This window comes from Macrosteles quadrilineatus, unplaced genomic scaffold (genome assembly GCF_028750875.1).
Source record: "Macrosteles quadrilineatus isolate MER2022 unplaced genomic scaffold, UCM_ALF_1.0 Scaffold_9__3_contigs__length_116548681, whole genome shotgun sequence".
In the NCBI taxonomy this organism is placed as follows: domain Eukaryota; kingdom Metazoa; phylum Arthropoda; class Insecta; order Hemiptera; family Cicadellidae; genus Macrosteles; species Macrosteles quadrilineatus.
In genome coordinates, this window is record NW_026542602.1 from 56,062,381 (window position 1) to 56,133,934 (window position 71,554).

The window sequence follows — 71,554 nt, forward strand, 5'->3', positions numbered from 1 at the left end:
AAATTATAAGACATCCCTCTTAATAACAAGACATCCCTCCAAATAACAAGACATCCCTCTAAATAACAAGACATCCCTCCAAATATGAAGACATCCCTCTAAATAACAAGACATCCCTCTAAATAACAAGACATCCCTCTAAATAACAAGACATCTCTCCAAATAACAAGACATCCCTCTAAATAACAAGACATCGCTCTAAAAAACAAGACATCCCTCTAAATATTAAGACATCCCTCTAAATAACAAGACATCCCTCCAAATAACAAGACAACCCTCTAAAAAACAAAAACCCCTCTAAATAACAAGACATCCCTCCAAATAGCAAGACAACCCTCTAAAAAACAAAAAATCCCTCTAAATAACAATACATCTCTCTAAAAAACAAGACATCCCTTTAAATATCAAGACATCCCTCTAAATAACAAGACATCCCTCCAAATACCAAGACATCCCTCTAAATAACAAGACATCCCTCCAAGTAACAAAATAACCCTCTAAAAAACAAGACATCCCTCTAAATAACAAGACATCCATCTAAATAACAAGATATTCTTCTAAATATTAAGACATCCCTCCAAATAACAAGACAACCCTTTAAAAACAAGACATCCCTCTAAATAACAAGACATCCCTCTAAATAACAAGACATCCCTCTAAATATTAAGACATCCCTCCAAATAACAAGACATCCCTCTAAATAACAAAACATCCCTCTAAATAACAAGACATCCCTCTAAATATTAAGACATCCCTTTAAATAACAAGACATCCCTCTAAATAACAAGACATCCCTCTAAATAACTAGACCTCCCTCCAAATACCAAGACATCCCTCTAAATAACAAGACATCCCTCTAAATAACAAGACATCCCTCTAAATAACAAGACATCCCTCTAAATATTAACACATCCTTCCATTTTATTAGAAAAAGATAAAAACTAGTGTATTAAATTTATTCTCCATTTCAATCACAACTCAAATTATTATTGTTATTTACAAAATTAACAGTCAGAACAAAACAAAAGTCTTTAACATCTGGAATTCAACCAACATTATAAAATCAAATGCTGCTTCTTGTACAATTAATATAAACATATATTACACTCGCCAACACTTAAAATTTGCTTGGCTCATAATACTTTAAAACTTTAAAATTTCTTCTGACTCTTTGGCTTCCCAACTTTATAGATCCAATTTCTCCGGCTTGTGCACAGTCCTATGTGATCTCCTCAAAACTGTAGATGGACTGTATTGCACACCCCGTGGTTTCCCAACATCAGACTTCAATCTAGGCAAATAAGGTGAAGCATCATGTCTTGATATTGATGGTGATGTAGACTCCTGAAAAATAGGCAAATCTCTATTGAATTCTTGTTGATGTGCCTCGATAGTCCTTCTTCCAACTTCCTCTTTCCGCACGACGATTTCGTCCTCCTCTACCTCAGTTGGCCTAAGATGGTCTGCATGGCAAACTCTTGTTTTGTCAAGAACACTAACCAAATAAGTAACTGGACTTTTACACTTGAATATACGACCTGGAACCCAACTAACTTTCTCCTGTCTGACTGTTTTAACCAACACCTTCTGATTTTCATTAAAAAATCTACACGCACCTCTATGCCTATCTGAGGCTCGTTTCTGCATTTGCTGCTTCTTCCTTGACTCGTCTAGTAGATTAGGTTTTAACATAGTCAATTTTGTTCGAGGTTTCCAACGTAAGAACAGTTCAGCCGGGCTCACACCGGTTACTGACGATAGAGTATTACGATATGCGAAAAGAAAGTTATCCAATTTATACTGCAGTGATGTCTGCTGAGATGATTTTTCACCCAAAACTTGCCTTAACAAACTTTTCTTAACTTCTTGAACAGAACGCTCGGCTGCTCCATTGGAGGCAGGGTGATATGGTGGAGAAAATGTTTGTTTCACACCATTTTTTCTAAGAAACTCCCTGAATTCTAGGCTGGTAAAAGACGTGCCGTTGTCACACACCAACTCCTCAGGTAAACCATAAGCAGAAAATAGTGTACGAAGTTTCTCAATGGTCTTCCCCGTGGAAATAGAACCCATTAAAAATACTTCCATCCACTTTGAAAAACTATCCACTACAATCAACATTTGCTGTCTGGTGGTTGGATCTTCAGCAAAATCGATATGAATTCGGCGCCATCTCTCGGAAATTAACGGCCATTGCTGCAATGGAACTTGGGGCGTAAAGAGGGTAATATATGACTCACCAATAATCCAAGGGTGAAGAGTAACAAGAGACACTAGAGAGTAGAGGTGGCACATGGGCGGAAGCCGTGGGTGGATGGCGGATGACGACGTCTTGGGAAGAGGGTAGCCAACTTGTAGATTGAGTAGAGATGAGGGAAGTGTGCACACTTTTGGGGAACACTTGTGGGGAATCCAGTAATCCTAATCCACTAAAGTTGGCACTTGACACAGGCACTCGCGACGAAGACGCGGCGGACGTAACTGCTTAGCGGCGGCGACAATAACGTACTTAATAACTTATTAAAAAAAAAACACCTTTTACAGAGTTTGACGTCGAGAAAGTTTTATTAATTGTTCGTGACAAACGATAGAAGAGCGGTAGAGAGTCCGAGAAGCGGTTTTAGCGGTAAAAGTTTATAAATAGAGAAAGACTAACGAAATACGGCGCAATGCACGTATTCAGCCGAGGAGAGTTACATTTCAACTGAACATTATTTTTGGAGGGGGAAGGGACGCTACCTCAATGTTTCTTAGAGGGGTACCGCAAATTTATCCATGTCCATATCACGCCACATTTTTTAACCAATAGGATTCGTCCTGCATCGCACAACACAGCCGAGATAGTGTGTGTGTTTTATGTAGGCTTGTGTGAGTGAGAGTCTAACATTTGATACAACAATACTTAATGAAATTGAAATGAGACTTAAAAATACAGATTTAGTTTGGAAATAAGCTACCACTAATTGAACAATAATTATGATGATAAATATAGTAATGATTAATTAAATACAGAACATCCGGGCCCCCTTGAATCTACTTGGAGATTCAAAACAAAATACAGAGGAACACATTTCAGACACCTAAGACATATAATTATAACTAAAGCTATATACATGAGAGAGATGTCTTGTTATTTAGAGGGATGTCTTGTTATTTGGAGGGATGTCTTAATATTTAGAGGGATGTCTTGTTATTTGGAGGGATGTCTTAATATTTAGAGGGATGTCTTGTTATTTAGAGGGGTGTCTTGTTATTTTGAGGGATGTCTTGTTATTTTGTGGGATGTCTTGTTATTTAGAGTGATGTCTTGTTGTTTAGAGGGATGTCTTGTTATTTAGAGGGGTGTCTTGTTATTTTGAGGGATGTCTTGTTATTTGGAGGGATGTCTTAATATTTAGAGGTATGTCTTAATATTTAGAGGGATGTCTTGTTATTTGGAGGGATGTCTTAATATTTAGAGGGATGTCTTGTTATTTAGAGGGGTGTCTTGTTATTTTGAGGGATGTCTTGTTATTTTGAGGGATGTCTTGTTATTTAGAGTGATGTCTTGTTCTTTAGAGGGATGTCTTGTTATTTAGAGGGATGTCTTGTTATTTGGAGGGATGTCTTGTTCTTTAGAGGGATGTCTTATTATTTAGAGTGATGTCTTGTTGTTTAGAGGGATGTCTTGTTATTTTGAGGGATGTCTTGTTATTTAGAGGGATGTCTTGTTATTTGAAGGGATATCTTAATATTTAGAGGGATGTCTTGTTATTTAGAGGGATGTCTTGTTATTTAGAGGGATGTCTTGTTATTTGGAGGGATTTCCTAATATTTAGAGGGATGTCTTGTTATTTAGAGGGGTGACTTGTTATTTAGAGGGATGTCTTGTTATTTTGTGGGATGTCTTGTTATTTAGAGTGATGTCTTGTTATTTAGAGGGATGTCTTGTTATTTTGTGGGATGTCTTGTTATTTAGAGTGATGTCTTGTTGTTTAGAGGGATGTCTTGATATTTTGAGGGATGTCTTGTTAAGATTAAGACGTCCCTCCAAATAAAGGGACATCCCTCTAAATAACAAGACATCCCTCTAAATAACAAGACATCCCTTTAAATAATAAGACATCCCTCCAAATAACAAGACATCCCTATAAATAACAAGACATAACTCTAAAATTAAGACATCCCTCTAAATAACAAGACATCCCTTTAAATAACAAAACATCCCTCTAAATAACAAAACATCCCTCTAAATATTAAGACATCCCTCCAAATAACAAGACAACCCTCTAAATAACAAGACATCCCTCCAAATAACAAGACATCCCTCTAAATAACAAGACATCCCTCTAAATAACAAGACATCCCTCAAAATAACAAGACATACCTCTAAATAACAAGACATCCTTCCAAATAACAAGACATTTCTCTAAATACCAAGACATCCCTCTAAATACCAAGACATCCCTCTAAATAACAGGACATCCCTCTAAAAAACAAGACACCCCTTTAAATATTAAGACCTCCCTCCAATTAACAAGACATCCCTCTAAATAACAAGACATTCCTCTAAATAACAAGACATCCCTCTAAATATTAAGACATCCCTCTAAATATTAAGACATCCCTCCAAATAACAAGAAATCCCTCCAAATAACAAGACATCCCTCTAAATAACAAGACGTCCCTCTAAATAACAAGACATCACTCTAAATAACAAGACATCCCACAAAATAACAAGACATCCCTCTAAATAACAAGTCACCCCTCTAAATAACAAGACATGCCTCTAAATATTAGGAAATTCCTCCAAATAACAAGACATCCCTCTAAATAACAAGACATCCCTCTAAATAACAAGACATCCCTCTAAATAACAAGACATTTCTCAAAATAACAAGACATCCCTCAAAATAACAAGACACCCCTCTAAATAACAAGACATCCCTCTAAATATTAAGACATCCCTCCAAATAACAAGACATCCCTCTAAATATTAAGACATCCCTCCAAATAACAAGACATCCCTCCAAATAACAAGACATCCCTCTAAATAACAAAACATCCCTCTAAATAACAAGACATCTCTCTAAATAACAAGACATCCCTCCAAATAACAAGACATTTCTCCAAATAACAAGACATCCCTCTTAATAATAATTGAGGGTTAAATTCAATATTACATTGTAAACTATATGTCTTTTGATTTTATGAGATTTCGGTTTCAAATAATGCTATCAGAACATAAAAATGTATAGGAAAACCAGGAAAGTTACAACAAAAACTAAGTTTCATTTAATGTTTAATACAAATACCGGGATTTATTTTTCTTATATGTTTTCTTATTGTGTTTTTATTCAAAATTAGCCTAATTAATAAATTAGTGACAACATGACAGTTAAAATTCAACAACAGGTAATGGAATTAAAAGGCAGACAAAAAAGTCTTACAAAATATGAATTATTGGCCTAGCACTGAAAGGGTTAAGAAAACGACTTGTAACTGCTATCAGAAAAAGTCCAACTAAGGAGATGGACCAAGCAACTTTGTACAGTGAGGTTCTTCGTTCAAGCCCATACAAAACCACGAGCACTACTGTTTCGACACTTACTACCACGGCTCAATTTATAATCCCTGTTACAACTAAACAAGTGAAAACTCCTTTGACCGATCCACGAGTTAGCTGGATTTTCGATTTGAATAGAGACGTCTTGGTTAGTGAAATGAAAAAGTACGGACTGAGAATTTTTACAGAAATGGGAGTCATACCATTTTGTTCAGAATTTAAAGGTCTACATGATTCTAAATTGTTATCCGAATCGTTTGGTGCATTTAGGAGAAAATTTAGATATTTCGTTATTTTATTGAAATTTTTATGTTAAAATAACATAATTTACAATAACTTTTGAACCAGAATTTTCACAGGGATGGAAGTGATACCATTTTGTTCAGAACTTAAAGGACTACATGATTCTAAATGTTTATCCGAATCGTTTGGTGCATTTAGGAGAAAATTTAGTATTTTCGTTATTTTATGGAGATTTTTACTTTTGAACCAGAATTTTCACAGAGATGGAAGTCATACCATTTTGTTTAGAATTTAAAGGGCTTCATCATTCTAAATTTTAATCAGAATTGTTTGTTGAATTTAGGATAAAATCCTATTTCTAATTATTTTATGGAGGTTTTTATGGGAAAATAACATAATTTACAATAACTTTTGAATCAGAATTTTTACCAAAAATGGGAGTCATACCATTTTGTTAAGAATTTAAAGGGTTGTAACATGTTACAAAATAACGAAAAATCTAAATTTCTCCTATTGCACCAAACGATTCTGATAGAAATTTAGAATAATGTAACCCTTTAAATTCTGAACAAAATGGTATGACTCCTATTTCTGTAAAAATATTGATTCAAAAGTTATTGTAAATTATGTTATTTTCCCATAATAACCTCCATAAAATAATTAGAAATAGGATTTTCTCCTAAATTCAACAAACAATTCTGAATAAAATTTAGAAATCTCTTCTCTGCTATCTGTGCTTGAAGACTGGGGAGTCAAAAACATGTATTTAAGCTGTCGCCACCGATTGCGAACAGATGGCGCTGCAGATTGTTTTTCAATGCGTTACTAGGTAGCAGCACCAGTTAGTCACGGACTATTTAGATGCAATCTTTTAGTTTTCGTAGTAGTTAATGTGTTCCTGAGACTTTGCTGCAAAACATTAGTTTCCCTAAAATGGCTATATTACGATAACCTCGTCCAACTAAATCAGGGTTAAATTCAATATTACATTGTAAACTATATGTCTTTTGATTTTATGAGATTTCGGTTTCAAATAATGCTATCAGAACATAAAAATTTATAGGAAAACCAGGAAAATTACAACAAAAACTAAGTTTTATTTAATGTTTACTACAAATACCGGGATTTATCTTTCTTATATATTTTCTTATTGTGTTATTATTCAAAACTAGCCTAATTATTAATTAGTGACAACATGACAGTTAAAATTCAACTACAGGTAATGGAATTAAAAGGCAGACAAAAAAGTCTTACAAAATATGAATTATTGGCCTAGCACTGAAAGGGTTTATAAAACGACTTGTAACTGCTATCAGAAAAAGTCCAACTAAGGAGATGGACCAAGCAACTTTGTACAGTGAGGTTCTTCGTTCAAGCCCATACAAAACCACGAGCGCCGGGCGCTCTGCGCATGCCAAACTGGACCTGCGCACAAGCGTCGTCCCCGGCCGTTGCACCATAGGCAGCTCTTCGAGACGGTCGAGGCCAGGACACGATAGGTTTGACTTCACGTTTAGTGACAGTCGAGTCAGGGAGTCGATCATACCCACTACGAGGGCACGAGACAGACGACGGGTCTCCGAGGACCAAGTACGACGACTCTGTATAAGGTAGTCATCACCTTGCTTTGAAATATACATTTGTCGTACCATTCGTTCAAATCTAGTACAAGATAAAGTTTCATTGAACATCCCTCCAAATAACAAGGCATCCCCCTAAATAACAAGACATCCCTCTAAATAACAAGACATCACTCTAAATAACAAGACATCCCACAAAATAACAAGACATCCCTCTAAATAACAAGTCACCCCTCTAAATAACAAGACATCCCTCTAAATATTAGGAAATCCCTCCAAATAACAAGACATCCCTCTAAATAACAAGACATCCCTCTAAATAACAAGACATCCCTCTAAATAACAAGACATCCCTCAAAATAACAAGACATCCCTCAAAATAACAAGACACCCCTCTAAATAACAAGACATCCCTCTAAATATTAAGACATCCCTCCAAATAACAAGACATCCCTCTAAATATTAAGACATCCCTCCAAATAACAAGACATCCCTCCAAATAACAAGACATCCCTCTAAATAACAAGACATCCCTCTAAATAACAAGACATCCCTCTAAATAAAAAGACATCCCTCTAAATAACAAGACATCCTTCCAAATAACAAAACATCCCTCTAAATAACAAGACATCTCTCTAAATAACAAGACATCCTTCCAAATAACAAGACATTTCTCCAAATAACAAGACATCCCTCTTAATAATAATTGAGGGTTAAATTCAATATTACATTGTAAACTATATGTCTTTTGATTTTATGAGATTTTGGTTTCAAATAATGCTATCAGAAAATAAAAATGTATAGGAAAACCAGGAAAGTTACAACAAAAACTAAGTTTTATTTAATGTTTAATACAAATACCGGGATTTATCTTTCTTATATATTTTCTTATTGTGTTTTTATTCAAAATTAGTCTAATTAATAAATTAGTGACAACGTGACAGTTAAAATTCAACAACAGGTAATCGAATTAAAAGGCAGACAAAAAGTCTTACAAAATATGAATTATTGGCCTAGCACTGAAAGGGTTAAGAAAACGACTTGTAACTGCTATCAGAAAAAGTCCAACTAAGGAGATGGACCAAGCAACTTTGTACAGTGAGGTTCTTCGTTCAAGCCCATACAAAACCACGAGCACTACTGTTTCGACACTTACTACCACGGCTCAATTTATAATCCCTGTTACAACTAAACAAGTGAAAACTCCTTTGACCGATCCACGAGTTAGCCGGATTTTCGATTTAAATAGAGACGACTTGGTTAGTGAAATGAAAAAGTACGGACTGAGAATTTTTACAGAAATGGGAGTCATACCATTTTGTTCAGAATTTATAGGTCTACATGATTCTAAATTGTTATCCGAATCGTTTGGTGCATTTAGGAGAAAATTTAGATATTTCGTTATTTTATTGAAATTTTTATGTTAAAATAACATAATTTACAATAACTTTTGAACCAGAATTTTCACAGGGATGGAAGTCATACCATTTTGTTCAGAATTTAAAGGACTACATGATTCTAAATGTTTATCCGAATCGTTTGGTGCATTTAGGAGAAAATTTAGTATTTTCGTTATTTTATGGAGATTTTTACTTTTGAACCAGAATTTTCACAGATATGGAAGTCATACCATTTTGTTTAGAATTTAAAGGGCTTCATCATTCTAAATTTTAATCAGAATTGTTTGTTGAATTTAGGAGAAAATCCTATTTCTAATTATTTTATGTAGGTTTTTATGGGAAAATAACATAATTTACAATAACTTTTGAATCAGAATTTTTACAAAAATGGGAGTCATACCATTTTGTTAAGAATTTAAAGGGCTACATCATTCTAAATTTCTTTCAGAATCGTTTGGTGCATTTAGGAGAAATTTAGATTTTTCGTTATTTTATGGAGATTTTTACTTGTTTAGTTGTAACAGGGGTTATAAATTGAGCCGTGGTAGTAAGAGTCGAAACAGTAGTGCTCGTTGTTTTGTATGGGCTTGAACGAAGAACCTCACTGTACAAAGTTGCTTGGTCCATCTCCTTAGTTGGACTTTTTCTGATAGCAGTTACAAGTCGTTTTCTTAACCCTTTCAGTGCTAGGCCAATAATTCATATTTTGTAAGACTTTTTTGTCTGCCTTTTAATTCCATTACCTGTTGTTGAATTTTAACTGTCATGTTGTCACTAATCTATTAATTAGGCTTATTTTGAATAATAACACAATAAGAAAATATATAAGAAAGATAATCCCGGTATTTGTATTAAACATTAAATAAAACTTAGTTTTTGTTGTAACTTTCCTGGTTTTCCTATAAATTTTTATGTTCTGATAGCATTATTTGAAACCGAAATCTCATAAAATCAAAAGACATATAGTTTACAATGTAATATTGAATTTAACCCTCAATTATTGTTAAGAGGGTTGTCTTGTTATTTGGGGAGATGTCTTGTTATTTGGAGGGATGTCTTGTTATTTAGAGAGATGTCTTGTTATTTAGAGGGATGTTTTGTTATGTGGAAGGATGTCTTGTTATTAAGAGGGATGTCTTGTTATTTAGAGGGATGTCTTGTTATTTAGAGGGATGTCTTGTTATTTAGAGGGATGTCTTAATATTTAGAGGGATGTCTTGTTATTTGGAGGGATGTCTTAATATTTAGAGGGATGTCTTGTTATTTAGAGGGGTGTCTTGTTATTTTGAGGGATGTCTTGTTATTTTGAGGGACGTCTTGTTATTTAGAGGGATGTCTTGTTATTTCGAGGGATGTCTTTTTATTTGGAGGGATTTCCTAATATTTAGAGGGATGTCTTGTTATTTAGAGGGGTGACTTGTTATTTAGAGGGATGTCTTGTTATTTAGGTGGGATGTCTTGTTATTTAGAGTGATGTCTTGTTGTTTAGAGGGATGTCTTGTTATTTAGAGGGATGTCTTGTTATTTGGAGGGATGTCTTGTTATTTGGAGGGATGTCTTAATATTTAGTGGGATGTCTTGTTATTTAGAGGAATGTCTTGTTATTTAGAGGGATGTCTTGTTATTTAGAGGGATGTCTTGTTAATTGAAGGGATGTCTTAATATTTAAAGGGGTGTCTTGTTTTTTAGAGGGATGTCTTGTTATTTAGAGGGATGTCTTGTTATTTAGAGGGATGTCTTGTTATTTAGAGGGATGTCTCGTTATTTTGAGGGATGTCTTGTTATTTAGAGGGATGTCTTGTTATTTAAAGGGATGTCTTGTTATTTAGAGGGGTGTCTTGTTATTTAGAGGGATGTCTTGTTATTTAGAGGGATGACCCTTTATTTTTAGGGATGTCTTAATCTTAACAAGACATCCCTCAAAATAACAAGACATCCCTCTAAACAACAAGACATCACTCTAAATAACAAGACATCCCACAAAATAACAAGACATCCCTCTAAATAACAAGTCACCCCTCTAAATAACAAGACATCCCTCTAAATATTAGGAAATCCCTCCAAATAACAAGACATCTCTCTAAATAACAAGACATCCCTCTAAACAACAAGAGATCCCTCAAAATAACAAGACACCCCTCTAAATAACAAGACATCCCTCTAAATATTAAGAAATCCCTCCAAATAACAAGACATCCCTCTAAATATTAAGACATCCCTAGAAATAACAAGACATCCCTCTAAATAACAAGACATCCCTCTAAATAACAAGACATCCCTCTAAATAACAATACATCCCTCTTAATACCAAGACATCCTTCCAAATAAAAAAACATCCATCTAAATAACAAGACATCTCTCTAAATAACAAGACATTCCTCCAAATAACAAGACATCTCTCCAAATAACAAGACATCCCTCTTAATATTTAATTGAGGGTTAAATTCAATATTACATTGTAAACTATATGTCTTTTGATTTTATGAGATTTCGGTTTCTAATAATGCTATCAGAACATAAAAAATTATAGGAAAACCAGGAAAGTTACAACAAAAACTAAGTTTTATTTAATGTTTAATACAAATACCGGGATTTATCTTTCTTATATATTATCTTATTGTGTTATTATTCAAAATTAGCCTAATTAATAAATAAGTGACAACATGACAGTTAAAATTCAACAACAGGTAATGGAATTAAAAGGCAAACAAAAAAGTCTTACAAAATATGAATTATTGGCCTAGCACTGAAAGGGTTAAGAAAAAGACTTGTAACTGCTATCAGAAAAAGACCAACTAAGGAGATGGACCAAGCAACTTTGTACAGTGAGGTTCTTCGTTCAAGCCCATACAAAACCACGAGCACTACTGTTTCGACACTTACTACCACGGCTCAATTTATAACCCCTGTTACAACTAAACAAGTGAAAACTCCTTTGACCGATCCACGAGTTAGCTGGATTTTCGATTTAAATAGAGACGACTTGGTTAGTGAAATGAAAAAGTACGGACTGAGAATTTTTACAGAAATGGAAGTCATACCATTTTGTTCAGAATTTAAAGGGCTACATGATTCTAAATTTTTATCCGAAACGTTTGGTGTATTTAGGAGAAAATTTAGATACTTCGTTATTTTATTGAAATTTTTATGTTTAAATAACATAATATACAATAGCTTTTGAACCAGAATTTTCACAGAGATGGAAGTCATACCATTTTGTTCAGAATTTAAAGGACTACATGTTTCTAAATGTTTATCCGAATCGTTTGGTGCATTTAGGAGAAAATTTAGAATTTTCGTTATTTTATGGAGATTTTTACTTTTGAACCAGAATTTTCACAGAGATGGAAGTCATACCATTTTGTTTAGAATTTAAAGGGCTTCATCATTCAAAATTTTAATCAGAATTGTTTGTTGAATTTAGAAGAAATCCTAATTCTAATTATTTTATGGAGGTTTTTATGGGAAAATAACATAATTTACAATAACTTTTGAATCAGAATTTTTACAGAAATAGGAGTCATACCATTTTGTTCAGAATTTAAAGGGTTACATCATTCTAAATTTCTATCAGAATCGTTTGGTGCAATTAGGAGAAATTTAGATTTTTCGTTATTTTGTAACATGTTAAATTTTGCCATGCAATATTTTAGTGTAAGGGGCCGATTAGCTCCAATGGAAGGTCACAAATGTAAATTTGTATATCCCGCCAAACTTTGAGTCGACTACTTCCATTCGCACAGCGCCGAGCGCTCTGCGCATGCCAAACTGGACCTGCGCACAAGCGTCGTCCCCGGCCGTTGCACCTTAGGCAGCTCTTCGAGACGGTCGAGGCCAGACATCACCTCACCTCACCTCGCATCACCTGACTTGACCTGTCCTCACCTGACCCGACCCGACCCGACTTGACCTGATTCGAACATACCTGACCCGGCCTGAAAAGACCTGACCAAACCCGACCCGTCGGCCTGACCCGACATGAACCGACCCGACCAAACCCGACTTCACCCAATTCGACCCGACCTAACCCGACCTGACCTTAACTCACCTGACTCGACCCGATTCAACCCGACCTGACGTGACCCAACCTGACCTGATCTCACCCGACCCGACCCGGCCTTAACCTGACCTGACCCGGCCTGACCTGACAAGACCCGACCTGACCTAACCTCAACCGATCTGACCTGTCTTCACCCGACCTGACCTGAGCAGACCCGACCTTACCCGAATTCACCGGACCTGACCTGTCTTCACCCGACCCAACCTGATCTGAGCCGACCTGACCTGACCTGACCTGACACGACCTGACCTCGCCAGATATCACCTGACCTCGCCAGACATCACCTGACCTCTCCTCACCTCACCTTACCTGACCTGACCCTACCTGACCTGACCAGGCCTGGCCCGCTCTGACCCAACCTGACTTGACCTCATCCGACCTAACCCGACCTGACATGACCTGACCTGATCTGAGCCGACCTGACCTGTCCTCACCCGACCAAACCCGACCCGACCAAACCCAACTCGAAACGATTCGAACTGACCTGACCTGCCCTGACCCGACCTGAACTGACCCAACCTGAACCGACCTGACCAGAAAAGACCGGACCTTACATGACCTCAACCGACCTGACCTGATCTCAACCGACCTGACCTGACATCACCCGACCTGACCTGAACAGACCCGACCTTACCTGACCTCACCTGACCTGATCTGTCCTCACTCGACCCAACCTGACCTGAGCCGACCTGAACTGACCTGACCAGACCCGACCTAACCTCACCAGACATCATCTGACCTTTCCTCACCTCACCTGACCTGACCTGTCCTAACCCCACCCGACCAGACCTGACCTGACCTGACCTGACCCGACTTGACCTGACCAGGCCTGGCCCGACCTGGCCCGACCTGACCCGACCTGACTTGAACTCACCCGACCTTACCTGAACTGACGCGACCTGACCTCACCAGACATCACCTGAACTCTCCTCACCTCAATTGACCTGACCTGTCCTCACTACACCCGACCTGACCCGACCTGACGTGACCTGACTTCAACCGACTTGAACTGACCTCACCCGACCTAAACCGGTCTGACCCGACCTGACCTGAACTGACCCGACCTGACCTCACCAGACATCACCTGACCTCTCCTCGCCTCACCTGACCTGACCTGTCCTTACCCCACCCGACCTGACCCGACCTAACCTGACCTGACCTTAACCGACCTGACCTGACGTTACCGGACCTGACCCAGCCTGACCTGAACTGACCCGACCTGATCTCACCAGACATCACCTGACCTCTCCTCACCTCACCTGACCTGGCCTGTCCTCAACCCACCCGACCTGACACGACCTGACCTGACCTGTTTTCAACCAACCCAACCCGACCTGAGCCGAAATGATCTGACCTGACCTGACCCGACCTGACCTCACCAGACATCACCTGACCTCTCCTCACCTCACCTGACCTGACCTGTCCTCACCCCACCAGACCTGACCCGACCTGACCTAGCCTGATCCGAGCTGACCTGACCAGGCCTGGCCCGACCTGACCCGACCTGACTTGACCTCACCCGACCTCACCCGAACTGAGCCGACCTGACCTGACCGAACCCAACCCAACCCGACCCGACCCGATCAAACCCGATTCGACCATACCTGACCTGACTGACCCGACCTGACCTGAACCGACCTGACCTGACCCGACCAAGCCCGGCTCGACCCGATTCAACCTGACCTGACCTGCAGACTCAACCTTACCAGACCTGACCTGACCTGACCCCACCTGACCTCACCCGACCTGACCCGAACTGAGCCTACCTGACCTGACCTGACCTGACCTGACCTGACCCGACCTGACCAGACCTGACCTCACCTCTCCCGACCTGACCCTAACTGAGCCTACCTGACCTTACCTCACTTCACATCACCTCACATCACCTCACCTCGCCTCACCTGACTTGACCTGTCCTCACCTGACCCGACCCGACCCGACCCGACCTGACCTGACCTGTTCCGACCTGACCCGACCTGACCTGACCTCACCCGACATGACCCGACCTGAGCCAACCTGACCTGACCTGACCCGTCCTGACCTGACCTGACCCGACCTCACCTGACCTGACCCACCCTGATCTGACCTGACCTGACCTAACCTGACCTGAACTCACCTGGCCTAACCTAACCAACCATCGGCCGGCCGGCGTGGACTGTTCGTTACGTGTATGGGGGCTAGAGTCTCGGTTGGCGTGGATGGTGTAGAGATAACGACGGCTCGAGCTTAACTCTTATCAGAACAGGAGTTTGACACCTACAGTTGCCGTGCACTGGCTTGTCCTTCGCACCGGAACGTAGATGAAGCAGTGATCGGTACATTTAACAGAAATTATGGTATAATTAATAAGTCTTATACTGTTCTTGAGATTGAATAATATATTCGAACTGAGAAACCGTTCGGCTTTCCACGGGTACAAATTATTTAACAAATATCTAAGAAATAACCAAAAAAATAGCAAAAACACTAAGCCTAAAAGGAAACGTGTTCACTCCACAAGCTTCATCCCCTCTCTCCTGATGACCCCACTAGCTCTGCTCAATAATGCAAGTAGACAACTGCATGGTACACCTAGTTATAATTTTTTATTTAATATAAATTTTTTTTCAATTTATGATTATTCCAATAAATTTCAACACATAACCTACACAGTGTTGTTGTCGCTTGAGTGTTTGTGTGTACAATATTGTATACAGGGTGTCCCCGAACTCTCTACCAATATTTTAGGGCATTGTTCCTGGGTAAGAAACATATCTAAATATCATATTTAAATTGTCCGGAAGTTCTTAGTTACCCACAGCAGCCATTTTGTTTTTTTCACTTATTATTTTTTTCTGAAAAGTGGTTAAACATTCGAAATTGAAACTTTGCACAAACATTTATGGCAACTAGACAAAGCTACAAAAAAATTATGACAAATTTCCAATTTCAAAAAACAAAATGGCGGCCATTTACAATTTTGTTTTTTAAATGACTCAAAAATCGTTGATTTTACAATAATGTAACCACCATTTTGTTTTTTGAATTTGGAAAATTTGCAAAATTTTTTTGTAGCTTCGTATAGTTGCCGTAAATGTTTGTGCTAAGTTTCAATTTCGTATTTCAACCACTTTTTAGAAAAAAAAATTAATAAGTGAAAAAACAAAATGGCGGCTGTGTGGGTAACTAAGAACTTCCGGACAATTTAAATATGATATTTACATATGTTTCTTACCCAGGAACAATGCCCTAAAATATTGGTAGAGAGTTCGGGGACACCCTGTATATTTTCTAAATTTTGTATAGTGTGGTCAAAAATGGCATTAGTTTTAAATCGTTTTAAAAAGGGATCTCGGGTCAGCAAAACCTTATTTTCAGCCCAAGGTACGAAATATACTATTATTTTGTTTCAGCTGTTATAGAAAATAGCTATTTACTGTAGGGATTAATGATCTCCAAAATTTCAGGTTAAAAAAATTGTTTCATTGCACTAAATATATACATAAATTAAATATTTCTAACTAATATGTTACGTTTAGTACAATTTACAGTTTAGCATAAGAACACAATCAATCTTAGTGTAAAAAAATGTCCAGGCGTTTATAGCTCACGTTTGCAATCCACAGCAACAATAACACTACAAGGTTATATAGATTTTGAAGTGATCGAACGAAGTCGGTAGCATACAATCTGTGAGTCCGTGTGTAGTGTGTAGTTTGACGCAGGCGCCACAAGTACCCTGGCCCCTAAGACGCCCAGCAGTCTGGCCGTAGCGTCCGTGGCGACGTGACGTATCTGTGACGCTGCATTGCATTAACTTTTTCACGTAAAGTGTACCGGATTTATCACTTAAAATTCCCAACTATTGGAAAATGTATGGTTAACTTTGAACTATTTGTGTGACCAAACTATGGTTAAGACCGAGACAGTTCTACTTCATTGTAGTGAGTTTTGAATATGTGTAAAAACTAGTTTAATCAATTGATTTAATCAACAGTTGATGAACGATTTTAGCAGTAAAATATTTTTGTGGTTTAAGGGTCAGTAAATAATATGTGTGTTACAAACTGAAAAAACAATTTTATAAAACTCAAACTTTTTGTAAGAGAATTATGATTTTCGTTAAACAATAATAATTTTTGTTTAAATACAATTCCTAATTTCAAGAAAAAATCTGTTAGACATAATTTAATCAATGATTAATACATATTGGTAATCGTACAACCCATCACGATTTTTTTTTTTATCAAAAGAAACACTTTTATGTATGTGTAGCTGACTTTCAAAATTATCTTGTTGTGAAAATGTACCATGTCAGCCTAAGCATGTTGGGGAGACGAAAAGCCTTCCACGATGTTAAATAAATGCTGTGCCGATGGTAATCACGTGTCTGTAAACCGATTGCTACTACTTGTCACCCTCTCATTAAGTCTATCGCTGGGTAGCATCCGCCACGACCGTCGGCACCCCCACCACTACAAAGGGTTCCAAGTGCACTTCGAAATGTCAAATATAAGCTACAAGATTCCACACCATAAATTTGGGTTCCCCCACTCCGAATTCCGATCCCTGGTGGACCCCAGTGTGAGTGACGTGATAAAGAGTGACTTAACTTTGTGGCCGGTCAAGAAGGAGGCGGTGTTGGAAGGTGACGTAATTTTGGGAGGTCTCATGATGGTTCATGAAAGAGAAGATTCCGTGACTTGCGGACCCATCATGCCTCAAGGAGGAATACAGGCTTTGGAAACGATGTTGTTCACTCTGGATGTGATAAATTCACAAGGCTTGCTACCCTTCACACTTGGTGCTCATATTCTTGACGATTGCGATAAGGACACTTATGGGCTAGAGATGGCTGTGGATTTCATCAAAGGTAAGTTTAATATTTGAAAATGTTTTATTTGCTTTTAGGTAAACTAGTAGCTTTATTGTTGTACTCGCTGATAAACTTCTAATTAAATTGAAGTAAAATTAACCTTATTTTCATAAAACATTAAAAACAATAATAATTTTTTTTTTATTGGTGATATGTTTATGACTAAAGCTAAAAAAGGTAAAACAGGCGCAGCCCCCTAACCCTTTCACTCTGATGTTTGAAATGCCAACTATTAGCCTAGCAACACTTCCCTATGTTACCAGTTTTCCCCTTGTTGTAAAGGGAGGGTGTTGAATATGCAGACTTTTTTTTAATTCACGTTATGAATAAAAAACACTTTTGTTTCTCTTTCCTACAATTCTACGTATGTTTAATTTAATGAGTGATCAGCGGTTTTAGGTTATGAGAATTTGTATTTTTGTTTAAAAGGGTTACAATGCAATAATTTCAGGAGTGGGGATTGAAGTAGATTAAAAATAAATAAGGTCCATAATAACCCCCCCCTCTTAACTTGCTTTCTGCAATCGTTGGTTAGCGTTCGTTTGTCAAATAATAAAATTCCAGGCTAAAGCAGTGTAATTTTAGGCTTCGTACTTTTATATCCAAGTTAGGATGTCTAATCAATAATATTACTATACTGATAGTTACCTATGTCCGTGTGGTTGATACTTTTAAATACACTTCGGTTAATTAAATACTCCAATCCTATGTTTGTTTCCTTTCTCATTTCCTATGAAAAGTACTATTTTATATGCACAACCTTAAAATCATATAAACGCAATAACCATAGCATCATTTATTTCCTCATTAACTATCATATAATAAGAAATTAAAACAGAAAGCTGTAATAGATAATAGGATATCACAAGAGAGGTTCAACACACAAGGTATAATAATACACCTAGACCTTTATAGATGTCTCGTTTCTTGAGTATCAAATGTTAATGATTTGAGGTGGGGACGTCATCAAGGTGCGTATTTTAACTCAAATATGAGCGAAGGATGAGTGTAGAATGGTGTGAAATGATCTGTGTAGCTGACTATTATCTGCTGGTATTTTAGTCAGGATATACAAATGAAATAGACAAACTATATAATAATTAAATTAAATGCAGACTGTCTATTTCATTTGTAATCACCCTGTACATAAAGCCTAATGATCAGGAACAGTTGATGATGGGTCCAGTTTGATACTATCAAAAAGATACTATGAATATTTCAACCATGAAAGCAACTAATATTCAGGATCGAGCCTTTTATCCACGTTTAGTGACAAAAACTAGTGTTTGACTCGAAATATTTTCTTCCAACTCCTAGCGAGGCGTCCCCCTCAAAAGGTAGCGTATCACCGATGTGTTAAAACGATGGTTTTAATGCGTATTAGTTGTGCACCAAGATTTAAAGCTCTGCCTGTATTTTTTTTATATTGAACTGTACCGGATCTTTTTCCACTCTGTATATTAAACAATTTGAGCGAACATGTAGAGTTTTTGGCCTCTAGAGACATAAAAATAAACTATATCGGTCCCAGATCTTTGTGTTTCCATGCCACCTACGGTAATAGCTACTCATAGGGACATTTGATAAAACAATGAAACACTATATGGATGTAATTTAAATTCCATTATATTTTACCAATATTTGAGTATAATAATACTTGTTAGACTAAAATAAAACATATCTCGTCTTGCAGTTCAAACTTCAAATAGTGTGTTTTTTTTTAATCCACTACATATTTCGCCATGTTGGCATTTTAAAGTGGTATACAGAAACATTAAAACATTATGCTATCCGAATTGCATTTGTCAAGTTGTAGAAATTTACATTTACACATAAAACTGTACATACATTTAACACGCACGAACAAAACATTTTCGTGTAGGCCTACAACACTTATTGCAACCCGATCACGGCACTGACAGAGACAGAATACCAGATTCTGTATACCACTTGAAAATGCCAACATGGCGAAACATGTAGTGGATAAATAAAACACACTATTTGAAGTTTGAACTGCAAGACGAGGTATGTTTTATTTTAGTCTATACTAAGCAGTTCAGGGGCTAAAAAATGGAATTTAATACTTGTTATACCCAAACCAAAGGAACAGCAATGGAAAATCCACTATTATGTTTTATTGCAAATATATTCATGAGTCATTTTGAAACAAAAGCAATAGAAGTAATGGAATATTTCCCAAGAACCTAGTTGAGTCACGTTGACGATATATTATCAGTTTTTGATTGGAAAGAAAACGTTAATGGATATGTCAACAAATTGAACTCTTTTGAATTAAATTCATATATATAGGTAGAAAATTATAAAAAAAAGATCTCGTTTCTGGATGTACTAATCCTATGGAGTGATGAAAAAGAAAATATGTTGGTAAAAGCTTTTAAAAGAAATAACAAAAAGAAATGAACTAAACTAAAACCGATCAAAGAAAATAAAAATGGATAAACACTACCTATACCAAACAAATATAAAGAGATCAGAAAAAACGTTTAAAAATTATTTATTAACAATTCCATTTAAAGCTAAAAACAAAACTTAAAATATTCTTGGAAATCCTAAAAGTAAATTAGAAAATACGAAAAAATCTGTCATTTAATTTAGTGTGACAGTTGTGAGATGAAGTATGTTGGACAAACAAAAAGAAATGTAAAAACTGGATACAAAAAACACTCTTCTCAAATAACACACAACGGACCTGAAAAATCAGCAATAGCAAAACATTTTTAGAAACGGATCACACAATTTCAAGCAAAAATACTAAATTCCTAAAAAATATAACAAAATCCAATTAACAAAATAATGCATGGAAATCATTATTTATGAATAAAATGAACTATAATGATAATGGTCCATTTCAAAGTGTATCATTACTAAATTACAAATTTACAAACTTATACCTTAAATCTACTTCATATTTCATATTTATATCAACATATAATAATTTATTTTTGTAATTTTACCTCAATGTACTTAACAGAATAATTTTAATTTTTAACCAACAATTTGTTATATTTTTAAATTGTTTATGTAAACATGAACATATTATCCTTTGTGATGTGTCTGATAATGGCAGCATAGCTGACGAAAGGCCTCACGAAATTAAAAATTTGTTAAATATTGGTGATGTTTTTATTTTTAATTGTATTTTTTACCAATTACTACAACGATTTCCATAACCATTTAAAAACTGTTTTCAAGTAGCCTTGTCATACAATATTGTAAACAACATAATTGACTTTATATACTACAAAATAAAATTTATCCTGGTGAAAAGTTCTTTAGTCAATTTCTTTATGTGTTTTTCAGGTCCGTTTCTGTGTATCAGTGATGATTTTTCTGTGAGCACTGATGTTTATTAAATAATGTTTATTATCAGAAAGAATTTTACTGAGTGTGTTAAAATGTGGAAAACTAACGTTAAAAAATTTAATTTATTTTTTTTATAGAACTAAAGTTAAGAAATTAATAGTGTAAGTTTCAAACTACCTACTACTGCCCTACTACTGGATGTGAAAATCCAAAATAATAAGCTACGCCTTTTTGAAAAGACAAGAATGCTATTAGAGTGTATGAATACAGACACGCTGACGAAAGGAAAATATATTCAAGTTTTGTTTAATTTTTTAGTGTGACAGTTGTCAGATAAAGTGTTTTGGACAAACAAAATGAAAAAAACATCAATTATTGTTAAACAAATTTTTTTAAAGCAAAAACATCTGTTTGTTAAATTTTAGATATTAGTTAGGCACTATTTACCAAAAACATCTATGAGGACAAAAACAGCAAAATAATTATTCATTACCAAAGTTTATGCAAAATTAGCTAATAAAAAAGCAACTTCAAAATTGACCAAAAAGCTATATACTACAAGGAAAAAAGAAAAGATAACAATTCTTCTGGACGTGAAGCAGAGTCTAAACCTATGGAGCGCAATTGTCAATGAGTGCTATCCTAAACTTTCCCTTGACAAATTATTGGACCCGAATCACAAACAACAGGGCTTTGGTTTACTTCCTTGGATTAACTTGTGGTTAAAAATGTCTTCTACGTATGTAAATACATTTTGATATTTATTTCTAATTATGGTTTTTATGATGTTTAGCTGGTGTTTATGTATTATCGAGCGTTTGATTCTTTGAAAAATTAAATAAAATGAAAAAAAAAACTGAATGAAAAATGTCTTTATAAGAGGCGAAGTAAGGACTTGCAAGTCCTCTCAACTACTTAACCTCTAACACTCTTTCTGTGATGTGTGATAACAATAGCCATACAATGTAGAAAACCCAACTAAATTTCTTAGTGAAATTTGTCCAATCAGTATCCTACTAACTGTAACTGTTTCTTTTCCATTTCAGGGTCCATCAGCAACATAGATGACACCGAGTTCTACTGCAACAAAAGCTCAGTTCGTAAAGTGATTTCTGGAGTTGTTGGAGCAGCTTCCAGTGTCACCTCTATACAAGTAGCTAACTTGCTCAGGTTGTTTAAGATTCCACAGGTATGAAAAAAATTTTGTCGTAAGTGGATATAAGTTACCTGCATACAAATAATCTCTATTGCAATGTTACATTGAGAAAATGAACAGTATATTCATGCTGTATTATGGTAGATCAATAACTTCTGTTAATAAAAGTAGTTAAATACGTTTGCCAGGTCGTACGCCTATCGGGCAATAGGTTTTATAATTTTTTAATTGTACTAGTGTATTGGTGACATAATAGGGTGTCAAAAGTGTTTACTTTGAAAGAGCATATTTAGTATCAATCAAATTTTAAAGCTTAAGAAAATCGTTACGCATATATATATCTATACTATTATATTATATATATATATTTATTTTAATATCAAGAGAGTAATATTGCTTTTAAAGCTGCGAAAATCAATTTATAAAGTTACATATTAATTTATTGTATTTACGTGAATCACAATTATTTAATTTCTCAATGGTTGAATTAAAATTACTCGAATACAACGTTACTTAAATATTAGGTAATATAATACACATAGGTAATGTAATATACAGCAGCTTGCATCAGTAGTTGAGCTGAGTAGCTCAACTAGACTAGATATCATGGTTTGTTATAAGACAAGCTTCCACAAAGTCTGTATGGTCATTTAATTTGCAGTAGTATGGCTTTCCCAATTCCAGACCAATACAATCTTTCATTGTTAAATAAATCTTCTTTGCATGCACTGTTGAATAAGAAGGTGAACAAAATCTAAAGATCTTACTAGATTTTGAGCTTGACAGTCAAACAATGCTATCAGATCGTAAGAAAGCGTTTCTGCCAAATAAATTGGCAGGCACACTCATCGTTACATGATGGAGCAAAACTGATTTTTTTATATCATATTTCGGAATCAGTTTTTCCTGCTGATAGAGAAAGCTTTACATATTAACATAAAATTTTAAATGTTTAGTAAACGTCCCTTCATTTGGATCAGCTTCTAGTTTATACTCATATAAAACATAGTTAAATTGACCTCTCATTGAACGTGATGGATCCAAAGTTTTATTAATTTTTTTTAGTTTTAAATACTGCAATACGGTAGATTATAGTTACAGTAAATATTCTATAGTTCACATTATCCCTAATATTTCCTCCATTGTTTACTAGATCTGATTTTTATCTCTGGCAAATTCTGCTGTACATTATTCTCCTGTTGTGACGGCATACTCTGTCTATGGTTAGATTCAAGTAAAAAAATAAATTCAAATCATTGGTTTCCCTTCTTGTAAGAATGACTACAACTTAATCTGAAAGATTAAAGTTAAAATACGTTTCTGAAAAAATTGATAAGACCTATGTTAAAAACTCAATACTAAATATATAAATAATTCGTTTTTAACAGTGACAATAATATGTATTCTATTCACTTATTGATTTCGATTATCGGGGGTCATGAATAAAATTCTACAATCTCCACAAATTTGTCCCACCAATTTTCCAATGGCTTCAACCAAATTTAATGTATCCTTAATGATCATCAAAATCTTTAGCTTGTCTAGTCTTTTAAATTTCAATAAATAATTAGCGTTAAGTTCTTTTTCCTTAAATTCTCAACGCTAAAACTTAAATTATTAATGCTTACAGTTTTTAGCTTTGTACAGTAAGACACCAAATTAAAAAAATGAATTAATATCTTATCTTTTTATTAATATAGAAAAATGGTGATTATTAAATTCAGACGAAGGTTTAAATCTATTAGAGTATTGAATACCTAAAGCCTGACCTCAGAATCAAGCTAGCCAAATAGAACAGAATTATTGTCGGTTTTGGAACTAAATCAATATTGACACAGAAGACTGGGGCAGTCCATATATCACTTGGATGTCTAAGAACTGTCAGGGAAAGATGACTAAGCTAAGGTCAACTCTATTCATGCAAAGAGTATTTGGGTTCTGCTTATAATCCGAACATATTTGAGAGATATTTTCATTTTATGTTGTATTTGTAGTGATTTAAATTCATAATTACACCGCATCTTTTAGTATGTAGTATTCCTAAAAGTGTTTTAGTTTCAATCATAGTACTTAGGTATTTAAAATTGCATGACAATGTAGGAGGTTGGAATTATGCGTAATTCTGGTGTGTGAAAACTTGTATCGTGCAATCCATTATATTCTTATACCATTGACTAAATATTCTCATTTTCATAGATTTATATTTTTTATGTTTGGACTAGTTAAGAGCGATTTCATGGTATTTTTATGATCGGGGCATGTAGAATATATTTTAAGGTTTATCATATACGTTTGTTGTTTGACTAACTTTAATGTAGTCAAAACTATAACCTCACGCAACAATCAAAATGTCGCTGGTTTCATCCTGAGTAGCTTTTTGAAAGTTCGAAACTGGACCCAGCTGTTCCTCTGATCATTGGACGAAATATATGGTCCTGGCTTAAGAAATAGCTGATCTTAGTCAGTAACAAAGTAACACGGATCATCACATTTCATTCTACACTCGCCCTTCACTCATATTTCGTTTATAATACTCACCTAGATGTCGTCCCCTTCTCAATTGGTTTTAATAATAAAACCGCAAGACAGGATAAATAGTACACCATTGCTTGTTCTCTGCTGTTACTGTCAAATAGTAAAATCCATTCATTAAGAAACTTGAATCATTTTACGTTATCGTACATGCCGACTAAAGCTTATTACAGGATAATATCCTTTACCGGTACTTGATGTGCGCACTGCACAGTGCCGATGTAGGCATGTGATTAAAGGATAACTATTTTTCATTCATAACTCCGAAAGAAGATTCCCGTGTTCATTTTGTATGATATTGAGGATTATGAATGAGGCAACCATTTTTTTTATAAAAAACATGATGTTTCTAGATTTCATTCTTATCAAAGCCAATTTCTATTAGAACTTGCAATAGGTTTTTCAAAATATTGTTTACTAGTAAATGTGCCAGATCACGGTGTAAATCACTATATGACTACCTATATCAACTAACGACATTCTTTCTGTGACATCATCACTAACACGTATTAAACTTTTTAACTTCATTCTTCTCGCTTTTCAACTTAAGCTAGATTTAAGCACCTTCTAAGGGATCGAGTAGAAACTCCAATCATGGTCAGACCCAATAGATGATTATTTATTGATTGGCTGATGCTATAGTATGATGTATGATATTAAGGTCCTGTGAGGACAACATATATAATCAGAGAGCAAAATTGTAACTAGTGTTTTACTGCTTCCTCTATTTGCACTGATGATAATCAACCAATACAAACCCAATCAACTACATACTGTTTTTATCAAATCTAAACAACTTATATCTCTGGTGGTTCTAAGTTGCTAGTCTGTTGGATATCATTACTCAAGTTACAGCTTAACTGTTATATTACAAGTAACATGCGCTCAAATAAATATTTTATCTTTAAATGTTACAGGTGTCCTTTTTCTCCACATCTCCGGAGCTGAGTAACAAACAGAGGTTCGAGTATTTCACGAGAACCATCCCATCAGACCATCACCAGGTCAAAGCTATGGTAGAAATAGTCCGGAGGTTAGGCTGGAGTTACGTATCGATCATCTATGAGGAGTCCAACTACGGCATTAAGGTAAGAAGTTGTTGTCAAAAAAAAAACATTTCGTTGACGAACGGAAAACAATTTTTACCATATTGTGTTGCTGCTTGAGATTTTTTGAAAAATCATAAATCAAACGTATTAACTTATTTAACTTGTCAGAAAAAGCTGCTGATAAAGCCCCTAAAAGTTTATAAATATGCCTTATATTGATCCCATGTTTATCTATCCGAAAGCATATGCGCTTAACCACTAGGCAAGGTATCAACTGCCACCACACCAGTAACCGTGTCTCTCTATCCGAATGCCAGTAACTTAACCATTAGACAAGCTATCAATTGCCGCCACACCAGTAACCGTGTCTTGCTATTCAAGAGCCAGTAACTTAACCACTAGGCATGCTATCGACTGCTGCCACACTAGTAACCGTGTCTCTCTATCCAAGAGCCAGTAACTTAACCACTAGGCAAGCTATAAACTGCTGCCACACCAGTAACCGTGTCTCTCTATCCGAAAGCCAGTAACTTAACCACTAGGCAAGCTATCGATTGCCGCCACACCAGAAACCGTGTCTCTCTAACCACGAGCCAGTAACTTAATCACTAGGCAAGCTATCGACTGCCGCCACACCAGTAATCGTGTCTCTCTATCCGAGAGCCGATACGTTAACCACTAGGCAAATTATCAACTGCCACCACACCAGTAACCTGATCTCTCTATCCGAGAGCCAATACGTTAACCACTAGGCAAGCTATCATCTGACGCCACACAAGTAACCGTCATGTCTTTTCTGTTATGGAAGTTCATTCATTATACGTTGAAAAATAATTTTAATTTAACTGGTACTTCTTTTGTTGTCCACTCTTCTAATAGGATAAATAATACCCCCGCCGCAGCAAACCTGCCGTCTAAGCGAATTTCCATTTGGCCGAATTGATTTTCAATTATTGATCTATTTAAATAACATTATTAGGTTTAACGAGTACCTAGGTTTGCTGCTACAAGGAAACTATTAAAGTACGGTAGTGTGTTCTTAGTAAAATATTGATAGCTTACTATAAAATAAATAAATTTGCCAAGTTTGATCAAAATATATCCATAAAAAGCAAACTACAACACTTTACAATATTCTCCATAAGAATAACATGGGAATTTCAAATTTACAATTTTTTTAGTTTTCTCCGTAACCAATAACCGCACAAAAACACTTTGATATACTGAATTGTTTGTTTTTTTAAGCTCTTTAAGAAGGTTTAGAGAAAAATTGGAAAATTTTGTGTTTTGAGGGTAAAAAGTGAGAAAACCCAATTTGTACCCCATAAAACCCCCCATAAAACCCTGTTCCCATGGTCCGATCATGCTGGATCGCGAACTCATTCAAGTTTATCCCGCCTTACACCTTCAAACCAAATTTCATCAAAATCGGATAAAAATTACTCAAGTTATCGTGTTCACGGACACATATATATATATATAAATCTATATATATATATATATATACATATATAAAAATTTGAACGAATGGTGTTTTTGGCCTCTGGGGACATTAAAATGAAAAAGTAAATCGGTCCCGGGCCTAAGTCTTACCATGAGACCTACGGTAATAGCTACTTCCCTATAGGGAAATTCGCTAAAAATGTTCAAACAGTAACTAAAAAGTACAAATCGTAACACAATGAATATTTCACCATAAAGCGACGTATAAATCAACTAAAAACAATGACAAAGGAACAATTAGGGAATATTTTATGGTTACATAAATCGAAGATGTAATAATTACGGGCTGACTAAGGGGATTTCACTCATCTAAGATCAGATTTCATTCGTAATTACATGAATTACTCCGTCTCACGATCCCTCACGCAAACTGCCTGACTTAGCTTGTAGACCTTATGTTTTTATGGCATAAATAAAAGTAATGTTAATGAACACGATATTTTAACGATTCATACAAAGGAACTTTTGTACCAATGACATAATTATTCACATATGTAAAGTGGTTACGTAATCTGTTGTCTAAATAAATAAGTGATGTCTAAATTTAGTCAATAAGTGAAATATTGTAATCAAATAAACAGATTTTTCACATACTAACATTTTTTAAACATATTAACCAATATATTTTATAGAACTCTAGCTAATAAGAATACCCTACATAGGCAAATTTAAAAGAGCATAGCTCTTTTAATAATTTGTTGTCGGTTTTAAGCTCTTTTGGCTTTCGTAATAAATCATTGTGTAATTCACATTGTGTTTTTATATGTTATTTGTCCAAATCTCATGTAAAACTAGATTAAGGGGTACAGTTTCTTAATAATTGGGCCATGCTAATATCAATTGAAACTATCGATTCGATTAGTAAACCTTCATGCGAATTTTTCACCATCAGCAGCTTTGGTTGGTTAGGTTAGGTTATAATAGTTTAATTTTATAATAGATATATTTAAAAGTATCGATTATTGATCAATATTTTTAATTCGATAGTTTCAATCGATATTAGCATATCCCAGTTAACACTATTCGTGCTGTCGACATGTTTGAACATAAAAGTTGCATTTATTTCAATGTTAAGCAATTGCGGGAATTCCCGTCATCAGCACCCAACGTGTTAAGAAACTGTACCCAGATTAAGTATTCTTCAATGTTTAGGACCTTAAAACTTTATATACTATATTAAAGATACTCCTATACAATGTTAGACAAGAGATTTACTGTAGGAAAATAATATTGATAAAATAAAATGATTACCTTATCCAATCACAGTTTGTGGTTGGTATGACGAGTAGATTCGTTCCTTATAACTTCTTCAGGTCATTTTGTATGCAACCACACCATCAATGCATTATATATGTCAATAGATGCTTTGATAGACTGCCACAATCACAATAATTAAAATGAAATGAAAACTGATTAAGCTCATTAAAACTCTACAGGCTAGGCACCACTGTCTTATACAGCCACTGACTAAACATAGCTGACTAAATCATGATGTTTCATCTTCTTCTTTCCAGTGCCACCTGTATTTCAGTTAGTTTTGTTCTTCTTATTTAAAATGTCTTTGGTTTGTAACTTTTCAATATATGTATCAAAGTAATATTTGACTATAAAGAATTCTGATAATTTAAAATGCTACATGGACCTAGGTTTTTAAATGTTCAGCATAACTGGATTGCTGAAATTAATATGTATGCATGAAAATATGTAAAATGTTATAAAACACAACAACAATACAACGTCGCTGTGTAGTAATAGAAGCACACATGTGCTGGGGTATCCACGGTGTGGCCGACGCTTAACACCGTTGTCGATATTGAACTATAAGATAATATTTGATTTGGTTTATTATTCGTTAAAAGTTATCAGTTATACTTAATTCTTTTCGGGGTGGTATACTATCAAAACTGAGTAGTAAATCACTACTCATCTCACGTGTACTGTAAGACCGCATTTAAAAATAGTTTACGTATGGTTAAGCTTAAATAAAGACAGTATGACAGTAAAAAAATATGATAATACTACTTTTTAGCCAAGATGAGCTTGACTCCCTTCAGTTGAAGTATTTTGATCCAGAGATGGATAGATTTTACGGCCTCTATTTTACTCTTTCAAAGACATGGTTATCACTCATAGACCTATACTTAACAATCTGCGTGGAAGCCTATTATCAAGAATTACAAATTACTTTTATGATAACATTTATTACAAAGACCAATTTATAATATAATTCTAAAAATAAATATTTATTGCTTCAGTTTGTTGTTGTTGTGATAAAAGTCAAGCTTTTAATTGTATACAAAATATCCAAAGCAAGGTACCGTATTTAAAGTACAATTTGTAAATCATGAGGTGTCAATAAAAATCATAATATGGATAAAAAATTTAAAAACTATCAGTTGATGTCAAGAATTTTTTTTTACATATTTATAATGACTAGTTCCTCAAGCAATTTCGAAATGTTTTTATTGACAGCTTTTTTATTTTCAGGCATTCGAAGAGCTTGAAGTTCTACTAGCTAAGTATGACATCTGCATAGCTATAAAAGAAAAGCTAGTGAAGGATTCCGGTGTGGCTGAAGAGAGTGCTTATGACTACATAGTGCAAAAACTCCTTACAAAACCCCGAGCTAGAGGTATTAAATAATCTAATTTCAAATAGCTCACTTTCATTCTCTCAGTTTTAGTATAAATTAAAATAATAATACCCCCGCCACAGCAAACCTGCATACTAAGCGAATTTTCATTTGCCTGATTGGATTTACACTAAAATGTCTCCTTAAAAATATTAAATTTATTTCCTATTTAAATAGCATTAGTTTAACGAGTACTTAGGTTTGCTGCCACAGGGAGGGTGGGAAAAAAGGTTTTTTTGTAAAATTTTTATAGTTTAGTATGAAATGAATGAATTTTCCAAATACATAAGCATTTCGCTTCTTGCTTATAGTCTGTGTGTTACAGCATTTGCGACTTTCTAGGTTTGGCCATTAAAGAAAAAGAGATTTCAGGTTGGTTTTGAAAATGTTTAGATTTGTTTATCTCCTTATTTGACTAGTGGACCACATTGGTGTTAGCTAAACAAATGCCCCTCGTTGCCTTGTCTTTATTATGCTGCTTGTGACAACTTTGTTATTTTTTCCGGCCTTGCCACTGTATTATATTTGATGTTTATACCTCATTAAATGTTAGTTAAAATATTTGTTACCCACGGGCTTCATATGTTACCCCGTTTGACTTTATATTATTAATAAAACCATTGATTGGTTAACTAAGCTGAAATTAACAAAACAGAATACAGTAATACAAATGATCACACCTGATTTTAACAAGGTAATACATTGATAGAATAACACACAAATAAGTAGAGCTGAGGTATTTATAACATTAGGTGTATGGAAAGTTCCCTTTTGAAACAAATACGACCTTAAAGGGCAATTTATGAAATAATGGATAGTTTTGCGCAATTTTTTCGTCATGACGAAAATTTTAAGTACATGGTTTATAGGAGTGTGACTTGTAGTAAGTTTTATAAACAAAACCAGCTGGGATTATGGTATTTTCTTGAGTCTTGAATTTTAAAGTGAATACACTTCTAAATCTGTGTTTTAAACCTGTATTTTTATTAAGATTTCTAACAAAATCAGCCTCAATATCACCCAAGTAGCCTACTGGAACTGGTCTATATGCTGTTTGTTCACAATTAACTGCTGGTCTTTTCTTTAATCTAGTGTCACTTCTATAATTTTATAGAAGTTTTTGTTAAACCAACTTTTTGTTCCTGGACATGCGGTTTCACTAACTATTCTCTCAAGTCTTCTATTGTAGACATCATACACGAATCATCAGCAATATCTACGTCCTCCAGCCAGTCAACCCCCTTGTAAGCCGCTGGGTAACCTATTCACCTCCCTCATCACTTGATCTGTGACCATCAAGAATATTACTGGCGAGAACAAGCAGCCCTAATTGACTCCTGAACCAACTTGGAAAGGATCCGACAATTTTCATTTATGAATTATAACACCTGTACGTTGTATATTTTTCTATGATGTTAATTATTTTTGCATCTACGTACTAGAGTTTCTTGAATTAGCCATCTACTGAAAAAATAAAAAGCCTTCTCAAAATACACAAACACTAGATACATTGGCGACCGGTATTCTAAACTCTGTTCCATTATTATCCTAAGAGTGTAGAACATGTCTATGCATGAATAGTTTTTTTAAGGCCACCTGCTTCCTCTATTGTTTGGTGTCTACTATCTCTTTAGTTGTGTTTAGTTGTTTATTATTCGATTAAGAATTCCACTATCCACCGAGTGTAATGTAATCCCCTACAGTTGGAACATTTAGGCTTCTCCTCTTTTGTGATCCTATTCTTTAAGCCTTTTTACAGTCTTCAGGTATCAATGTATATACATTTATTCCTTTATCCGTATCTATTTCAGCAAAGGGTAGCATATTTCCGTTGTTAGGTTTAGATTTGCTGTAGGCATTTCAAGAACAATTTTATCAGCACTAGGTGATTTTTAATTTATTTCCTTAATTGCGGCTTTAATTTCGACCTACGCAGATACGGCAGTACTTATTCTAGTGTCTCCTTTATGCTGTATTTTTATGACATTCAGCTTCCCTATTATTTTTTCTCGGCTCTACCCGTCTGTAAAGCTGTTCTTTAAAGAATTATTTTTAACAGAAGTCCTTCATTCACTTTGACTCTACCATTCTTATCATTAATTGGATTTGTTCTGTCATAGAAGGTCATTAATTAATTATTACTGTGTATTAACGCCCGGCCGTTACAATCCACCTTTCAACAATGTATGTGAAAATCACGCCAGGAGGGTGTAATGAATCTCCTGGTTATTAAATTTGAGAACATATCTTCATTTCCTTTTTACCAGTGTTTATTATTATTATTATTATTTTATGGCCAGCATTGGACCACTTAAGTCAATATAATGGTTAGATTCTTTTTAAATTCTGTCTCTTCTTCTTGTCCGTCCAATACTTCTTCATTCTTTCCGACCGTTGTTTTCTTTCTTCTTCCGAAACTACTCTTCCTTGTCTCTGATTGTTTGTTCCTATTGGCAGGATGATATTTTTGTCTTTGAGTACTGCAAGCGCCTCTGACTTATTTTCCAAATCTTCTAATGATATGTTCAACCTTCTCATGTCCTCCTTAATCTCTGTAATCCACCTAAAGTCACTCTTGCTATTCCACAACTTGTCAATTATTTTCTTGCTTATTCTATTTTCCGGTGTCCTTAAAAGATGTCCAATGAATGAAATTCTTTTCTTTTTAATTATACTTGTTAATGGCTCTATTTCCTTATATACAGTTTTATTTGAGGCCAGTCTCCAAACTCCATCTTTTTGATATTTTTTGTTTATACATGTTCTGATGATTCTTCTTTCTATTTTTAGTATTTTATCCATTGCTACAGTGTTAGTTGTTTTAAACATAGTTTCACTTGCATATGTTATTTGTGGAAGTATAACTGCTTTGTAGTGTTTCAATTTTGTTGCTATTGATAGGCATTTTTTGTTGTATGTGTTCTTAGTAATATGTTGCATTCTGATCAATTTATTAATTCTATTTTGCCATGATGGATTTTCTTTAAGATTGTATGTTATAACTTCACCTAAGTATTTGAAATTTTCTACAATTTTGATGCAATGTTCTCCAATTTTGATTTTGTTAGCCAATGGTGGTTTTGTTAACATTATTTCAGTTTTCTCAAAAGAAATTTTTAGACCTATGCTCTGGGCTATTTCCTGAAGTGATTTTATTTGTTGCTTGGTTTCTTGGATGTTATTAGCTAGAAGAGCCAGATCGTCAGCAAATCCTAAACAGTTTAACTTTATGTCATCTTACCAGTGTTTATATTATACCATTATAATATTTTTAGTCATTAGAACAATATCAGCCATTAATTTAATTTCTATATGAATAAGACTTGAAATATCAACAATTATTCCATATTAACAAGTACAATAAATGTTACGATCCAGGCTTCCCAATTATTACAGTTTTGTAAATACATAAGTACATTTTCGAATCAATCAAATAGGAAGTAATGCAATGCTGTAAAACCAGAGCCAGGGATATCAAACATGCGATAGTTTGAACGAATGACTAGAACCTAGACATTGAACTACTGAAACTACATCCTCTCCACGAGAATGCTAACATTGTGAATCTGACAGGGTGGATTGGTAGGCACTAAAGATCTGGACGTGAATAACAACGGGCAAACGTGCTGCGCATACCGAGTGAAGGGAGATTTAGTGCTCAATACATTAGTTTCTAGCGAGAGAATTCCGGACGTACATGTTCTCGCTCTTTTCATTTAGTGGTGAAACAAAACTCGTGCTTTATATAATGTATCTTGTTACTTATTGAATTACATAAATACATTTCTCTGAAGCTTAATATAACAATCTTTGATTGTACCGTAATCTATGGTTGAAGTAATGACACCTAGAATAAATTATTATTGACAACGCAAAAGTTCTGAATATTAAGATTTTATTTTTTATGTATTATATCATTAGCAAGTAATGTTTATGAATGTTTACAATTGATGACAATCCTAATACAATCACCTTTTTTAATGGATCTTTGATCTTGGTATTATCTTTGTTTTAACAGACTGGTGTATTTAATTTTGAATATCATTGGCAGTTTTGAGTAATTAAAATTTATAAGTTATTACTCTAAAGAAAATGGAGTAAGGAAATATTATTGTATCATAAACCATTTATAAAATATTAATTTGATTACATCCTCAGCAAAGAACGCTAGAGGAACCCCTTTAGTTATTAAAACCCCAGTTTTAACCTTGATTGTACATTGAAATGCACCTATAAATTGAAAGAAATCCTTGACTCTTAACCTTTGGTTGTCTGTGACTCATTGGTTGCTAATCAATTTCCCAAGTGGGATGTTCTATTTTATTGCCTCTTCCTTGGTGTATAAAACTAAGGCAACATAGGAAGCGGTTTCGTCTGGTTAATATGTAAGGCGTTTTGTTTATTGCTTTTTTCACTGTAAATGATTTAAAATGACAACAATTATAAGTGTATCAACTTATTTTGTCAACTATTACGTTTTTTTTTTAATTAGCAAAGTTTTCAGGACAAAAGAAAATATACCCAAAAGTAAAAGAGACACATTGTCTAAATTGCCCTTATACAAAATCAATGTAAAACCCATTAATAAAGTTATAGGTTTTACTTAAAGGTGTAACATAGTATTCCTTATTGTACTTCTCAAAGTAAATGTCTGTCTTTGGGTATGTTTTGTTTACAAGACATTATACTACAGCACCAGTTTTTTGTGAAAAGTCTGCGAAGGACTTATTTGTATGTGTAGACCCATTGCTTGCTGAAATTCGTTTTTATGATCCACCTTCACATCCTAGGACGCTACGCCAGAGAGCACAGAACAGAAATACAAAGAGGTACTGCAAAAGTTTTTTTTTTTTTTTTAGAGGTGCTACGTATATCCAGCAAGCATTACGGGCAGTGAAGCCAATCCCCCACCACTCATACGTGCAGTGGCAGTAACTGCTGCATGTAGCGGTAGAACACATTTTTCGGATATCCGATGATTAGACACATCCTAGAGTAGACTTAAAATTACCAAATTTGGCACAGCCAATTTAAATTAGTGCTCCTTACTGAAAGTAAGATTGTAATAAATAAATATATTTAATTTTACTTTAATCAACCGTTAAAAATTCAAGAAACTGTTGAATTGAGTATTAGAACATGAATAAGTAAGTTATCTAGAAAATTCTATATTTTTTGACCAGGAAAGTTTTGTTGGCGGCAAATTTTTAGAGCTTGAGTTAACCAAACATATGTTTTTTTTCGAAAGAGTATGATCAGTGGTTTTGGAAATAAGTCAGAAAAGGAAGAGGAAGCAAGATTTGCGTATGGCTGACGCTCGGGTGCTGCCTTACTGCACACACAATAATTTATTGATTATCTAGATGATTTTATGACCGTATATTTCCTTGTATGCGTTCTTTATTCACTTTAATGTATAAGTTTTTTATATACTGTAAGTGATATTTTTTCCATATGATGGCTATTATATCTATTATTGTTTAACGTATTTAATGACTATCAACCACAAAATCCAAACCAGAAAGTTAACTTAATCATCATTGGTGCGTAGCTATATGAGCTTAGTTCTATATGTTTTAAAATATAATCATTAACGAACTTTTTATGATATAAACATTTCACAGAGTAAAGCTTGGTCCCAGATAGTATTTAGTTCATAAAATAAACACCTACAGTAAAGGATATTTTACATAATATTGTTATATTTGAAATATAAAACAAGTATGCGAATATAAATAAACTGAATGCTTTTGATTTGTTTTCTGCACAGTACTCAATCTATACTGTATACATTAAAAATCGTGTTAAGATGGCAATGAAACAATACACTTTAAGTGATCTATTCACTACGGTAAATTGGATATTTTACAAGTATTTTTACAACATAAACACGTTCACATAAATAATTTGGAAAATAATATACATGCTTGGTTTCCACCACTTGTAGCTATTCTAAAATGTTGTTTTTTACCGTTCCTGACTCCAGTTGCATGCATCAGTCTATGCATTTTGCATAGACGGCTGAGACGCGTGGAACTAGGATCACTCACCGCTCTCCCCACCACTTATAGCCTACGGCCAACGCCGATTTTCGGGTGGCTTCACCTCTCTCGCATGATGCCCTCTCCAATTATATCCTGGGGTCTCTGCGCTACGCTATAGTCTAAAATTATTTACACAATAACTTTAGAGTAGGCTTTGAGGGTCGTAGCACTACTAAAAATAGAATGAATGCATTGCTGATTGGCGAGATTTGAACCGAGGACCTAGGAGACCAAAGTCCCCTACTTAAAGCTCGCTCCTTGAGAAGCAAGTTTACAATGACTGTTACTTGCCTTACCTCCTTGGCCATTGAAACCTCAGAATTTTGTTGGCCCCGGTTTGTATTCATTGGCCTCGCCAACGATGCTTTTCCACTCTTCTCTATTCTCCACTGCCTCAGGAGTAGTGTCCAACACAGCCACATCCTTCAGCCCCTGACTCCTCCATCGCGGTCTCGGCTGTTCTGCCTTCTGGTTTGTTCTGGTCCACAGCTTTAATTAATGATGAGTTCTCTTTCCTCCACATATGTCCAGCCCATCTCTGTCTCCTACTTTTTATCCTTGCTACTACATCTGGATGATTATACACATCTCTCAATTCTCTTTTCTTCCTAATTCTCCAGCCTTTTTCATCTTGAATTGGTCCGTATATTTTTCTCAGAATCTTGTTTGTAAAAATAATAAGTTTCTTTTCAATTCTTTTGTTAGTGCCTATGATTCCGATCCCTATAGTAGTCCGGGAAGAATGATCGAGTGGTAGATTTACTATACTGTATATTATTCAAGCTATTAGACTAACTTAGGACATTTTTACCACACGATTCGTTTTTGCAAAATTAATTATATATACGAGTCCAACACTAGTTTGTTACTTAATATTTGCGTTTTGTCACCATATTCTTTTCATATTTTTTCATAATCGTCTGTCACTAAATTACTTGTTGTAATTGCTTTCTTACTATTTATCATTTATATATACCTAATTTTTAATTCTTGCTATATGTCTAACAGTTTTTATTTATCGTTATCACTTGTTTTTATTTATAATTTACATTTTCTATTAGATGCGTTGTAGCATTTCATGAAGCTTCTTTTATATACTGGACATTTTCCGTTGGGAGTATACAGATTTTTTTCTGATTCTCAGGAGCTATAGTTTTCGGGTCTGATCAAGAGGTGGCTGGTTTGATGAAAGCCATTCGTCGCTGTAACGCCACAGGCAGCTTCTCATGGATAGGCAGCGACGGCTGGTCAGCGAGGTCCTTAGTTTGGCAGGGCAGTGAGGCTGAAGTTGAGGGAACCCTTAGTGTGCAACCTCAGGCCAACCCTGTGTTAGGGTTTGACACATACTTCCTCAACCTGACTGTGGAGAACAACAAGAGGAACCCTTGGTTCGTAGGTATGTGATCTATATAGCAACTGTAAATAGGCTACTGATAAGAAGTCTGTAATATTTAATAGCAAAGAAACAATTCGATTAGATAATGATAAGCTAGAATGCATATTTTATAGTGTGGAGACAAGATAAAGGGTTGATGTTTAACGAATGATCAACTTTATTAATAATTGAAATCATAGGAGCCCTGTTAATGAGAACAGAGCCTGTTCTAACCATAACCATGTTAGAAACCATGGTAAATCAGTTAGACTAGATTATATTAATAGGCAAGGATGTTTATTTAAAACCGTTTTTTCTCAGCTCGTGTGCAACGAAGGGAACATCTACGTATACTGTTGGAAATATATTTTCCTGTTGATGTGCAGAATCCTTTAATAAATTAAAATAGGCTAAAAAATAAGCACAAAAAAAACTTAAAATTAAAAAAAAAAATTTGCATGGACCTTATGGGTTGCCAAGCTGGTGACAAAATCAAATGGAAGATACTCCAATCACATGGTGTATTTACAGCGTAGGGTGAAAATAGGGAAATCTGTCTGCATAACATATTTTTGGTCGAGTTTTTTACCACTGGACGATCTCTAATCAGAATAAAATGATAATAGCCAGAAATGACACTGCCACAACAGGAGGTGTAAGGTTGGAAGATTAGTGTTGAATGGATGAGGCATGGTAACAGCTTTGTGATGTCAATGGCAAAGCACTTTAAGATTTAAAGCCAAGGTGAAGAACAACACGGCCTGCGTCTAGTTTTTAAATGATAAAAACATTTCTGGCACTGTTTTAAGATTGAGCCGTGTAACTAGGTGAGCATTATTTACACTAAACTACCTATCAATGTGACTTTGGATGAGTAAAGTACAAACATGCAAACATGTTAATTATCAATAACAAAGTTAATGAACCCATATAAAGTAAATTAGATTGTAATAATACCCCTGCACAGCAAACCATATAGACTAAGTGGACTTGCATTTGCATTATTGGCTTTTCAGAACATTTTAGCGAATTTTCCTCAGAAGTAGTAGCTATACGGTTGTAGTAATGAAGTATCAGCTGTAGGTGACCTAGTAAGACCTAGGACCGGGACAGATTTACTTTTTCATGTCCATAGAGGCCAAAAGCACTTTCACCTTTGCCTTACTATTGTTTTCGAATATTATGATTTCAATTGTTGAATAGTCTACTTTTCTTTCAAGATTGTTTATTTAATGTGGAAAAAATACACATAAAAATAGGTATTTAGGTAAAAGTTAGTCTGTTATGTATTTATTTATTAAAACTCTTTTCTGGATAGCTTGACAGCCTCCAAACTCTACAACCTCTGAGTCCACAAACTGTCGAATTAGTGACGTTTTACAGTAAAATGTTCGAATTTTAAAAATATAATTCAAAAACTATATTAAGGAGAACATCATTCCTTGTATTTGAATAAAACTCGTAGACAGATTAGGTATTTAATTGTTTTTTGAATTTTTTTGTATTTATCGTTATGACATTTATAGGTTACGTTATATAATGTATTCACTGGTGGTACCTTAAAGAATATTTATAAATCAAAGCAAGTTTTCAGGTTGACAAATCATTTCAGACACCAACCGAGTAAATCATCATACGCCAAATCCTTTGCAACCACCAAGATTGTTTATATTTTTGTATTTTTAATCTCGTCAGTTATCCCAGCAGCGGCGAGCAAACAATTTCTCAGCAAGCTGCAAACGTCCACCAGCCAAAACATTTTTCTTTCAGAGCTTTTTACCAGTATTTTGGATCTAAATGTTTAAAGACTGCAAATATTTGATGTGTATAAATACATAGTTATGGAAAAGTAATGGATATTAATATTTGTTATAAAGTAGGCTAAGGGGATTTTTTATTAATAAATATGATCAAATTTCAAAATTAAAACTGTATAAATAAGTGTTTACATTCTACAACACTTTGTTCAATTTTGTTTATGATGGTTGTAATACAGATATTTTTAGCTCAGTAAAGTTATACATTCTGTGTTTTTATAAATTTATATATACGGTATATGTAAATCATATATATATCTACAACTGTACTATTAGCTGAATATTATTTTATTTGGAAACCCATAAATTAATAGTTTTACTTGAACTATCAACTATTATTTAAAGCATTTATGATTACATTAATTATTTTGACCGTATTATATATTTTTTAGCTTTATATTTCAGTTCCAAAAAGTAGACAGTTTGCTAAAATGCCAATGTTTTATTTAAAAAAGAACTTACAAAAGTACAATATTGATATAATATGTCGTGGTGTGAGATACATTTTTGTTCTCAGTCAATCGCACTAACTATCCCAAATTGAATGGGCAACCTTATATTGATCTAACCACAATACACATTCCACAATGCACATACACAATGTACATTCCGTGTCTCTTCCGGTTGGTATAGTATGAAAAACTATATGAGGAAATATGACCGTTGACTAGTGTATATCGTGAATGATATAACTAAACTCAAAAGGGGGCCAATTCAACAATGTTGTTTTTAGCAAAAAAACTGACTTAAGTTAGTTCATATACAAGTGTATATTAAACATTATACAGTAGTATCTAAATTCAATGATTTTCTGTAAAGATTTTTGTATCAGCTAACGAACTTATTCCTATACAGATGCTATTAGATTTCAGCTTTCGCCATTTTATCTCCTCGTGACAAAGCGAGGAGTTTGTCTGCCAAAATATTTGGTAGAAACGCTTCCTGACGGTCAGATAACATTGTTTGACTGTCGCCGTGTCGAGGTGAAATCTCATGTGATTCTCAGGTTTAACCTTGGTATCCATAGTGTAACCAAGTGGTAGGTAAACATTAGAGTAGAGAATACGAATACACATATTATATGCACGTATACCCGTCGTATTTTTATTTTACATATTGTGATTTGATTATCAACAAAGTTTTATCTATATCTTCTAGTTCTGTATCTAGTTCTTTGAAATTTTATTAGTTTTAGCATATTTTTCTTAAAGAAAATACGTTTTTACCGTAGGTCTCATAATGAGACTTGGACCCGAGACATATTTCCTTTTTTGTTTTAAAGTACCCAGAGACCAAAACCACCCTGTGTGTTCTTTAGTGCGATAACTCGTGAAAATTTGGTACAAACGTGTAAACCTACGTTTGTTTGAACGATTTCACAAACTAGCATGATCTAATAATGAGAATGGGGTTTATGTTTTATGAGGTAAAATTGGGGTTTCTTATTTTTGACTCTAAAACAAATTTTTAATTTCATTCTTAATCATTTTGTGGAACTTGAAATAAATAATTTAATATATTGAAGCGTTGTTGCATGTCTATGGGTTATGGGAAAAAATTAAAATTTAAATTACACATTGTTATTCTTATAAATAAACTGACATATTGATTATTTATAGTTTGGACATTTGGTTTATTTTATATGAAGCTATCAAATTTCGATGAAAAAAACACACCTCATCTCCCCTGTAGCAGCAAACCCAAGTTCTCTTTAAAATTGTTGTTATTTAAATAGGAAATAAATGTGTAAAAATAAGGACATAGTTGGTAGAAATCTAGCCAGGTAAATGGAAGCTCGCGCAGTCTGTAGGGTATTAGATGCGTATGAAGAATTATTGTTAAACTGTATTGAAACATTTTCACACTAAACAGTTTTCACCTTCACTCGTTTCGCACCACATAATATCTTCTTTAAGGCCTGAGACAATGATAAGCCTGGTGTTTAGAAACGTTGATAGCAATAGTTAATTATTGATATAGATTTTTTGTGAGCTGTTCTAGTCGGAGCAACCAAGCCGTTATTTTTTTCTCCGGGTTGCCATTGTCAAAAATCTCAGTTCAGAAAATTCATATCCGTTTTTGTCTACGAAAGGGTGTATGTTTGTATTGGAAATATCTGAAATATATCAATTTCCGTCCTTAATGTTGTGGGTTAAATCTATGTCCTATTTATTTAAAACATCATTGGAACTACAGTACTTCAAAGGAAGTAATTTATTTTCTGGACTATGTGCGGTGTTGGGCAATTATTGTATCCCGCCTGAATATAGAAACATTTTGATTATTGCGATCGGTACCATATACGATATGTACCATTCACTACAAATTTGAAATTGCAGTTATGCTGATATTTTAATGCATTTTAATACATACTAATTAATTGTAAATTAATTTTTTTTTTATAGAGTTTTGGGAGGATCACTTCCACTGCCGGTACCCCAACAGTTCGCGGACCCCTCACAACTTCAAATATACCCGCCAGTGTACCACCCAGGAGCGACTCACAAGAGGGAACACAGCCTTCGAGAACCAGCTTCAGTTTGTTAGCGATGCGGTGATGGCCTTCGCACACGCCTTCAAGGACATGCATGCGGAGGTGTGCCACGGTCGCCCAGGACTGTGCGAGGCGATGAGGCCTACCAGAGGTCCAGAACTGCTCAGGCACCTGAAGAATGTCAACTTTAAAGGTACCGTTGTTAACAATAGATTCTGTATATAGAATTTTCGTATTGTTAAATATTGCATTAGTTGGTGGTTGATTTTAGAGTAAAAGTTATTCGAAATATTTAATTATTTGGTTTTTCGTATTGTGTGAAAACCAAATCATCGTATGGCTTGAGGTCACGGAATCATATGTTTCATTAATGTTGATAAATTAGCCTAATAAAGTAAAAAATGGTGGAGACAAAAATAGTCTAATTTCCTGTAGGAGACGAAAGTTTTATTTATAAAAAACAGACTAAGTAACACAATGTCCACTATTTATTACCAATCACTTGCACTTAAATGTTAACATCACATTTTCTGTATGTAATTTAAATATTTACCTCGTAAGTACATTGCATGCTTATCGAAGAAAATCCAGCCTCTCCTTGTATTGTGCGTGTGTTAACACTAGTAACAGTTTGGCAATTCTTTATTTTGCTGCAATGCAGATATTAATTATTTTTTTCATATCGAAATCAGAAACGCTACGCAGGTAAAATTTCCGTTTTATATAATACTAGCAGAGTACGTTGTTGGAACATAAGTATAAAATGCTTATTGCAGTTATACTCAAGCTTTGGGTTTGCAATGGGGGAAGACACAGTTTGATAAAATTTGTTTAGTTAAATTTACGGTATACTATAGTATTACACATTTACCATGGCCATAATATTCCATCACTGCACCTAAAGAAGAAAATAAATAATCAATCATTCGCACAATATCACAAATTATTCATAAATAAAAAAAAACATAACTGTAAACAATCATAATTGGGACAGTTCTCATTATGTGTATTACAGCATTTTGTTTCTTCTTAGTTCAAATTACCTGTTGTCATAAATGCGAAAAAAATATTAGTGCTGCACCCTGTTGGTAAACCTTTTAACTTTTTAATGGTATTGCATTTCATAGAATAAACTTGCCTAGTTGAAACAGCTGACTAAATTCTTTAATTGCCTTTAAATATGAATACTCATAAGGTTAACATGGGGAACTACAGAGCCACTGGGGCGGAGCCTGGAAGGATTTTTCAGATAAGAATATGCCTATATGTTAATTGGGAATGTGAGCTATCATCATGCCAAATATCAGCCCAATCCGTCCAGTCAAGGCCTAGTGTGGCCTTGGTCCAGTAGTTAATGCGCGATTGAACTTTAAACAAAGAAACATATAAACAAACAAACAAACATTCACTTTTTATAATATTAGTAAGATATAAAATCACATATAATAAAGTTATCAATCCAGGAGGAAGATCGTCTTCTATCTTAGCGTTTGTTTACTTGAGTGAAAAAAGGAATTATCATGAGCTATTGAAATATTTAGTCAAGAGAATTTTACATTAATTTAGAGTAAAATAAAGGCTCAAGGGACAATTTTCTGGTGGAATTGTGAAAGTATTAAGATTGCTTTTACTATCAACCTAGAAATCACCTGTTTGGGCTTTAATTTGTACAGTAAGTCCCATTGATATTACAACAACAATAATACTGATAATTTTTGACAAAAATTTTAGTATGCCCACAAATATTTTTGCAGGACTATCAGGTGACAAGTTCAAGTTTGACCCCAATGGTGACGGACCAGCCCGGTACAACATAATTCACTTCAAACAAGTAACAGCTGGCAACTACCAGTGGGTTAGGGTCGGAGAATATGATGATGGGGAGCTGAGACTGAACATGACTGGTAAACTAACTATCAAACTAGCAATCAACTATAGATTATAGTATATTATACTCGTGCCTTGCAACGAGGTCAGTATGCAAAAGAGACAGTGTTGGCTCTTTAAAAATGGCTTAAAAATAATTGCACGCCTATTATTATTATCAATTATCAATCATTGAGATGGGGACGCCACCTAGGTGCGTATTTTAACCCAAATATGAGTGATGGATGAGTGTAGAATGGTGTGTGATGACCTGTGTAGCTTTGTTACTGACTAAGATAAGCGGTTTCATTAGTCAGGATCATCTATATATAAAGCCAAAAGTACCCATGAACTTTTGAGAAAACTACTCACATCCCCATAAACCATATACTTAAAATGTTCGTCATGACGAGAAACCTTGCGCAAAATTATCCATTATTTCATAAATTGCCCTATAAGGTCGTAATTGCTTTCCAAAGGGAACTTTCCATTTACCTAATGTTAAAAATACCTCAGCTGTTATTATTTGTTTGTATTACCATTACTGTTTTCTGTTTTGTTTATTTCATCTTAACCTAACCAATCAATAGTTTTATTAATACCAAAGATTACATATGCTAACGTAATCTTTGTTAATACTAATGTAGTAAAACGGGGTGGAGCCCGTGGGTAACAGCTAGTTTATTTAAAGCTCAATGATCAGGAACAGCTGGGTCCAGTTTCGAACCATCAAAAAGCTACTGACTTTTCTCAGGATCGAACCGGCGACCTTTTGATTACTAGGCAAGCACTTTAACCACTCAGCCTAGCATTAAGAAACGAAATTGAACTGTTTTACTTAGCTTGATAATAGTACGTTATTGTTTATTTAGACTGTGAACACTTGTTTAGGCTGGCTAGGATACAAACCCAATGATCGATTGTAAGGTATAATCAAATAACATGCTGAATGGTATGTACTGTGTGCGAAAAGAAATCATAATAGTTCCAAACATGTCAATAGTGTAATTTTCTAAAATATTTTAGTGAATTATAATCTAAAATTACAAAAATATATTTAAAAAAAATATTTACATAAAACTCAGGATAAGAGCCTAGGTTGATACAGCAATCAGTATAGAATCTTAATATTATTTCCTATACCAATGACTAATTTATTTTACAATGATAATTATATTATTACAGCATTTCACAATATCAGAGCACGCTCAGTATATATCAAATACCCCCGCCGCAGCAAACCTGCAGACTAAGCGAATTTCCATTTGACTGATTGGATTTACACTGAAATGTCTACTTGAAAATATAACATTTATTCTTGATTTAAATAGAATTAGTTTAACAAGTACTTAGGTTTGCTGCATCAGGGAGGGTAAAACTGATTTTTTTTTAAATGTGTAGATAGTTAGTTAGAAATAAAAACTTTTCCAAATTTGATCAAAATATGTTCACAAACAAGCAAACTACAACAGTTTACTTATTCTGCATAAGAATAACATGGGAATTTTAAATTTACAATTTTTTTGGAATTTTCTCCGTAACCATTAGGCGCATAATAATGCTTCAATATACTAAATTATTTGTTTTTTTAAGCTCTACAAAATGGTTTGGAAAGAAATTGCTAAATTTTATGTTTTTTGGGTCAAAAATGGGAAAAACCTATTTTTACCCCATAAAACCCCCCGTAAACCCCCGTTCCCATGGTCCGATCATGCTGGATCGCGAACTCGTTCGAATAAACGTACTTTTACACGTTTGTACCAATTTTCATTAAAATCTGATCATTTTTGCTCGAGTTATCGTGCTGACGGACACACACATATATATATATATATATATACATATATAAATACTAGCTGACCCGGCGAACTTCGTATCGCCTAAGTTATAGGTTTCCCCTAAGACAGACCGATGGAAAGAAAGTACCGTTACGTTTAATTTTCAAGATGATCTCGTTCGCATCGCTCAATCACCTCCAGGTTGGAGTTCGTTCGCTACGCTCACTCACCTTTTGGTAGCAAATTAGCTGTTGTCATAAATGTAAAAGAAATAATAGTGCTGCACCCTGTTGGTAATCCTTGTAACTTTAATGCTATTGAACATCATAGAACTAACAGAACCAACTTGTTTAATTGAAACAGCTGTTAAGATTCATTAATTCCATTTCTCATAAGGTTAACATGGGAAACTCCAGAGCCACTGGGGCGGAGCCCTTTTAAGAATTTCGAAACGGGAAATAGTTTACGTCCGATTCGCATACCTACAGAATTTACACACAAAATTTCATAACGATCGGTGAAGTCGTTCCGGAGGAGTTTGCAGACAAACACTGTGACACGAGAATTTTATATATTAGATATAAATATATAAATATATATATATATATATGAATTTGAACGGATGGTGTTTTTGGCCTCTGGGGACCTCAAAACGAAAAAAAATTGGTCCCGCGTCCAGGTCTTACCATGAGTACTACGGTAATAGCTTATTCCCTATATGGGAAATTCGCTAAAACATAAACAAATGACGTAACTGAAAGAATCCTATACTAATGACATTAACATTTTGTGTGACAGTTCTAATTAAGTAATTTAAATAATGTTTACATTTGAGCGAGTGACATCGCTCTTACTTTCTCCCCCTAGTATATGGTATAGTATATGGAGAAAGTATTGTTGTCGTCAACATTATTTTCGAGTTTGAGTTTTGAGTGTATATTTTCATTTTAGGACCCCCTGAATCCAAAAAAGTGGTTTTCGAAGTGATGTCTGTGTGTGTGTGTATGTGTACTGAGCCACAGACCACACCTGTATTCTTTTTCCTGTAGTTTTTTGAAAATTGTTTTTTAATGGGGATTTTCCTATCAAAACTCACAAAATAACGGAAAATTCAGATTTTGTCAATAATGGTTCGAATGGTTTTGATAAATATTTAGTATGTTATAGTCCTTTAAATTTTGAACGACATGCTACAAATCTCATTACCGTAAAAATTACGGTTCAAAAGTTATTGTAACTTATGGTATTTTTCAAACCCCATAAAATGCAAAATCGGATTTTTGAAATAACCCTGTTTTGATTAAAATTAATGTGCTATGGCCCTTATAATTCTAAACAAAATAATGCAACCCCCATTACTGCAAAAATTACTACAACTTTTGTGTTTTTCCTACAAAATTATCATAGTTACATCATAGTTACTCCCACCACTTACACATTAGAAAGGTTTTTGACAAGCTTATAGGAAAAAGTATGTGTCTGATTGCCGATACCGTTTATTTATGTTTATGATCCATACCCTTTCTGTTCTAATATCCGTGAAGTATTTAATATGTTTTAACCAGCTGTGTTAAAATGTCAAATCAAAATTCATTTGACAGTTTAGTTATGCTTGTTTACATTTAATCTTTGTGATAGCCTATTGTACTTTGCTACCATGGAGACCAATCACATATTTTCACATTAAAATCTCCCACATCAGAACTTTGAAAGCCCATAGGGCAGATTCCTAGGTCAATATCAAATTGGAAATAGTTTATAAATCCTCGTAGCAGTAGCTTAATTTTCGTCCAATTTGAGCCCAGTCGGTTCAGTAGTTTTTGAGTTTAGTTTATACAAACATGCACACATAGATACCCCCTTTTCTTTATATAGTAATAAAAAAAATATATAAAAAAACAATTGTAGAGCTATGATAGCTTTGTTTATTGCCTTAGCTCCACATGTTCCTTAGCCAGACCAAACACATTTAATTTAAATGCCTAATGATGACGGATGACTGAATCCAGTTTTGAACAACTAGAGCTTATGAACCATCAACAAGCTACTGGCCTTTCTCGAGATGGAACTGGGACCTTGCAGTTTCATGATTGGAAAGGTGACTCTTTGACACTACAACCTTTGGGGAAATTAAGACTACAATCCTCTTAGATGTAAACCGCTTAAAGTCAATAAGGGGGTGATTTAAAACATGTTTTAAAAGTTGTTTGCAAAACCCGTGTTTTTGGCTTTTCACATGTCATGGCTTTTAATATTTCCTTAGGGAACGGTCTCTAGTAGTTATCTAACGACAACTTGTGTGTAGATAGCATCACAAATTTGTGGACTAATGACGATAGTTTTCACGACGTTGATCTGGAAACCTCCTCATTTAGAGGCAACACTTAAATAATCCAGTTTGAATACGGTTAAGATCTAGCCATAGCAACATTTTCAGCATTTAGTTATCCTTTCATATTGAATTGTTTTCATTTGTTTATTGTTGTTCGGTTTTTCGTATTTTGGTGTATTGTCTTTGAATTTTTTTTTGAAGTTGACAAGTTTCATTTTTGAATAAAATTTTACCAAAGGAAAAAGATATGAAAGTTCTATCATTTTAATATTCAAATTGCAATCGTGTCAATTGAAGTAGGCCTATGTAGACTAAAACCAATCTACTCACAGTAATTATTTAATAAAAAAGGCATTGATAGTTATCATTAAATTCGTCATTGGTATAGGACTTTATGAATGAAGTAATATCAAATTTTATTAACGTAAGTCCTTAATCAATAGTCATCATTCAGCAATCATTCATAGCTCTTTTAGATGATAAACCATATTATGGATGTACGTTGCACCAAGATTCAGGCTACTGGAAATAAGCAACGCACATTTTCAAACCTCTTTGATCCTGTTGAATAGGGTGAGATTAGAACTGCATTTGAAAGGGCCCCTATATGTCTTTGATCACTGTCCTGCCTCAATGAAACTGAACGGGAAACTTCGACATCATATCAAGCACAACAACTTTCAGAAGTCTTACCTACGATACCACGAATTGTATCTTGGGAAAAGATTAATTGAAAACAACTCCAAAATTTTATCGAGGGTAACTTTTGTATTTAGCATGTTCATGTTAACTAGGATACAAACTTTGTGTTGATTTTTTTCTGTTGTCACATAAACAATACTGAGATCAACTAACATGAGTCACACACAACTTCGTATTACCGTTAATACCAACCAGCTGGATTAATGATTGATGCAAGTTGCTGCCTTCAAGAAAAATGTCATCATTCATATTGTGTTTTTTTTTTTTTTATAATGATGCTCACACAACACTGTAAAACACTGTTGTTTTGTGTGTAGATTATAGTTTAATGGCACATATAAATGAGCGATTATTTATTGCAGTTTCCATTTAAATTTGAAATTTTGAGGAAACTCGTAAGCAGGTTTCACTGATCGTCAATTAATGTGTTTTCCAGGTATTCAGTTTAAACTGTCACATCCTCAGCCTCCTGAAAGTGTATGCAGCCCGGCCTGTGAACTCGGACAAGCCAAGAAATACGTGGAGGGAGAGTCTTGCTGTTGGCACTGCTTTAACTGTTCGCAGTATCAGGTAAAGGCCTAACTGTCAATTAGAGTTTTTGGTGAAGCATTTTCTTAAATTTCGGGGGATTAATGAGGATGATAACCAATTTTGGCATCACAATGAGGGACGGGTGGTACTACAACAGTAACGGGACACGACTGGACACGGCGTGATCGGGCGGGGGTTATGTCTAGACTCCCGGCTAATGTCCCGTCACCGTTGTAGTATTACCCTTCGTTTTTAACCCTAAATGTTCGTTTTTATGTTCGTGTGCGTGTGCGTGTTAAATTTATTTATTTATTATGAATTGACGACCTTCAAATAAAGCAAGAATACATATGTACTGGCCCAACGATGACTCCTTTGTGAGTCGAAACCTATTGCAATTTAGCAAAGGTATTTACACCAAATATTTAGCGAAAAATAACGTTCAAAACACTAGTGAAAGAGGGTCTATATATTCTCGACCATTTAAAGTGCTAAATAAGCACTTCAAGCATGGTCTCAAATATCTAATGACTCACTATCTACTCTTATTATGAAATATACTATTTTTAATGCAAACATCGGCCAGCTGATGATTACACTTTTCTAAGAGTCTCTTCCTAGCCTCCACAATTCACATGTTAACTATTTTTATGGTTTGCTGTGTAATAATTCATATAAAATCATTTGATAAGTGCTTTCGAACTACTGGGTAATAAACATTATGACAAGCTTCAGCTTTTGTATAGTATGTTTAATAGCAGCATCAAAAGTCAGTGCTAAATATAAGTCTCTTTTTGATCTTGCTACCTGATTAGCTTAAGTACTCCATGAAAAAATAAGGAACATCTTAAATTGTGCTGACAGATAAGACACCCAATGGATGAGACGCAGTGTGTCAACTGCCCAGAAGGAACAGTTCCGGACATCACCAAACAGGCTTGTCTTAACATCCCAGAGGTTTTCCTCAGAGCAGAGAGCGCCTGGGCCATCGGTATGTAAGATACTTTCTCGACATAGAGCATAAATCCAAAATAAAACTCTATGATCATTCAGATAATGTCTTTAGCATTATAAAGAACAGGTGGTATATGTGTAAGTCTGTGGCTGTTTGTTCCGGTTGAAAAGAAAATTACCCAACCAGAAATTTTACACAAAGGTAAACAATAAATTTAGCAAACGTGAAGGTCCATTTGTGTCAAATACGTAAGTAAAAAAATGACATTTTAGACATTGTTACTCTTTTTACGTCTGGCTCCTAAATGGTTTCAACTGTGTAACCACAGGAACCACAGGAACTGTGTTATTATGAAGTAACAAATAGCCCACATATCGATGTCCCATATTGATCCACATATTGATGTTCGATGATGTGTGGAAACGTATCGACGTTTCCACAGACTCATCGATGCATTGCTCTCAATAAATTCAATATGTTGCAGTTGTTTTGATTTACAACATACTGTCCAGTGGTCAATGGTCTAAACCATTGATTTTTCAAAAGGTTTCAACTTCAGATGATATAAATCGTCCGCTTAGACAAACTTCTGCATGGTAGTGTTTCCAAGATTCAGGAGTTAACGAATAAGCTTTATTGGATTTTTATCATTTTTAGTGACGGAGAGTTTACTTTATCCACATGATATTCTCCATGACGATTGGTGAGATAACACAGTTTTATTTTTTTATTAATTTTTTTTATTATTATTTAATTTGTTAAATACGGTTTCTTGTATTCCTTAGCCTGTTTCTCTTGTCAAATTCAAAGTAAACATTATGCAAGCCAGCTGGCAATAGATTTCAACAACAAACTAAAATCGATATCCATTCCTATGTACGTTCAATCATAATTCACAATTAAAGAGTAATTTTGAGACAATTGTATACTAATGATGTATTTTAAACTGTGGCTTTTACCCTAATTACTATTTTATCACTATAAAGAGATCTTAATCCCCCAACAGATGCAATAATATCAGTTGACTTTACTACAGTCCCGCCTTCGCATTGCAGAGCTAGGCTATATGCCAGAACAGTTTTACAACTTAATTCAGGATAGCATTCGTGATGCGGCATCACTTACATTGGTTATTGGTGGGAATCGAACTCGGGATCTCAGGGCCTAAATCTAGGGCTCTAAACCCACTTGCTGCAGAATGACTAAAAACACTTTGGCATTAAAATGCAAATGAAACATCTGTGTTCATTATTATTACAAAACAGTTAACAGCTGTGTTTGTTTTTGTTGCAGGAGCAATGTCATTCTCTACAACTGGTATTCTGGTTACCCTCTTTGTCGCTGGAGTGTTCATACGTCACAACGACACGCCGGTAGTAAAAGCTGCTGGTAGGGAACTCAGCTATGTACTACTCACTGGCATACTACTCTGCTACCTGGTCACCTTTGCATTGGTACTGCGACCTACCAACACAGTTTGCGGCGTACAAAGGTAAATACCACATTCACACCATAGAGCGTAGAGCCCAGAAATGTTTTTACATTCCTGCATAGTAGTCCTAGAGGGGTGTGCCACTATCAATTAGATCAAATACATTTTTTATTGGTGGGTTTTGAACCGGGTGGCTTCAGGGACCCAAGTTCTACTCTCTACCACTAGACCAGATTACTCCCAACAGTTAATTTGAGGTAAGTGCGGTATGGAATGTAAAAAGTACTTGTTTTAACTCCCGGGCGGAATCAGTTTTTATAGAATTAAAGAGAAGTAATAGACTGTAGGCTGCCACGATCCTGGATTGACTGTGGAATCTTGGTGTTTGGGAGAAGAATAGGTTGTTGAATCTTGGTGATTGGGGGAAGAATAGGTTGTTGAATCTTGGCATTTGGGAGAAGAATAGGTTGTTGAATCTTGGCATTTGGGAGAAGAATAGGTTGTTGAATCTTGGTGTTTATGGGAAGAATAGGTTGTTGAATCTTGGTGATTGGGAGAAGAATAGGTTATTGAATCTTGGTGTTTAGGGAAAGAATAGGTCGTTGAATCTTGGTGTTTGAGAGAAGAATAGGTTGTTGAATCTTGGTGTTTGGCAGAAGAATAGGTCGTTGAATCTTGGTGTTTGGCAGAAGAATAGGTTGTTGAATCTTGGTGTTTGGCAGAAGAATAGGTCATTGGTCTAAGGAAAACACTGGCTTCCATTTCTAATCCGTAAAGGAATCCCTCTCCCGCTTTACCTAATACTCAAACTAGAGGGAGATTTTAGTGGATGGAAACGCTACACATTCAGTTTGGTACTATTTCCGTACGAAAAAAATTTAAATAATAAAAAATTTTACAATTGATAGTCAATACTCAATATGTTAAAGTTAACGATGAATCATAGATATAGAATGGTTAGGTAAACGCATGCTGGCCCTCTTGAAGTGTTAGTTTTTCATTCAGGATCATTGATCAAACCAATCAAGGGCAACTGGTCCCAGTTTTGAAACTCCAAACTTAGATTGTGATCGATCTTGCAACTTTCCAATTACTTGGCAAGCACTCTAATTCTTACCCACCATCATAATTCGACTTTTTATTCTTCCTTCAAGTTTAGTAACTACAGCTAAACCTGTCCTGTTACTATTTCTCATCAAATATCATATTGCTCAAGTTTTATCTGTTAACAGTAGAAGAAATAAATAAACGGTATTCTTTTAGCATGATTAAACGAGTTACTTTTTGTCAAGCAGACATTTAAATGTATATTTAGAATGCTGGCCTCTAACTTCAATGTTGGGTAAAATTAGTTCTTTTGATTGAAATTGAAACCGAAGAAATTGAGAATGCCTTGGCTATGTAGGATTTTTTATAGCATAATATAAACGTAGACATTTGAACTTTAAGGTAACGGCCGTGTTTATGAACTATTTGTCGTTTTATTAATTAATTGTCGAAAAGGTTTGCTCTTTTTATGAACACTAGTGCTTGAATAGTGCTACTAACATTTAGCAGCCGCCTTTGAAACGGTACAATTAATTGGCTTAGACTTTCATAGTCATTAAATGGCTAATTAATGACTATGTTGAAATGGTGGTTAAAATGACTATGTGGCTTACCAGTCCAAACACACTACCACCAGGGTACCATGATGGATGTGTGGTTTTGCGGCATTATCACTTAGATCAAATCAAAGTCAGTAATGGGTTTTATCTAAGTGATAATGGCGCAACCCCTAGGTCTAGCTTTAAGTAATGTGAAAAACAATCCCAAGCTCGTGCCTAGCGTCCTAGGGGAAAAAAACAGCCCAAATAGCCACCAGGGTACCATGATCGATGTGTGAACCACACAAGCGCAAACACACTACCACCAAGCTACCGTAATAGATGTGTGGCTTAACAGCATAAATACACTTCCAATAAGCTACTGTAATAGATGTGTGGCTTAGCAGCCCAAACACACTTCCACCAAGCTACCGTAATAGAGTGACTTACCAGGCTAAACGCACTACTGTAACACCAAGCTACCGTAAGAGATGTGTGGTTCACCAGTCCTAACACACTACCGCCAAGTTACCGTAAATGATCCATTTGGTTTTCCAGCCCAAGAACACTTCTACGAAGCTAAAACAAATGTACTTTATTTTTCTTACGGTTTTAGTACAAATAAATATGGAAGCTGTAACAAGAATTTGAAAATCTATGTTGTATTGAGATTAAATGTTAGATTTTGTTTTGTTAAAGAGATTTTGTAACGGTAACCAGAAAGGTTTATCTCTTTGTAAAACTTTAGTCTTTTTAGGATTAGTCTTTTTTGTTGATTAAGTAAATTATATTGGCTAAAGTTTTAATCTTCCCTAACACGATCCAATCACTATTCTAAAAAAAAGTTTTCATACCAACTATTCATATTTACATAATAATTATAATTTCGTACATTGAATTGTTTATAAAACATATAATGATTTGCAAAATACATTAAGAGAGACGAAAATATATATTTTAACCATCATGTAGAAAATCGAAAATAATGCATCAAAGAAATAATAAATTGTTATTATATCGTCTGTTTAATGAAGTTAATACACTACACCCTCGATGAATCAAACTTTATTGTGAATATAATATAATATAATTATACCCAAAGTTATAATTTTTTTTTATGAACTAATGTCTGTTTACCTTAATTTTATATTGTAGCTCTAATAAATAAGTTCCACTTCTTGTAAAAAGAAATATATTTGTGATATAACATTTGTGATAATTTATATTCAAAAGTTATTAATTTGTCTTGTGCAAACGTTATTCTGTCGCCACCACACATACATAACATTATACCATCACACACAGTGACACAGTCCCTGAATTACTTCCATCCTTTGTTATCTTTTTACAAAATATACACCAAATATTCTTTTTAGATTTTTCAACCATATTAAAAGTATTTACTTAAAAATGTTAAATTGTTTAATTTTTTGTTAAAAAAAAAACTTTGTTTATCTGCTGATATTTACAGTAATAACAATATGATCATTTCAATATCACTACTAAACACACCATGACCTTCTTAGGAATGTAACTTGCGAACATTTCTCGTTGTATAGAATTGACATGAAATTGTTTTTATAAATATGTTGGCACATACAGAAAGATGCATCTCCTCTTCAAATCTCTCTTACCTCCATAAGTTAAGCGTTGGAACAATAAGCCTGTTTTCACCATGGAGTAAAACTGCATAAATTGGGTTTAGATTGGGTGGTTCAGATAGATTCTCACAATAGAGAAGCACTGTAAATATGGCATGTAGCAAGATTCCTGTTATTTCAAGTGCTCGATTCAGGGCAATAGGTAATCTCGTTTGAAGTGTAAGGATTTAGATATTGGATTGAAATGATAGTATAAACGTGAACTGTTTATCATTTTGGACTGTTGTAATGTGACCATAATGAATGAGTTACCGTATTAATAGAAAAAATACCATACCGGTAGCTGACGTTTTAAAATTAGATAGATTAGGGTCGGTTTAGCATTTCAACTCGTGTTTTTGTGCGTTGTACTTTAAAAATCCCTAGTTGGCACCTTTATAATTAATTGAAATGTTTTCAAAGGAACAAATTACTGTACTTTTATTCTTTGCTTATAAACATAATTTAAGAAGAAAGGTTAAAACTTTAAAAATTTAAAACTGCTTGATTGAGTCCAATGAGTGGAAAGTTGTACTGATGTAACAGCTCAGAATATCAAACACTTGACTAGAAAAACTGAAATGTGTTTATAATTTAAAACTCTCTTTAGAAAATCTTGTTTGGTAGAATGTTGTCATGAACTTAAAATGCAAAGAAAAATATGAACCGGCCTTGAAAAGATATCAACATTGTCTGTTAAACAACTCGTACTATAGGTTGGAATCAATCAATATCAACCAATTGAGTGACAACACCGAGAAGGTCGGTCATTGTACTGTTGTGATATTACGATAACCCCAATATACTAAAAGGTTTCACTGGAAGAATCTAAGAGCGCCTTTGTATCCAATTCTCTTGATTAATCAATAGACCGTATTGTTGATGTCTCGATTGTGTTGCTCACAAAGGATAGGAAATTGCTCCTTCCCTTATCATAAACATGACGAGCTCGAAAGGGATTGGCAGTTAGAGGTTTTCTTTCATCCTTTTATCTAATGGTAAAAGTAGTATTTGATATAACTTTAGTCATTCAGTTTAATACAGAGAACGCTGCTCTAAAGTCTCTAAGCCATTTTACTTTACATTTATAAATCGTCATATCTTTAGTAAACTTGATTTAATATTCAATTGTCTTTAATAACTTATAAAGTTAGGTTATTATAGCCTAAATTATGTATTGTCCATAAAAATAAAAGTCTAGTTTAGTTTACAGAAAATAGCTTGTAAGAAATTTTTTATCCTTTGTTGTAGCTTAGCCTAGTTTGAGTTTTTTTAGACTCTTTAGTGTAGATAAAAAAGAAGTATCTAGCTCATCGTACCAGTTTTATTTTATTTCTACAAACAAAACTGCAATAATTCAAATTGGTAGAAAAAGTAACGACTACTTAAATGTAAACATTAATTGTATTCTGATGTTTACGGTAAGTAAACAACCAACAACAGTTTAAAATGTTTTAACATTGTTGAGTGAAAATAAATAGTAATTCAAAATTTATAATTGACTTGCTTGGTAGTGTAGCTAAAATAGGATGCTGTCTCATACTAATGCTATTCTATATTTACGACGTCTCTCTCAACTTGTATGTCTACATGTCAGTTTTAAAGTAAATTTACATTCATTTATTTCTGTTTTTTCTTACACTATCACAAGATGAGTGGACCAACAAATCAAAATTTTGGAAAAAACTAAGTGGTACATATTTTAGAATGATATTGATTTTAGCTAGTACAGTGATTGTAATCAAAGACAAAAACACGCCAGCTCCTTTTCGAACTATGTACCATTAAAGAAATCCGTGTATATATATATTTTTTTTAATAAATACTTTTTGAAGAGCACAAGTTAAAATATTTTTTTTTTATCCAGATTAATTTCTGGGTATCAGGTTTTGCTCTTAGTGATACAGTGTGTGCATACGAATGTCGTCTTTTCAGGTTTGGCGCAGGATTCTGCTTTACAGTTGTGTACGCAGCTCTGCTCACCAAGACCAACAGAATCTCACGTATATTCAACGCAGGAAAGCGGACTGCTAAGAGACCTTCATTCATCACTCCCAAGTCTCAGATCATCATCTGCTCTGGCCTATGCAGCGTACAGGTAGTTTAATCAATTCAAAACTCTACAAACAATGGCGATAATTAACGCTAATAATAATTATGAAGGTCTCCCTTCACAATTAATTAGAAACATGTAACATGTAACCCATTAGATGGACCTACAGCTAAAAAGGTGGGCTATGACCAAGGTATTGTCAGATAGTTGTGACGTGCTGTTTGAGATTGGTGGCAATTGTCAACGAGCTTCCAAGATATTAATCAAACTAAATAGACTAGCTTTGCATCAGACTAGGTACCAAAACACTTTAACTCCTGATCTATACTGAATTTTAGAATATTATAATGAATATGTCCAACCTTTTTCAGGTTATCATCAACGTGGTCTGGTTCTTTCTGTCACCTCCTCGTGCCATCCACCACTATCCCACGAGAGAAGACAACCTTTTGATCTGTTCCTCGTACGTGGACGCCTCCCACATGATAGCTTTCGGGTATCCAATCGTGTTGATCGTCGTTTGCACCGTGTACGCTGTCAAGACGAGAAACATCCCAGAGGCATTCAACGAGAGCAAGCACATCGGTACGTGAAAACCAAGATAAATAGAATAGTATCTATGAAAGCTTTTTACAATTTTGCTCTCCTCTTTAAGGCTTATGCTACCTCTGTTATTGTTTCATTGGCTTATCTTTTATATTGACCAACCTCTAGGTGAAGAAGGACAACAGTTTGATAAGTGTTACCCTGGCAATACTTTGGACAATATAATACACAACACAATAAAATGTATTTTAGTATCATAAATGCTGATTATAAAACAATCTTCACAGTTCAGCAGTATAAAATAGATATTTTTGCAAAGTTATAGATTCTTGGACTAATAACATGCATGTTTTGAGATTATGGTGGACAAGTGAATTTACCTTCTTCTGTAAGCGAAGCTTGGTAGTCCAAAATTTATTGGAAATGTAATTGGAAGACGACTGAAGTCTTGACCAAGCTCAACATGAATTAGGATAGTGTTATAATTGGGACTAAATAGGGTTTGTAGAAAGATACTGCACATACTCGTTAAACACTCGCAGAATGCGATGCAGTTGGTCCCGAAAACTGGAAATTACTTTGGTAGCCAAAATGAAGAATTGGAAATATGCCTACACCCATCAACTCGCCAATTGTGCTGAGAGATCCTCTGTCTCAAAGTGCATTTCTGTAGCCAACCGTGCCAACAGCGTCAATATAAGTATATTGACTCAAATGATGTAATAAAAGTATTGAACATTTCAGGGTTCACTATGTACACAACATGTGTGATTTGGTTGGCGTTTGTTCCCCTGTACTTCGGCACAGGCAACCACATGCCGCTGAGGATCACCTCAATGTCTGTCACCATCAGCCTGTCTGCCAGCGTAACGATAGCCTGCCTCTTCTCTCCAAAGGTACACATGACCATGTTTATACAGTCCGAAATCTACTTATACTTACTCAAACCCACTTTTCCCAGAATGCACCTAAGTCAGCTTGGTATAAAGCTTTAAAATTTTAAACACAGTTTCCTAGGTCCTTGAAGGAGTATCTAAGAAGACTTCAAATATTTAGCTTATAAGTGCAGTTTTTACTCATACTTCTCTTAGGTCAGCAGAGCTCCTATATTTGTAATACAAGGCATTCTCACCCTTACACAATATGCTGCATAAAGTAGAGATAATGGAAAATCTCAGACAATTTGCAGAAATTCTAGACCTGAAGTTTGCAGCCTGGATTACAGAAAGTTGTTTAACCGTATTCACATGGAACTCCTCTCATGTCTATCGGATTAGGACGATGCGCTCTTAAAACCTATAGGTTGCCAACTGCACTACTCCTAAACAATATATTTATTATTTTTCTTCTATATCTAAAATCACTTTGTAGGTTGTTTACACTCCTTTAAGTACTGTTACAAATTATGTTGTGTCTACTATTTTACTCATGTGGTTTCAGCTGTACATAATCTTGGTGAGGCCGGAGCGTAACGTACGTCAGAGTATGATGGCGGGGGCGTCGTCTAGATACTCTGCCACCCTTAAGTCTGGCACTAGTGGCAGCGTGATGGTAGCAGCGGTTTCTACAACGCATAGGCTATCTCAGCCCTTCATAGCTGCCACGGGGCCCTTAGGTGAGTAATTGGAAGACTTACCAAAGTTTTTAAATGTAGCCACCAGTGTCCATATTAAAATTTAGCTACCGACCTTTAGAACTTAGAATACATACGGTTATTACAGTACTCCCCCAGGTCCAAAGTTGACCTACTAGCTGCAAGCCCCAATAAGAAAATGAGTTATAAAAGTTTAATTCTGTACATACTGGATCTTTAGGGTGAGTATCTGGGAAGAGACGTAAATAACACAAATATATATGAATTACAGTACGTTTACATGAATAACTGACGGTACTTTAACTTTATAAGATAAAACTTAACATAGGTAACTTCTTACATAAACTTTGTGTGACTTACTACGTATTCAATAGCTATGCACAACTTTTACGTTATAAAAAAGATGCTTTAACTTTTTCAAATTCCATTGAGGGCACAATGTTGAAACCATGACAATTAGGCAAGTATTGTAGAATACACGTAGAAAGTCGACAATCCATTTCATAGCGAGGGAAGGTAGCTTTGCTTTAGTAACTAACCCATACTGGTCTAACTACTAGGATAAAAAGATGGTGTCCTAAATGGGGTATTTTCTTTTCATGTACCAATCAATAATATTTCCGTATCTGATTATTACTGCTAATCACTGTATTGTACTTTGAGTAAAAAATGTAAATTGCTCGTTTAATTTCCTCAAAAATAAGTGTTTTTTTTTATATATTATACATAGGCTACGCAAATCTACTTGTCCACATTTTAAAATTTAATTTCACTCTATTATTTTTATGTAGCCACTTATAAGGTTTACAATATCCAAGCTAAATATTTTTGTTTTATAATTGTCATTTTACATATAAAAATATTTGTGTTTGTTCACAGGAGGATCGAGGTGTATAGACATCGAGATGTGCTCAGATTTTGTAAATAAGAAACCAATGTTGGTTAGCAGATCGACTCAAACACTATCTCCTGTAGCTAGCAACAACAATTTGGTCAGCAATGTGATAGGCAATGGACCTTTGGATGGAGTATCATTGTAGCATCAAAAAACTCCTCTAGAGGATTGTGTTGAATTATAACTCAGACTCAGCTGATATAGACGACTATCAAAGCTGGAACAATGATGTAGATTGTTTATGATTTATGAAAATAGTTAGAGTTTGGCAGTAGTCTTGCCTCCGAATCGAACTAAAACATCATAAGTTACATCCTTATGTTAAAGCTGATGTTATTTTTTTATAAACGAAGTTTTATTGAGCTAGTAACAGCGCTGCTGTAAATTACTTATTTCTTCCGTACACACCAATGTTTCAACGAAGCTAAACCAAAAAGATAACACTAATAAACTTTATCATGTTTTATGTAATTTAATTATCCTGGTACAAAAATGAGAACACTGGACTTAAACAGTACTCTTTAACTCTGTAAATGACTTAGCTACATATACTTCAGCATCCAAAAGTCAGTTGCTCCAACAACAGGTACAATCATAACAGAGAATATTTGTGTGAAATGATCAACGCTTTATTATAGCGACAATTTGTAGCGATGTACTATTCACTTAAAAGTGCCAAATCAGTAATTTGAGTAACCTTACTGATACGTACAGACAGACAGTATTGTATTTTTGTATTTATTATATTTAAGTCCAAAGTTGTAAATAAATGTAAAATATGTAACCTGACCCGGAAATGAGAATAAGAATGTTTTACCTTACTTCCGGGGAGTCATTACCCAGACATCCGGTGGCAATGAGCCCTGCTCCCGGATGTCCAGAGACGCTTTTCCGGAGCTTTCCCACATGCTGTTTCGAATGTACAAAAATATACGTAATTCGTAAAATGTTACTGTGATTATGTATTTTTGGTACATAGTTGAGGTTAAATTTTAAAAAATTTTTGTTTTCAAAACTGATTTCATTGCAGGAATATGACGTTCTATATCTCCTATATATTTATTGAAATTGATTACAGAATGTATTGTATTCTATTCATACGATGTTACTCCTGACGATATTACCTATGTATATTGGACATAAACTTATATGTTTTTGGAAATGTGTGTAAATTTTCTTGTTTATCATTAACTTCTATCTTTTTTCATTAGTAATAATACAATTTTATTTTTTATTTTTAGCTACTGTCGAATCTGTGACTGAAAACAACACATAGAATAAAGAATTGAAAGTATAAATAATAGGACAACGCTAGTGTAAATATTCATAGGCCAAATGGCAAAAACGCGTAGGTTAATAACTTGCGTCTCGCGTTTAAAAGTGTTTCCAACCAATCTCAGCTACGGTAATCATTGCAAAACTATTTGATCCAGGTGTGAAAATAAATTATAGTAAATAAAAACATTGTTTTACTTAATAAGGACACTTCACTTTATTATCTGTCAATTTTTGCCACTGATTTCCATTGAGCTTTTGGAAATGTACATTGATAAATGGCCGGAAAAAATATTACTACAGTGTCAGTCTTTATGATGTAGCAATTATTACAAAATACATTAGTTTTTTTATCATTGTAAACGCGTTCTTAGGAAACACTTTGATAAAATGATACATCCACGTTTGTTAAATTTTTAAGAGTTCTAGAGGCAAGAAATCGACATTCAGCTGTTGTAAGCCCCCAGTTTATGAAAACAATCTAATACAATATAACTTACGTTATAGTATATAGTAAAGTAATCAATAAAAGGTTACATTACCTGCAGACTGCCTTGTGGGTTTTGTTAATCCAGTAGGATTACGTACGTTTCGGCAAATATATTGCCATCATCAGATCCCAGAACTTGAAGGTTAAAATCTTGATTTTTCGACACACATGGTCACGTCAAAGTTTAAAATAGAACACATACACAAAACGAACATTAAATACATGTAGGCCTACTATTAAAAAACCGAACAGGATGTAATATGATGCACGCATCTCTCTTGCCGAGTCTCGACTGGTAGTCGTCAGGTCCTGTGAACTGGACTCTGACCCCAAGGCATCCTGTATCATAAGTGTCGGTCTCTGTCCAGTTGTATTAAAGTTTCAAATAATAAATTTGATTGAAGTGTACTTTTATCATTGAGTAGGTCCTGAGGGCGGGTTTTTGTGGCCTTGTAAATTTCGTAATTTTCCAGAGTTGTCATAGTTGTTCCTTTACAGCAGATATGTAACGCTTTTAAATTGTTACCTAAATCAGTGTAATTATGATTTTCGTTCACAAGATGTTCTGCGAAATTTGACTTTTGTGACTTAGTAGCTCTGGGAAGATGTTCTTTAAACCTTTTTCCAAAGGATCGCCCTGTTTGACCTATGTAAATTTTATCGCAGTCATTACATGAAACTTGATAAATTCCGGTTTTCTCTTGTAATTCCTTAACATTTTTTCTAGTGTTTAACATTTTCCCTAATTTATTGCTTGTCCTAAATGCTAATACTTTGCCATGTTTTTTTATTTCATGTTTGAGAGACATAGGAAATGAGCTGCCGTATTCGACTGGGACATAATCGGAATTTTTCCTGTTAGCAATGTTTGTTTTTGACATATTATTAAGTTGTTTTTTTATTAAATTGTCGATAATGGCAGGGCTGTACCCATTGGCTATTGCGATGTGTTTTAGTATGTTTTTCTCTTCCTGATAAGCTTCTGGTTTTAACGGCACTTTTAACAAGCGATTCACGAAGCTATTGTAAGCTGCCATTTTGTGTGATAAGGGATGATGAGACGTTGCATGAATCGTTGTATCTGTAGTCGTGGGCTTTCTATAAATTTTAAACAAGAACTTGCCATTATCTTTTCTCAGGGTGATGTCGAGAAAATTTAGTTCATTATTTGTTTCTAATTCTGTGGTAAACTTTAATTTAGGATGAGAGTTGTTTGTGTAGTTATTGAATAGAGCCAACTGTCTTTGGCTTCCATGATATAAAAGGATTATGTCGTCGACATATCTGTAGAAGAACACAACATTTCCTTTGTGTTTGTTTTTATCAGACCATATGTGTTTGTTTTCAAAGTCATTTAGGAATATTTCTGCTAGTATACTCGATAATGGCGAACCCATCGCCAATCCTTCACGTTGAATGTAATATTCATTATTAAAACAAAAGTAATTTTGTCTTAAGATCAGCTTACAATAGCTTCGTGAATCGCTTGTTAAAAGTGCCGTTAAAACCAGAAGCTTATCAGGAAGAGAAAAACATACTAAAACACATCGCAATAGCCAATGGGTACAGCCCTGCCATTATCGACAATTTAATAAAAAAACAACTTAATAATATGTCAAAAACAAACATTGCTAACAGGAAAAATTCCGATTATGTCCCAGTCGAATACGGCAGCTCATTTCCTATGTCTCTCAAACATGAAATAAAAAAACATGGCAAAGTATTAGCATTTAGGACAAGCAATAAATTAGGGAAAATGTTAAACACTAGAAAAAATGTTAAGGAATTACAAGAGAAAACCGGAATTTATCAAGTTTCATGTAATGACTGCGATAAAATTTACATAGGTCAAACAGGGCGATCCTTTGGAAAAAGGTTTAAAGAACATCTTCCCAGAGCTACTAAGTCACAAAAGTCAAATTTCGCAGAACATCTTGTGAACGAAAATCATAATTACACTGATTTAGGTAACAATTTAAAAGCGTTACATATCTGCTGTAAAGGAACAACTATGACAACTCTGGAAAATTACGAAATTTACAAGGCCACAAAAACCCGCCCTCAGGACCTACTCAATGATAAAAGTACACTTCAATCAAATTTATTATTTGAAACTTTAATACAACTGGACAGAGACCGACACTTATGATACAGGATGCCTTGGGGTCAGAGTCCAGTTCACAGGACCTGACGACTACCAGTCGAGACTCGGCAAGAGAGATGCGTGCATCATATTACATCCTGTTCGGTTTTTTAATAGTAGGCCTACATGTATTTAATGTTCGTTTTGTGTATGTGTTCTATTTTAAACTTTGACGTGACCATGTGTGTCGAAAAATCAAGATTTTAACCTTCAAGTTCTGGGATCTGATGATGGCAATATATTTGCCGAAACGTACGTAATCCTACTGGATTAACAAAACCCACAAGGCAGTCTGCAGGTAATGTAACCTTTTATTGATTAGCTAACGTGGTTTAGAAAAACAACTACATTATGATAGTAAAGTAATTTTTTGGAAGCTCAAAAATATAACTCGAAATAAAAATGAAATTGGGGCACGCAATGACTCAGTGTTTCATTAATTATTGTCCAAAATCAAACTCGAAACATTTTTTTTTCAGAAAATTAAACTTCAATTAGACAGTTTAGCTTCAGATGTACGCAGCCACAAACCTCTTTTATATTCTGCTACGCATCGCATGCCGGTGCGACCTGAGGCTGTAAGGGCATTGAGTTAAATGGGAGCTTTTATACTATGCGTCGGGTGCCGCAAGCCACTCAAACCTACGAGCCGCAGAAACATACGGCGCAAGGTGAATTGCGTAATATGGGGGATTTATACTCTGCGACAAGCCGCAGTGGTGCTGGCAAGTGCTTCCAACATGACCAAAACTCTCCCCAAAGAACACTTGCATTATTTGGCTAATTCAGTTTTCAAAGCATAATAATGATGTAAGCTTTGACAAATTATAAAAAATTACCATATAATATTATATAAACTCTAGCTATTTTACTATTCACGATAGTAGGCTACTATTTAGTACGGCATGCCTACTATTATTATAAACGAGATCATAAATTTATTGAGTTTAACAAGTGGCGTTTCAGCGGATTCCTCCACCAGGGAAGTATTAGTATACAGTAATATCATTCATAGAATTATATTATCCCATATATAACCACGATCACTACAAATTTCTTTAAAGGTAAATAGAAATTCCAGTTGGTAGTCCTGACACCTCCATCACAGCACTGCCGCCGCACGAACTTGTGGCCTCCGTCGACAGTCGCAGTGACGTGCGGCTTGCCGCAGAGTGTACAATAGGGTACGAATGAAGATATTATATCAACGGTTAACAGGTAAACTATGTTCATTGTTTATCAATCATAGTTTAAAAATAGTTTTTCCATACCTAACAAGCTAATTTACAAAGGTTAGTTTTTACACAGGTTATGTAAAAGAATTGTGGTGCAATATACAACTCGTTACATTTCAATTCAGGCAAGCTCTCGTAAAACCCTGAGTTTCCTTTATCCAAATTGGTCCGGTAAAATATATTAAAAATAAAAATAAATATAAAAGATATACAATTACCTTCAATATTGATATAGGTATAGTTTAATAAAGCGATTTTTGGCAGAATTTAAGTTTTTTTAAGGGCATACCAAAAGACGTTGTGCAAAAGTATTATACTAAATGTAATCAATACATAATATTATCTGTGATGGTTTACTTGTTGATATTTACAGCAACTGTTTGTATATAAAGTTGTTTGCCTATTGAACTGAAAAAGTACAAATGAATTCAATTAACAAGCTGCTAAATTATTCATAGAAAGGTTTAAAGCCCTTGCCAGGCTCTAGTTGGTATCGTTTGATCCTCGCTACAAAGCATTTAAATTAGTTTAATACTGTTCGGTTTTCGTCCAGCATTTACCACAGAAATTGAAACAAAGAGAACTAGTTAAGAACAATATTATTATGAGAAGAAAACAGAGGATTAGTGAGAACTTTCTAAATTGTAGCCAAGGTTAATCGAAATCCAAATTTATCACACATCCAAATAACTGTTCAAAAATTATTATCAATGTTATTGAATATTTTTGGTATTTTATTGGACTATTGTCATTTGTGTTTTGCGCAATACTCCATCCAACAGCCCAATCCATAAACACTTAAATCAGAATATAAAATATTTTATTACCATAGCCTACAAATATGTTTATTGTTAGTTGTCGGCCTGGTATTGTAAACAAAAATGTAGAGTAAGAATAAAGAAAATACAGTTTTATTTTACAGGAGGATAAAATTAAACTACTCAGATCTTAACTGTTCTTACGAGTATTTAAATATTTTAACACAAACACAATAACGTAATCAGTACAACAGGCAGGTTTTTACTTGAACGTAACATATACCTTTAGCATTATCGTATAACAATACACAATAGTTTAATATTCACCTAATTTTATTTAACGAATGACATTTATTTTAAACCAATTTGTAAAATTTGATTGATATGGAGTTTCCAATCACTTGCATCAAAAATATCAAACAATTACAATATTTAATATTTATGATGCTGTTTTCCTCATATAGTAGGCCTATGTACTAAATAATTATTTTGTTCGACTTACATTTATTAATAGACATCATGGTCGCCAAGGTGTAATGTAAATGCGAATTCTTTTCACCAACTATCCCTACTGCAGCTTTAAGGTCTTTATGCATATCAGAGATCAGAGACTGCAACATATTAGAGTAGCTACCGCGTTGATGTATTAAACTTTGCTTTCTTTACTCTGTCGTCACTACTTCAAAGTGTTCAATTGTAATGAAATCTCAACACAATTTCGTACATAGCATGTTTTGGTAATTTCGTAAAACGGACCAGTTTTAAACCAGACGTTTAACAATGTTTTTATTCTCAAGCTTGTTTTCCTGAATGTGTTTGCCTGAACCAAAAGTCATTCTGTATGCAAAATAACTAGAACCATTTTTCCTGTCGGCTACCTATAAACATCTAAAGTTGGTTAAGAACTTTACTGAATAACGTTAACTGTCGAACTTTGTGGTGAATATTTTATATATTCATCTATTTATTATTAGGGTAAATATATTTCCTATTGGAAAAATAAATGACAATATTCGAAAACAAAAATATATTCTAATATATTATTTATTGCAATAAGAATAATAGGTTAAGGTATTGAAGAAAGTTGCTATATTGCTAGATAATCAAACAAATTCTTGGAACTGTATGTAAAAATACTCGTGTTTCTCAATTTTTTACATTTTGTGAACAATGATAATTACAACAATGGTTAAAAAGTAAACCTTCACAATGAATTGTGATTTTAGGGCTAAGAAGCGAGATTCGTCACGAATTGGGGTCTTCTGTCATTGTTGTTGCAAATGAAAGGGAATTGCATTGGCTTGTTCGTAGTTGAACATGCTTTTAAAGTTTGTTTCCTTAACTTTGAAATATGGAATGCTTAAAAAAGTTTTGTAATCTTTTAATCACACAATTCGATATTATGACTTCCGTGTTTAACCTGACTAAAAATATTTTAGATGTATGATATGAATTATAATTTATAATCTAGAACGTTTCACCACATGTAAGGAAATAATATAAATTCCATTGTAAATTCTCATTTACCATATGTATCCTTAGGTACTACATGGACCCAGACACACTGCTTCGGTTGAGTTTTTATTTTTTTTGTATTTTAACTAAACTAGTTATAAACACATGTAGAACACTGGACAAGTTTCAAATAGTTGAACAATTTTTAAAATCCCTGCTAATAAAATAGTTTTAATGACTAAAAAATGGTTTCCTAGGCAAAAATTATACACCAACCAAGAATACCCATGCAAATCAGACGATATAAAATATTATCAATTATTACAAATGTTCATGACATTCCCAATTTCCTTCTGAACACAAGGTTAGTTCCAACTACAGGACAATCCTTAGTTAAAATGTCTACCCATTACAAAAACCACGGAATTTGGAAGTTCTTTACAATGTTAAAATCGCCCAAAGTTTCTCCAACATCTACTTAGGAGTTCTGAGGCACGTGAGACGAAAGGTGATTCATTTAAATATTCTTATTGATTTATGTGTATACGCAATTCTTTTTAAAGTAACAACTGGGCCAAACGATTATGCTATTACAGTAGTCTTATAATATATTATTTTTCCTGAATCTTAAAACTAGATAGAAAATCCTGTTTCAACTATTGTTGATCATTACACTTTGATAAATGATCGTGGATAAAGCATCAGCTGATCCTGGACAGTAGCTCCGATCAATCATTTCGTTCATCCTCCGCTTAGCCTTAATTCACCTGCGTCTTAAACTTCATACAAAGTCAATACCAGCTGCTGACACTCGTGCTTCGATAAGTAAACGGAAAACACTGACAACACTTAAACGTGTTCCTACTTTTCTTTGTATATGTTTTGAACCATCATAATAGGACTATGGGAACTAAGTTTTATAAAGTAAAAATTAGGTTTTCCCAGTGTTGACATAGCCTACATCAAACAACGCAATTGTTTTTTTCTAATTTGTACAGCTTAAAAAACAACAAACTAATTAGGTAAACTGAAAGCGTGGTCATCAATAAATAATTATAAAGAAAATATAAAATACTTTAAAAATGAAATTCGTATGTCATTCATAAGGATACTAAGGAACCTAGAGTGGTTTGCAAGATTAAATGTAAAATTATCAAACTAACATTTGAAATATTGAAATTAACATTTTACTGAAAGAAACGCACTATATTACCTTTCCTGTAGCAGCAAACCTAAGCACACGTTAAACCTAAAGTTTATTTAATGGTAGATGGATCAAATCAGGATAATGGAAATTCGTTCAGTTTGCAGGTTTGTTGTGGCGTGGGTAGGTATTTAATTATAACACATTGTAACGGTCATATTGAGAGTAGGACCACCCGTTGCCGTTCGCAATTCAAATAGCGCGGGGTTGTAGTTCACCGAGCGGCCACGCACTGCACCAGCGTCGCGACCCCTATATAAGCGGCACGGGACAAGGACTAATCGCTTCTTGAGCGCTGGGCGAATAGCTAGCAACATCTCTCCCTGGTAAGTGGAGTGGAGTATATCGCGAAACCTGTAGGTCGAGGGCGGAATAGCCCGGTAATAACCAGTGGTGGAATAACCCTGGAAGCGTCGAATACTAGGGTTAGGCTGAGGGCGGAATAGCTCTCGGACCGCGTATATTGCGAGACGATAGGTCGAGGGCGGAATAGCCCGGTAATAACCAGTGGTGAAATAACCCTGGTAGCGTCGAATCCTAGGTGTTAGGCCGAGGGCGGAATAGCTCTCGGATCCGCGCATATACATCGCGAAACCGTAGGTCGAGGCCAGTGGTGAAATAACTCTGGTGTCGTCGAATAGTAGGTGTTAGGCTGAGGGTGACAATCGACTCGGTTAATTGTAAGTATAATTGGTTTTAATTCCAAGAGTGAAACACGGTATATCCATTAAGTAGAGGTTTTATTTTATTTTCGAAGTTAATATTTTAGTTTTATTACGACCAGTGTTTCACTCACGGAATTAACGCCTAATTATTAATTTAGGGCCTAACCCGGGCAGTGATGAATGTGTCATTCACTGAAAGCTGATGCTTTAACGACCATATCTGAGCCCATATTTTAAAAATAAATAATATTATTATTACCACTAACCCTGGACTAACTCAATTAGATTAGCTATCCGAGGCCGACAGTACAATTTTGTCCCAGGACGAAATTGCACCGTCACAACATAATTAACGGTATCAAACTGAAACCTAGAACAAAACGTTACAATGAAGGGAAATTGGTTAATGGACTGAAAATATTTTCAACGGCATGTAACAATCAGAGGCACCACGATAGCCCGATCAACTGTTAAGTTCCAAGCACCGAGTTGATCAATAAATATTTTATTTTCGAAAGTCATTTTTCTCATATTGGGAATAAGCCATTACCCATGTAATACCGTAACCCAATGTAATGTCTCATGGTAATAACAAGAACCAGGACCGATTTACTTTTATAAATATATATATATATATATATATACTTAGCTGCTGTATCTATACTTTTCAACAAGAATAGGACACGAAATAGAAACCTTTTTGATCTTGACATCTATCTGTATAAAATATTTACAAATCCCCCAACGCCTTTAGCAAACAAAATTCAACCAAACAACTTCGTTTGATAATTGTTTATTGAAAACCACCATTTTCGTTGGGATAAGTTTTAAATCTCACCAAATTCTCCAAAAACATTTTCATATACTTGAATCACATTTTTCTCCCTCATTTACCTATCCTGTTTTAATTACTTTTGGCATTTTTAAATTTCAATCTTTAAATTATAAAGATAATAATCATTGCTTAACTTAAAAAACAAAAATTACTATAGGTACATCAATCTCCTTCAAATGAAATTACAACTCTTTCAATCTCCATTCCCCACTCGAAATAAGTCATTAAAAACACAAGCATTAGCTTTTATATAAATTTTCGATATATTATTGTGCCTTAACGATAGTGTTTAGAAAAATAAACTATATGTGTACTACATTATGTTAGAAATTATTAAATCACCACGTATAACAATGTCAATTGGGATTTTTCTTTGAATTAAATAATAAAGAAAACCTTTATCTTTGTTTCTTTAGTGCATATTATTTATTTACAAATTAGATTAAGCATTGAAAAGGACAAAGAAAACAAATATGATTATAAAAAGATCAAAAACAAAATAATGGGACCTTTTTCGTTAATTCACAACCTCTAGTGGAACGTCAATAGGGTTTTCTAACTATACTAACCTAACCTAACCTAACGATGATGACCTAATGATTCACTAACACTTCTATTGCAAATAATCCTTTTCTCCAAAAACTAGTGGTAGTGAATTAATGAAAAAGGTCCGAAAAAGTAATAGTAAATTTCATTGATATGGCGAATTCAAATATATGATAAATGATATGGTAAATTTTATTTTTGGTATGTGTTTTATTGCATCTCTTAATCCACAATACAAAATCATAAACTAACAACATGACACACAAACCAGTTCTATTTACCATAGATACATTGTCCATTGCAAATACATTTACATACTTACCAATGAAGGAAACATAGTAACAAATATTTCGTAAAATTTTGAAACAAAACAAAAGAACACTATGTAAAATGAGAATATTTACCAACACCAGGACACTCAATCGTAACCCATAGGTCTACATCGGTCAGTATACTTTATCCACACATGATATATGCATTTGCACTATGGGGAGGTGAAAGCACAAGAACCCATTTCCTTTTTCGCCTTCAAAGGAGAGCTATCAGAATAATTCACGGCCTTCCCTACAAACAAACTTGTAGAGCTGTATTTAAATCATCCGCAATTCTAACTTTTCCCTGTATTTACATTCTAGAAGTCCTCACTTTTCTGAAGTCAAATTATTCTCATTTCCACACCACAACCACCCACTCATATCTGCTTCGCAATACTTTCAATCTGAGAATTCCAGCCCATTCAACCACATTCTTTGAAAGACATCTAAACTATAATGCCATCAAACTGTTCAATGCTCTCCCACTTCAAATCAAGTCCACATCAGATCCGGGATGCTTCAAAAGGCACTTGAGGTCATTTCTCGTGGGTAAAGGCTACTACAGTGTCCGCGCCTTTCTCGCTGACGGACAGTCCTAATGAATTTTAATTATTTTAAAAGTTAGTAAATAGTTATTTGACTTGGCTAATGCATTTGTAATGTTAATCTAGCTAAATAAATGAGTTATTGAGTTATTGAGTATCGAAGAGTTAAGAGTCCTAAACGGAACCTTGATATTATATTTTGATAAAATTTAAACCCAGTCGGTTCAGTAGTTTTTGCACGAATTAGTAAAACAAATACGTACAGACACCATTAGATTTTTTTAATAAACTAGTATAGATTTATTTATTTACGTATATTTTGCTCTTAAAACATATTTCCTAAGATATAAATCTCAAACTCATGCAAGTATGTGATTAAAAATTAAAATACACCATCAAAATAAATCCAGCATATAACGAAGAATTAACGAATCCTCAAATTGAATGACGTGAAATTTGCATACCAATTTTATATTTTTGTTTACCAGGTGTTTTAAGGTAATAATTAAGATAACTTAAGAACGTGATTGAAATAATAGTGAACAATCCCTAATCAACCTGGTTTCATTG

At 34.5% G+C, this 71,554-nt stretch overlaps 4 protein-coding genes across 4 annotated transcripts in view; 1 reads left to right on the top strand and 3 right to left on the bottom strand.

Moving 5' to 3' along the window:
- Window positions 1–1,185: 1,185 nt before the first annotated feature.
- Window positions 1,186–2,073, bottom strand: LOC129003464 (uncharacterized protein K02A2.6-like). Its single transcript, XM_054431759.1, has one exon. It carries the CDS (start codon window positions 2,071–2,073, stop codon window positions 1,186–1,188), a length of 888 nt encoding a protein of 295 aa, XP_054287734.1.
- A 10,794-nt stretch (window positions 2,074–12,867) lies between these two features.
- LOC129003465 (uncharacterized PPE family protein PPE21-like) lies at window positions 12,868–14,064 on the bottom strand. Its single transcript, XM_054431760.1, has 4 exons — window positions 13,933–14,064; window positions 13,463–13,727; window positions 13,158–13,357; window positions 12,868–13,092 (listed from the first exon to the last, which is right to left on the bottom strand). Exons 1-4 carry the CDS (start codon window positions 14,062–14,064, stop codon window positions 12,868–12,870), a joined length of 822 nt encoding a protein of 273 aa, XP_054287735.1.
- A 2,936-nt stretch (window positions 14,065–17,000) lies between these two features.
- LOC129002440 (metabotropic glutamate receptor 2-like) lies at window positions 17,001–60,649 on the top strand. Its single transcript, XM_054430240.1, has 15 exons — window positions 17,001–17,680; window positions 22,054–22,196; window positions 25,613–25,783; window positions 29,735–29,879; window positions 37,068–37,319; window positions 41,521–41,802; window positions 43,364–43,513; window positions 48,724–48,857; window positions 49,683–49,809; window positions 51,067–51,265; window positions 56,367–56,529; window positions 56,856–57,069; window positions 57,775–57,926; window positions 58,471–58,645; window positions 59,504–60,649. The coding sequence occupies exons 1-15, from the start codon at window positions 17,161–17,163 to the stop codon at window positions 59,662–59,664; spliced, it is 2,988 nt and encodes a 995-aa protein (XP_054286215.1). The 5' UTR covers window positions 17,001–17,160; the 3' UTR covers window positions 59,665–60,649.
- Window positions 60,650–69,102: 8,453 nt separating this feature from the next.
- The window catches only part of LOC129003466 (uncharacterized), a 4,938-nt gene continuing 2,486 nt past the window's right edge, over window positions 69,103–71,554 (bottom strand). The window contains exon 4 of the mRNA XM_054431761.1: window positions 69,103–69,114. Coding sequence (XP_054287736.1) covers window positions 69,103–69,114 — 12 coding nt within the window. The remainder of the gene's footprint in view (window positions 69,115–71,554) is intronic.

Bases quoted from the DNA above. Each gene is read 5' to 3' on its own strand.
- LOC129003465 (XM_054431760.1), bottom strand. From the start codon at position 14,064: ATGTCTGGTGAGATCAGGTCGGGTCAGTTCAGGTCAGGCTGGGTCAGG. The intron at 13,358-13,462 runs GTAAGGTCGGGT...TTTTCTGGTCAG, and splicing joins ATCAGGTCAGGTGAGGTCAG to GTCGGTTCAGGTTGGGTCAG. The intron at 13,093-13,157 runs GTCAGGTAGGGT...TGGCGAGGTCAG, and splicing joins AGCGGGCCAGGCCTGGTCAG to GTGATATCTGGCGAGGTCAG.
- LOC129002440 (XM_054430240.1), top strand. From the start codon at position 17,161: ATGTTAAATAAATGCTGTGCCGATGGTAATCACGTGTCTGTAAACCGA. The intron at 17,681-22,053 runs GTAAGTTTAATA...TTTCCATTTCAG, and splicing joins GGCTGTGGATTTCATCAAAG to GGTCCATCAGCAACATAGAT. The intron at 48,858-49,682 runs GTAAAGGCCTAA...TTGTGCTGACAG, and splicing joins TTAACTGTTCGCAGTATCAG to ATAAGACACCCAATGGATGA.
- LOC129003464 (XM_054431759.1), bottom strand. From the start codon at position 2,073: ATGGGTTCTATTTCCACGGGGAAGACCATTGAGAAACTTCGTACACTA.